General features: G+C 38.6%; 9 protein-coding genes across 9 annotated transcripts; 5 read left to right on the top strand and 4 right to left on the bottom strand.

The window, feature by feature from the left end:
• Positions 1-19,326: 19,326 nt before the first annotated feature.
• Positions 19,327-22,328, top strand: LOC117783773 (probable transaldolase). The gene is made up of 2 exons (XM_034621318.1): positions 19,327-19,351; positions 21,250-22,328. Exon 2 carries the CDS (start codon positions 21,267-21,269, stop codon positions 22,326-22,328), a length of 1,062 nt encoding a protein of 353 aa, XP_034477209.1. The 5' UTR covers positions 19,327-19,351; positions 21,250-21,266.
• A 7,642-nt stretch (positions 22,329-29,970) lies between these two features.
• LOC117783348 (DE-cadherin) lies at positions 29,971-38,240 on the bottom strand. Its single transcript, XM_034620724.1, has 2 exons — positions 36,462-38,240; positions 29,971-34,952 (listed from the first exon to the last, which is right to left on the bottom strand). The coding sequence occupies exons 1-2, from the start codon at positions 37,176-37,178 to the stop codon at positions 31,044-31,046; spliced, it is 4,626 nt and encodes a 1,541-aa protein (XP_034476615.1). The 5' UTR covers positions 37,179-38,240; the 3' UTR covers positions 29,971-31,043.
• Positions 38,241-38,973: 733 nt separating this feature from the next.
• On the top strand, positions 38,974-41,324 carry LOC117785743 (F-actin-capping protein subunit alpha). The gene is made up of 3 exons (XM_034623956.1): positions 38,974-39,483; positions 39,987-40,156; positions 40,225-41,324. The coding sequence occupies exons 1-3, from the start codon at positions 39,243-39,245 to the stop codon at positions 40,672-40,674; spliced, it is 861 nt and encodes a 286-aa protein (XP_034479847.1). The 5' UTR covers positions 38,974-39,242; the 3' UTR covers positions 40,675-41,324.
• Positions 41,325-41,557: 233 nt separating this feature from the next.
• LOC117785744 lies at positions 41,558-42,421 on the bottom strand. The gene is made up of 2 exons (XM_034623957.1): positions 42,139-42,421; positions 41,558-42,079 (listed from the first exon to the last, which is right to left on the bottom strand). Exons 1-2 carry the CDS (start codon positions 42,308-42,310, stop codon positions 41,613-41,615), a joined length of 639 nt encoding a protein of 212 aa, XP_034479848.1. The 5' UTR covers positions 42,311-42,421; the 3' UTR covers positions 41,558-41,612.
• A 15-nt stretch (positions 42,422-42,436) lies between these two features.
• On the top strand, positions 42,437-43,256 carry LOC117785745 (39S ribosomal protein L54, mitochondrial). The gene is made up of 3 exons (XM_034623958.1): positions 42,437-42,648; positions 42,712-42,845; positions 42,898-43,256. Exons 1-3 carry the CDS (start codon positions 42,531-42,533, stop codon positions 43,057-43,059), a joined length of 414 nt encoding a protein of 137 aa, XP_034479849.1. The 5' UTR covers positions 42,437-42,530; the 3' UTR covers positions 43,060-43,256.
• Positions 43,257-43,360: 104 nt separating this feature from the next.
• LOC117785741 (acidic mammalian chitinase) lies at positions 43,361-44,871 on the top strand. The gene is made up of 2 exons (XM_034623955.1): positions 43,361-43,449; positions 43,507-44,871. Exons 1-2 carry the CDS (start codon positions 43,380-43,382, stop codon positions 44,844-44,846), a joined length of 1,410 nt encoding a protein of 469 aa, XP_034479846.1. The 5' UTR covers positions 43,361-43,379; the 3' UTR covers positions 44,847-44,871.
• On the bottom strand, positions 44,849-46,517 carry LOC117785740 (chitinase-like protein 3). The gene is made up of 4 exons (XM_034623954.1): positions 46,432-46,517; positions 46,196-46,375; positions 45,876-46,140; positions 44,849-45,824 (listed from the first exon to the last, which is right to left on the bottom strand). The coding sequence occupies exons 1-4, from the start codon at positions 46,499-46,501 to the stop codon at positions 44,921-44,923; spliced, it is 1,419 nt and encodes a 472-aa protein (XP_034479845.1). The 5' UTR covers positions 46,502-46,517; the 3' UTR covers positions 44,849-44,920.
• Positions 46,518-47,395: 878 nt separating this feature from the next.
• Positions 47,396-50,913, top strand: LOC117783772 (sodium/potassium-transporting ATPase subunit alpha). Its single transcript, XM_034621317.1, has 7 exons — positions 47,396-47,493; positions 47,550-48,236; positions 48,387-49,988; positions 50,050-50,141; positions 50,208-50,382; positions 50,445-50,674; positions 50,735-50,913. Exons 1-7 carry the CDS (start codon positions 47,416-47,418, stop codon positions 50,859-50,861), a joined length of 2,991 nt encoding a protein of 996 aa, XP_034477208.1. The 5' UTR covers positions 47,396-47,415; the 3' UTR covers positions 50,862-50,913.
• Positions 50,914-52,429: 1,516 nt separating this feature from the next.
• LOC117784410 (homeobox protein abdominal-A) lies at positions 52,430-64,512 on the bottom strand. The gene is made up of 7 exons (XM_034622140.1): positions 64,457-64,512; positions 58,168-58,253; positions 57,824-58,087; positions 54,408-54,837; positions 53,156-53,410; positions 52,932-53,088; positions 52,430-52,865 (listed from the first exon to the last, which is right to left on the bottom strand). Exons 1-7 carry the CDS (start codon positions 64,509-64,511, stop codon positions 52,766-52,768), a joined length of 1,347 nt encoding a protein of 448 aa, XP_034478031.1. The 5' UTR covers position 64,512; the 3' UTR covers positions 52,430-52,765.
• Positions 64,513-65,296: the final 784 nt, after the last annotated feature.

Raw genomic sequence — 65,296 nt, 5'->3', positions numbered from 1 at the left:
GATGACACTTATCCTGCCGCTGGGGCAATTGTCCCCTTTTTGCAGGCCGAGTTCGCGTGTCAACAGGATACAAAATGTAAATATGCAAATGTCAAGCAAGGATTACAGCTAGCCATGTCTCTGGGGGATTCAATGGAAAGTATTTGAAGTTTATGCTGATTGTTTGTACTCACAGAAAGATGTTAAAGCTTCTTAATTAATGAGACAATTGGAAACAAACAATGGAGAACTTCAGTTTGTAATTGTCATGTCAAAATATTGTCACTTTGTCTGTGTCGCGTCTTTAGAGAGGCGCTCGTAATTAATCTTATTACGGGTACTCGTGATGGTGCCCACATCCCCGCCCAGTTGCCAGTCACATTTATGGACTCGCCTTGCACATTCACATCTTGTAATCCTTTTAATAAACCCGCGCAACTCGCGCGACACCAGCGTCAATTAATCACCATGATCGTGAAGAGTAGAGAGGAGTAGAGAAGACGTGGCAGAGAAGAGGGCAAAATACCGATTCCGGCAGAGCCACAACGCACATTCATGCTCATCTATGGGTCGGCAGCACACAACACAATTCTGCAATTAAAGATCGGCGACAAGACACAACACAAAAGAAAAAACATTCATACACTTAAGCAGTGTGTGTGGATGTGTGTATACACAGATATATCTGCATCTGTAGGACTGCAGCTAAACACATTTGCAGTTGTTGTTGTTGCCATTGAATCGGTGTCAAACTGCAACGCACAGTGAGGCAATGTAAATTATCATTTATTAATTTATTTCCAGTAAGGGCACAGCTGGCAATAGTGAATAAAATGATTTTTTTTATTAAACATAGTGATATCTTCAAAAAAAAAAACTAAATATATAATTTAATTAGTTACATGTTTCAATCACTAAATCACTTTGCAAATAATGAATCAATTAAAATATTATTCTTATATTATTCAAAAAACTTTAAATTAAATTTTAAAATAAAATATTCAAATACAAAATAATAAAGTTAAATGTTTAAACACGAATTAATCGAAAATTAATAATTAAACCTATATAAAATTGATGTTCCTCTAGAAATATATATATATTAAATTCTTAAATTTTTAATTTTTAATGGAATGAAGATTACTCTGACAATCTAAATATATTCTTGATCAGCAACAACAGAGTATATCTAGAGTTCCTCAGAGCTGTGTTCTTCAACTTCTTCAGATATTTTTTAGAGGGCATGTGAATCAGTGGCAAATGGATGCTGAACCACTGTGCGTCTGATGATTTTGCTACTGACTATGCAACGAGTAAATGCAGCTATGTATGGGGCCAGGGACACAATTCATCATTGCACTCACATTCAAAGCCAGTTGCAACAGCAGCTGCAGTATTGATGCGATGGGAGAACGGTCAAGAAGAGAGCGAGAGAGAGAGACAGAGAGAAAGGGATATGGATGTATGTATAAAGAAAGAGAGAGGTAGAGGGAGAGATTTGTTGTCTCGTGTTTGTCGTTGCAATGACATTCTGAGTAGCCTCTGGCAAACACAGACAACAGACTTACAAAGAGCTCAGCATCTTTGTCGCTTTCGAGATGCAAATGCAGCAATAATAACAACAACAGCAACAGCAACAGCAACAAATGCAGATACAGATACACACTGAGAGAGTCCGTATCAGATTCACTTAACCCGATCGGCGACAAGCAGCGCCGGCATGGGGGTCATAAGTGCAGAGTAAATAAAATATTTTTGAGTTAGGCAACAACATCAAGATGGAGATGAAGATGAAGATGAAGCCGAGTCCCAAGACGTAACAACAAATGAAGTGATTGAATGCATTCTGCGGCCAAAGAGGGAATGGAAATGGGAAACTGAATGGCAATGGGAATGGGAAAGCAACAATAGCACGCGTTGGGGTCTTCTTACGATCATTTATTTGTGTAGTTGATGTGAAGTCTCCGTCTCAAGTTGGATAACAATATTCAAAAACGGGGCCGCAGCGTCTCCATCGACAGATTGATTACTTTTTCGTTTCCTATTCGCATCCATCAATTTGTGGCAAGCAGCCGGGCACCACTTTTGGTGTTCCAAGTATCCAACATAAAAACATATATATATATATATATATATATATATATATATATATTTAACTAGTGTGTGTATATAGGAACACATGTTATATCGCTCACATTGTGGAGTGACTTGGCCCTGTCGAGAGTTTGCTGCTTTTGAGTATGCTTCAGTTGATTTGATTGACATCTTTCAATAATCCGAGGTTATTGTCGCTGACAATTAAATGTTGCAACACCAAGAAGTGAAAATAACCAGGGTGCTACTCAGATTCAAAAAAACTTTATAAACTTTGTATAAATTCTACTAAATGAGATCTGTATCTTAAAATAAATCTTCCATTTGACTAAAATAATAATTACAAAATGCTCATATTTTTATACCTATTATTTTAATTCTGATTAATAATTTTGATTAGATTTCTTTTAAACGTTGAATTTTTCTTTTAATTAAATTTGCAGCATTGAATTATAATTAATTTCGCCACAAACTAGTTATATATAGTAAATACAGAGTTGCCTACCAAATTTTCACAATTTTTAAAGATTTAATAACCACATCCACTACATTTCAGCATATTCTGATGTTGCTGATGGCAAACAGACTTGTTGCAGCTGAAACTAAAAATGTTGCACAAAGTTGATAATGAATTGTTTTTGATTTGGTCATAAAATCCGAGCGGCAACAGAACAAGGGGAAAAATGTGGCACATAAAAAGCGCAATGGAAATGCATAAATCAAGTTGAAATTCGTCACAAGCGACATGGACATGCAACATTTGTTGCAAATGATGTGCGACACTTGGCTGCAGTTGCATGTGTGAACGTTGCAAGATGTTGCAGCAGCAACACTTAGTTGTATCTCGTTTATGCTTTTGCCAACTTGCAGCTTGTATTTAATTATGAATCTTGTGGCAGCTGCTAATTTGCTTCTGTTGGGCGTCTGCTTCCTCGCCTTCTCCTCGATCTCATCTGACGCACTCACAGAAGAAAACGAATACGAATACAATTGTGAATACGAATATGAATTTTTGCTGGCGTCGTTGGCTCCTCAAGTGGCATTCTTGGGCTGCCACAGCGGCTGCCTCATGCCTTCAAGTGGCTTCCGCTCGCACAGTAAATCTTAAGATGGGCGTGGAGTGGGAGTGGGCGATCTTGTCGTGACTCACGTGAACCTTACCCGACGTCGACGCCACTCTCAATTCAAAACGAATCACAACTTAACCATGCAAAATGAACTTTTTATTGTGAGGCATTTAAAACCAATTCCTGCTGCATCGACTCTCTCTTAAGTGCCCCTAATGGCAGTCGATTGACATCGATCCATGCCACAAGTGTTCTGCCCCGCGCAGACGCAGCCTTAACTTGCCCCATGCCCCCACATGAAATGCAACAGCAACTACACTTGAAATCTCTACAGATTTGGAAGCTTTCAATTGTGCGCTACCGTCTCGGGGCTACTTGAGGTCCCCACACTCCCCTCCCCTGTCCCCTCTCCCCATTCAGTTGCCAATACTCGCTTATTTATGAACTGCATTCTGTATTTTTCATTTGCTCATTTTTTATGCTGGCAAGAGAAAAATCTGTGCAGTGCTTTGTGCCACAATTCCATTTACAAACTTCCCCAAATTTGTTTCAATGAATTCCATTGTAGGGTATATACGACTCACTTTATTTAAATTAATCACATAGTGTTGACTTTTATATTATCTCTCAACATAATATCTCTCAACATAAAATAAAGATGCTTTTAAAAAGATCCTCGTACCAATTACAGAGTATGACTGTAGTCTATCACTTTTTGAACATTTTATTGAAAACATTTGGGCAACATAATCATATTTCAGGCCCCTCACTCAATTGATTCAATTATGCAGAAGAAATTATAAGTTTTGTTTGATCAAATCTCAGAATTATTTCAATTGGGAACGGAAAATCATTGGAAGTGTTCCAAAAGTTTTCGGTTTATTTAAATTTATAGTAACATTCCATCTGTCAACAGAAATTAACTGTTTTTATCAACAAAAAAAATGGGTAATAGTTCTTTTGATGGATTACTCTAGGGAATACGAGTTTAACGAATTATTAATGGACTTATTAAGCTGCCACAGTTGTGGTGTAATTATATAGTGTTAAGATGTTTATTATACACAAGGGAGTAGCTGGAATTTTTAATAGAAAAATCTTATCGAAATTATGAGCATTAAGTAAAAAAATATGTATAAATAGTTTTAAAGAGTTATATGTATTGGATATTTGTTGAAAAGCATTTGAATTTATCAAATCAGTTATCAAATTATTCGTTAAATTTTATATGACAATTCAAAGAAACTTCATTATCTGCGCTGGGCAATTAAAGATGGAACAGAACCCCAGTGTAACTAATACTAAAGTACCCAATCTTTCTTCTGGTTAATATGTGCAATACATATAACTGTATTCATAGTGATATCGCATTCCGTCATCTCAAAAGAGTCCATTTCATTTGGCACAATTGGGGATAGGGCAAGAGTAAGGGCGGGGAGGACATCGATTGTTTTGTCTGCGAGACTTTAACATTGTGGTTGGGTCTATTGTCGAGACCCACTCACTGCACTCGTATGTGACAGCAAAGACAAGAAAACAACGTTCAATTTGCGGTGCTTCTTTGGGTCGCCGCACTGCGCCCTCTTCCCCTCTCCCCATCTCCCCATCTTCCCTGCTCAGCTCCCAAGTTATCTATTGAACACATTTGGCTGTCTCCGTCTAGCTTTTTCACTGTGTCACGCATTAATTGTCATTGTCTGTCGTTCATTTTGTCGTATCTGTCGTCAGTTACTTCAATTTCGGCTAGCTTCCGTTTAGTTCGCTGCTATTTGTACCCCGTATTTACAACAAACAAAGGGTAGCTTGTTAATATGCATTATTTAATATGCATTATTTTATTTATTTAAGTAAAATGTGACAGAAAAAAGATCTGTCAGATGGATAAATGAACTAAATTATTGACTGGAAATATATAGTTAAAGATATGATGGTAAAACAGCCCTTCTTTTGTTATTCATTTAGATTTTTCAAAAAGGGAATGAAAAGGGAAACTTTTCTTTACATTCTGATGAATACATAGAACTAGAACTTTTGCATGGAAAAAGAGTATATTTTGAAGAAAATTGTTATATTTTTAATCATATTATCTGTAAGAAATTTTAGTTTTTTATAATGGGTATATCGCGGTCGACTTTCATCCAGTTGTAATCATGTTTTTTGTGTGCCAATTATGTTTTGTTCGACTGTTTACTTTTGATCGCATTGTATCGCTTTTATTATCTATGGGTGCGCTACTTATTAGATACACTTTGGACACTCGAATGGGGAGTGAGCGTGAGCAGTGGGCGGGAGGAGTGAGTGAGGTAAGTCATCCAAACATTGTATATAGAAATACGCATTTAAGTATTTGTGTCTCGCTTCGATGGCTTCTCACTCACTTGGTCACCTGTGCGGAGCAATTCGTGACAATTCCCATTTTTACGTGGTATTCATCTGAAATTTACAGTTTTTGCTGTTCTTGCACTGCTCCCGGGGAGGGGAATATTAATAAACATCTGCCGCTAGATTCTCAACACTGTCGATTATCACTTTTCGACATGCTCTTGACTTTATGGCCAGCATCGGAGATTTGTCGCTGACAACTCACAACATGTGGAAGCCGTGGTAATTACCGACATCACGCACATCTCACATAAAAACGTCTCATCTGAACCGGGGGCGGTTCCAAGTTTTTAACATTTTAGTGGCAATTTAAGAAAAACGCGTGTAAAAAGTTTTCTTGATGGCAATTCACTTTGAGTTCGATTCGTTCTTGAACTTTTTTTAGAATCTACAAAAAAACACTTTAAATTAATTAAAGTTGTAATATATTTTCGCGATTGCAACGTAATAACTTTAATCTGATTTGATACTTCCATATTATTGTATGGACAACAAAATGAGTTGATTCATGATCCAATTCGTTTTACTTTTACTTTCTTCACTTTCATTTTATTATGTTTATGATCTTTGTGTTGGTCTTTAAATGTCCAAAAATTTGATTGCCACTTTTTATAGCCATCAATCACGTGCAATAAAATTTTCATATTTCCAAACAAAGCAGAACTACTTGAAATGTGAAATTTACTATACGCCATATATTTATGTTTCCATTTCAGTGTTTATTGTGTGTCGTATTAGGAAATTTATAGACATGGCACATGCCACATGCCACAAAAGAGAAGAACAAACATCACAGCACCCACTGAGACTACTCCCAACTGGAATGGAACTGCAATAGAGCGTTTGAAACATTATCGAAATTGAATCACTCGAGCAATTTGTAATGCTACCCTCCTAGGAAATTGTGCTCCCAAAATCTGTTAGACAGGCTGTCACAGAAAGTAAACGAAATAGAGCGCAAATGGAGTGCATATGACTAGAAATGTTATCGGGAGAAGCAGGATGAATCTGGTCTGGAGTTGGATAAACATGACCAAAAAATGTAAGCATACGCTGTTTATTATGAAATCTTTCTGCCTTCAGTGTTGCTTTCCACTTTCTATTTGCATTGCATCAATTTTTGAGTAAATTGGAGACGCACAAATAAAAAAGGGAAAAGAAAACAAGAGTAAATGAAATTACTGGCACGGCATAAGGACACCGTTTTTGGGCATCCTGCGGCGCAGCCTGTTGAGTAATGTGACTGCAGCACGCGTCTTGAAACTGGAATTAACCCCAGGAGCACACGGCAGCTGCCGCTCAGGACTTCATCGCCTTAGGACATCAAGACCGAAAGGGCTGATATTCAACTTGTATTTATCAGGGAGTTGGGGGAGGGTGAGACCATCTGTATTAAGTCCTGGTCTTCGGTACAGTTCGCTGATTTCATTACTTAGCCTTATGCTTATGCTGAATAAACTGAACCCGGTTGCCAGGCCACGCCCTGCTCTTGTTGTGACAACCCTCGATGACTCTCTGTCTGGCACGATTTTGTGGCAGTTTATTTATCCCATTGCCCACGGAATGGAGCGTGGTCTTGTTAAGTCGCCGCTTATCTGCAGTTAAGCCCTCTAGTAAACCAAAATAAACAAATACAAATACAACCCTCGGGACTCGAGAACTGTCTTCTTGATATTTATGACCATCTTTCGGCGAAGAAAGCAACCAATTTAATGCGATATATTGTTTTAATAACTTTGCAGTCAAAGCAGAGACTTGACTTTATGAAAATTTGAAATCTATGGGAAATACTGGATTTGAAGGACACATATATCAAATTTCCTTTTAATAAACATGGTGTAGAAGTGATGATTTGCTCAGCAGGAGATAAAACAGAACTGTACTCTTTAGAAGCATTCGATTCTTTAAAGTTTCTAACAACAACAAAAAACTATACTGCAAGTTGTAGAAATTGCAAATGAAATAGTTGTTATTACCTTTTAAGCTAGAATATTTGAGGTCTTTGAAACTTTAATGATTATTGTAATAAAATTAAATATGTGCAATACTTTTAAGCTCTGCCAATATACAATATTATTTTAACTACACAGGTGCCGAAATACAATTAGAAAACTGCTTAAAAAGTTCGTTCTTTATGCTCTTAAAAATCAAAAGCGAAAGTTGGCAAAGTACGCAAAGTTTTTTGGGTCCGACAACACATTAAACTGTATTAATTATAATCATAAACTATAATTTTCACCCAACTAAAAACAAGAAAAAAGAATCACTGACCGGAAAGTCTGAACTGGGCAAAAAATAAAAAGAAAGCGTGTGATACATAGGTACAAACACATGTATAAATATAAATATACATATGCACAAGAGTATGTCTAATCCAACCCGTCAAAACTCTACTTGGAATTAACTCCGCTGACTGAGGAAAATGTCGCCAAATTGTCGCGTAGGGGAAAAACAAAAACTGAAACTGAAAAACTGTTTGCCATTTGAAGCGATATGTTGTCAGAAAAGTCACATGTCTCATAGGTCGTATCGCATGGATCGCACCCAAAGTCGAGTCAAAAGTCCCATGTTCTGGTTATCGTTCCAGTTCAGTAAGTTTTGCGTGCAAAAACCATAATACGAATTCTTCAACTCGTTGCTTTCGCGTTGCGTGGGTGTCTAAAACTTGACTTTGATGTCAGACTAAAGTTTTAAAGGCATTAATCCGAGTAGCAGTATGTACGTATTTATATTTCCAGGGGCTCTGCGACAAAATTCGACATTTTGCGCAAACTAAATAAAAAAAAGGTTCTCTCACTTCGCGTGTTTTATTATACGATCGAATTTAAATATCTTGTCACACCAACGCCAGTTATTTAAATACAAAGGTATGACTGTATTATGGTATTATTGGTACGACTTAAAATCGGTTCTATTGCAATCCCGTTCGTAATAAAAACACATACACTTAGGCAATAAAGTGTTTAATTATTTATTTATTTTATCTAAGCAGCACATATTTTTTTTTATTTTAAAAATAGTTAAATTCAATGAAAACTTTTTTTAAGAGCCATGGACAAAAATAAAAAAAAAATAAAATAAAATATAATAAAAATACATAAACAATATATCAAGGGTGCCACAGAAAACGAAGCCAACCAAAAATGTTTTGTCGAAAAACTTCCTAATTAACTTATATAAAGTTCAACTTAACTTTTAAAGTATTTTCCGAGTGCCAATTGTTCCCCACTTTGTTAAATTTTAATTTACATTTAGAATATTCGCCCAACTTTGGATATAACTCTAGATATGTTAAACTTATAGCCCGCCCACCTAAACATATAGATTCTCAAGATGTGGACGCATGCATATGATGTATGCATATTTTATGTTTCGTTGTAAGTTTACATTTAATCTTTTTCTTTTGCATTCTACACGCAACTCCGTTATGGAGCTGCCGCAAAAATCTTTAAATGAAACTGGATTTCCTTTCAACATGGTATTTCCGTGCGTGGGTGTGAGTGCGAGTGTGTGAATGTGTGTAAATGTGTGTAAATGTGAGTGCATTTTGGCTTGGGTCGCGTGTCCGTGTCCATGTCGCCGAGTGTGTCACTTTTCTCTTTTATTGCATTATGACATTTATTTATGATCGCTCTCCCCACACAATGCACACATACACACACACACTCCAACTCACAAAGGGAGTGCTGAAAAACGACATGCAAAACCCATTCCAGGGCTGCTGCTTCAATGTCACATTGCCAATGGACACTTATGCATACATGTATATGTACATATGTGTGTGTGTGTATATTTAAGTATGTATAAGTTGCTATCAGTACTTGGTCCACTTACATACGATATTTATGCTCATGTTTCTCCATTATGCTTTCCTCCTTACACTTTGCCGGTTTTCTATAGGAATTGTCACGTATTTACACATGCAAATGATTGTAAACTCAATATAAGAAAATGCATATTTATGCATACATCTGTACATATTGGGGTGTACCTAATTTTATAATTTTAAAATGTCAAATTTGTCTCAGCCCCAAAAACACATAAGTTTAAAAAAAAGTAAGTCCTTCATGTACCAACAAGGCTACGAAAATTTGTCAGCTAAATGAGATGGTTATCCGATTTTGACCAAATTTGGTCAGACTGTAACAGGCAGTCCTAAATACCCAATCTGTGAGTTTGGTTGAGATATCTTAAGAACCAAAAAAGATTTGTGTACTGAAGCTTAATTTGCATTCTATTGTTTTAAAGTAGGAAAATAGAAGAAAAGTTGTCGTAGAAGTACCAAACGTTGAAATATTTAGGACCCTGTGGACACTAGAAGGACCTACATTACCGGCCCTAAGAGTCTTGAAATTGTATCCTACACCAAATATAAAATTTTTCTAAATAATAAAGGAACACCCTAACATGTATGTATGCCTTTGCCAAATGCCAAATGCAAACGCAAGATCGAGTTGAGATCCCGAACACGAAACTGTGGTTCCACTGAATCACACCTTTGTTGCCGTTACTTTTGAAATTGATAAATGAAAAGTTACACACAGCGACACAAACATACTTTATTTGTATATATGTATATGGTACATGCATGTAATTTGTGCTTAGACTTTCAGCAAACTGAATGCGTCAGCTTGTTGTTGCTGTTTTTTAAACCAGCTCTGGGTGTGATATTGTGCATAAATCACAGTCAAACAACACATACAACTAATACAAAATTGTTACTGTGTTTTTTTGCTTTGTTATTGTCTTTGGTCTGCCATTTTCTGTGTTTCGCATGGTTTTCTTCTCGCATAATTGTTTTCTTGTGTCTTTTTTGTGTGACAAAGAACAGTTAAGCATGACCAAATCTTGCGTAATGCAATTAAATTTCAGAGAGAAAGCCCTTGACATAGTCAACTCGAGATCAGGCCAAGTCCAAGCTATCAAGAGAGAGAGAGAAAGATATGGGTAGTGCCAGACTGCGATCAGTCATCATAATTGCTGTCGAGGCGCAAAACAATTTAAATTCATTCAAAAACTCGTAAACTTAATTACTGTAAAACGAACAACCACGACAATACTAGAAATTACAATAAGAAAAAAAAAAACGAGTACGCTGCAAAAAATTACATCTTAAATGATATTCAGTGTCAATATGATGTGTACTGAGGGAGGGACAGGAACGGAGGAACTTATGACCATATATTGTGTGTAAATACAGTCACGTAGCAATAGACAAATATATTGAAATAGAGTAAAGATCATACAAACAAAAAATATGTCACGAGTTCACATATAGATTATATCTTAGGGCTACCGTAAACATTAATTATTCTGGTAGAAATAAAGTGTCAACACTTTTATATAAAGATCAAGCATTTCAGCTAAGTTATGTTAAAACTAAAAATGCTTCAGATAAAGGATGATATCATATTTAATAAAAACAAAAAATTTATATTTATTCTAATTGTATTTATTTATTAAACGGCGACTAAATCCAGTCAACAAAATGAAAAAATTATGCATTAAATACAGCAAAATTAAAATAAGATTTAAACAATAAAAAATACAGTTAAATTATAAAATTTATACTCGATCAAAAATGATTAAAAATATGGATAAGTTAAATAAATCTTGCAAAAATTAAAGTCCCAACACCTTTAACGAATTTTAAGGTTATGTTATGACTTTTAACTATAAAATGCTTTGACAAGTCTCTCCTCTCTTTGTTTTTTGCTTGGTTATTTTTCTATTCAATTGCAAATAGCATCAGCGTCGTGAAAGGGGCTTTAACAGCTTTGGTACGTGGTGTCTGGTGGCCATTGGAGTTGGCGTTAGTCTTGGCCGGGTCGGCTTCAAAATGCGCTGGCGGCAGTGAAACTTGTCCCGGTCAAGAGGAGGCCCTTAAGTGTAAATTGGCCATGTCCAGCGCTAATGGATCGACGCACGCCAGCGCGAAAGGAAAATGGAAAACTGCTTATGGGCACACATAGCATTGTAGCACCATATAAATGGCCAGTGATCGTGCAGGAAAAACACCATGGAAAACTTGTTCAACACGAAAACACGCGCCAAAACAATTCCCCAATGCAATGGGAAAGTTAAGCTGATCGCATTGGAGTAACATATTATAGTTTGTGACTGCGAATACCAACGAAGGAACACCGATCTTCAGATCCTTTGGATTGTGTCAGGTATGTGGACGGCTTCCGCCAGTCAAGAAGTAGCCAAGTTAACCAAGTTATTTATTTTAGCGCTCACATCAAATTATAATCGAGCACAAAGGGTTCAGGCTTAAGAAAACCAGGCAAAAGCAGCGCAAAAAAAACTGCAAGCTTGAAAATATTTTTATGTATAAACAAGGTGCAAGATAAATAAAAAAATAAACAGCAAAATTCTCATTATATCACCGAAGCGAGTATGCTCTTTTAATTTTGCTTAGAAACTGACAGTTTAAAATAAAGGAAGGTGTTGTCAAAAGTGTTTTAAGATATTTTTCTAGAAAAACAAGATATGTGATACAGCTAGTGTACTCCATGAGAGGGTATACAACTTAACAAACAGTCAGTCGGAGTCAGTTAGTCAACAGTTGGTCGGGTTGCTTACATTGTTGTTGCTGCTGTTGCTGTTGGGGCTTTCAAGCTGGCCAGCAACTGCAAACAGTTGGTAAACTTGAAAACTGGTAACTGAGAGGGCAACAAAGAACGAGAGATAAAGAGAGATGGGGAAGAAAGAGACAGAGAAGGGGCGAAGACTGGTTTTGTCAGACTTGAAAAATGCACAAAACGGAAAAGAGACAAGCAAAAGCATAAACATAAACGCTGGCAATCAAATGAGGCTTGGCAGTCGCAAAAGAGGTCAAAGTTGATCATGGCAGTCACAGATACACACACTCACACATACGTACCTAAGAGTGCATATATATATATATGAATATGTATATAAAGAGATATCTGGCAGATACTTGTAGGTGTTCAACTACTTTTGGAGATTGCATTTCATTTCCGTGCCAAAAAGTGAAATAACTATCGTTAAAGTATCAGAAAAGAAGGCTCCCACATTTAACTATATATATGTCAGAGGGATTGTGTATAATTACAGTCATAACAAAACCATTAAAATGAGATTGGTGTTTCTACACCCCAGCATAATTATACTTTCATTATTTATGATAATTTCTCCAACACCTTAACAAATAATATACTTAGACAGCCATCTCAGTTAGAGCAAGTGTACTGTGGAAATGTTATGGTTATGTAAATGGTTAGTAAGAAAATAATCAAAAATAATGAAAAGTAAAATTTGCAAAAGGACCAGCATTAAAATGCAGAATCTGTATAAATTCGTTAGGTTTTGATAAATTTATTACTAAAATAATGGATGATTGTCCGAAAAAAATCAAATTTTTTAAATTAACAAAATTTAAATGCAGAATAAATTGTAAAACCAAATTGTAATCAAAATCATAATCGGTTGAGTTCTGATTAATTCATAGAGAAATTTAAATGGTTAAGTATGTGAATTTTCAAAACATAAAACTTTGACTTTCCTAAATTAGCAAAATTTATATATAGATTCAATGAAGACCTCTGTTTTGAAGAAGTTACGGAAGTTCTGGAATAAATTGTTAAGTGATAAATAAAGCACTTGCATTCGAAGTGAGATGCCTTCCCGATCAGGCGTTATACTTTAAAGATAATATTTGATATTCGTGATTTGATATTAAGCCTAAAAAAGAACTCGAAATCTGTTTCTTGGATTTACACAAAACGGCATTTACAAATGCCCCGTGTCGTAGTTTAATTTGAAGCCAGCTGAAACGTCATTGAGCTGTCAGGCTGAGACACCAGATGAGGCAGTCTTCCTCCAGACTTGCATGTAAGTATGTGTGCCCATACATGATTATTTCAGATTCAATTAAAACTCGCCCCCTTTTGTGGGATCGCTGTGATTGACAGTGGGCTTGACTCAAGCTACCACCAAATATTGACATAGAACAGGCTGAAGGAGTTTCCGAGTTCTAGGAATTCTACTGGGTCTATTAACAGCACTCGAAATCTCGACATGGCGGCATATTGTTTGAAACAGCAATGTAAATATGATCTTATAAGCATTAGTCTGGTAGGGGTATTCCGTCGCAATTCAAATCAAATCAAGTCAAATTGTTCGTCTGTTCATTTGTTCGGTTTGTGTTCCAGTTTCGGTATATTTAGAGGTCATGCCCGCTCTGCATGTCTATAAAAATCATATTAATTATCAAAAATGTGCCCGGCATTTATCAAAAAGTAAAGCGCATTCATTTACCAAAGTGTCAGAGAAATATTTCACACAAATGGGCAAACGCAAAGCTAATACAAAGATTTTAATTAAGAGCGCCCATATTATTTATGGCTCTGTGAGAAGTTACAATCAGGAAGGAGGAGGAGAAGAAATGGGAGATGGGAAGAAACGCCCCTGCAGCTTTTGATATTCAAAACAAAATCTTTAATAATACTATGTGTGTATATTTCTCGATCAAAACTTAATAATAAACTTTCGATGCCTTCTTTTTCCCTTCTCCCCTTGCTATTGGCTGTTCCAAAAACAGAGTCGTCCCTGCGTACCCCTCGTTCGAGTTCACATGCACATCCAGAGGCACATCCGCATCTACATCTGCATCTGCACACGCACGAGATTTACAATTACCCATAAATCTTCGGGCTGCGTCTGCGCATGTTGCCCCGCTGCCTGCCACTGTGGCAGTGGCACTGACAGTGGCAGTTGCCCATTAAGCGACACCAGGAATCAAAACATTAAAAGTAGAAGATGGAGGGAGAGTTTGAGGTGGGGATGGCGGTGTTGATGGTGGAGTTGCGGGAGACGGCGTCTGATGGCACTTGCTTTCGCTTTTCATGGCAAATTCCAGGGGGATGCTGACACGGTGGCATCGGACGGGTAGCTTCATAAGTAGTATTTCCAGTGCCACTGCCACATGCAACATGTCTGTCTTCTACTTACACATACGTACACATATGCATCTTTAAGCTTGTTTACTTTCCTGTCATAAAATTTAAATGCGCACTTTGGCGCTAATTTAGATGACGCCGTTTTGCCCAACGAGTCTGATTCCGATTCCGATTCAGATTCTAGTTGTGGATGTGGATGTGCCTAATTGGAAGTTTTGGCCGTCGCGACAACGACCAAACGACGCACGTTGACACTTTACCCTTGTCCAACCCGCCCCTCTCGGTCTCTAAGTTTGGGCATGGTGCTGTCGGGCTGTCTGACTCTGAAAGTCATTGCCATTTGAACGTCAACAAGGAGTGAAAATCTTTATCCGTGAAATCACATGGATAACAACAAAAAAAGGGCAGTTTTTCAAAAAGAAATTTCTAAAATCGGAAGACTGCAGAGTATGGATAGTTGCAACACCGTTTAAAAACAAATTTCATATATGCAGAATTTTAATGATCTGCGAGATTATAAAAGGCAGATGTAATTTTCGAAAATAATTATATTTTTCCATCCCTTATTAAACTCTAAAGACAATCGGCAATTACTTCATTAAAATTTATATATTAGGAAATGTAATATCAAATTTGATATCGAATTTCCTTATAATAAATTCGTTGTTGATTTGGTAAAGGTGAAATTAAGAAAACGGCTAGTTTGAGATATATTTGGTTGTTTTTTCATTTAAGATATTTACATTTAATGATCTGCATTGTTGCAGCTATCAATAGAAGTTTATGATTTAAAATTGTAATTAAATTTTAGATTTCTTATTCGTTTGAGAAATTTTCCATGTAATTATATCAATTGTTGCAACTATATATCAATAGAAGTTTTCATTACCTTTTTCGACATCTGTGGAGCAACCCTTTCCATGATCTAAAACTAATTGCAATTGCACGACGGCAGCAGCTGCTATTGAAATATATGTGTGTGTGTGTGTGGCGACGAATACATTCGAATATTCAGAGTCATTGAAGTGGCGGCACAAATACATTTCGAGTGCAACGAGGGGTGAATTAATGGTAAGGGGCAGCGGGCATGGCAGGCAAAGGGTGTGGAGTGTGCAACAAATAAATCAGCAAATGGTAACAAAACAGAAAACAGAAACAGAATGCAAAAACTAAATCAAAAGAGAACTGCAAAGTTTCTTGGCAGCTGCAGTCAAATCGACAAAGCCAAAAAGTTGAGCAAAACTTGGACTCACTGTTATTGTTGTTTGTTGTTGCTGTTGCGCATAATTAGCAACAGCAACAACTTCGGCAAAAGGAGTGCAAGTTTGGGGCATGCAACCTAAGGAGGTCGCGCATGCGCCGCACGCTGCGATTAAGGTCCAACATAGGGCCAAAGGGTGAGAGAGAGAGAATGAAGCTACATATAGTAAGACAAGAAAGTGTTTTGACAAAATAAAAATTCATTTATTTGTTTTTTTATTTTGAAAAATTCGATCCAAATTAATTTACTTTTTTTTAGCATGTTTTTAATAAAAAAAGAAGAAATAAGTATTTTTTGTAAGACAAATTGTGCACCTTTTTTTGATTTTGTCACATCACTTTGTTGACTAACTGTATATCTTATGTACCTTATTTTTCTCGTGATCGCAACTGGATCGAAGTGTTGAATAACGGCAAAGTCGGTACGGGTCGATTGGTCGACTGGTTAATTGCTGAGTCTCAATTTTCAACATTTCGATTGGATTTGGGATTTGAATTCGTGACTCATGGCAAGCTCAGGACGTGGCAGCGGAAGTCGACACAGGAGCATGACATATGTATGTGTGTATGTATGTGGCATGTCGGCCACGCTTGACCCTTCAGTTTGGCCAGTGAGCCTGACCCCAAACTCACTTGTTGCATTGAGCGTTTCAGTTTTGGACTCTGGTTTAATGTCGCTTCGTCGCGGGTTTTGCATTTCAAGGGGTTTTAAGTTTTTATATTATAAATGGGTAAAAAAGGGTATTAAAGTAGTGCACTCTCAACAAGAGCATTATTATTTATTTTTTGTTATTGTTTGACTGAGCCTGTGCTTTGTTTGGTAATAACTTGACCAGGTTATGTGCTGAGGTTCGAGTTGAACGAACTGACAAAGAGTTATAGTGTTGGGTGCAGCGGATGTTGATGAAATACCCGTGCTGCAACATAGCTTTGGTTGCACATGAACAAGTCACACTGACAACAGTTGGCAGTCCCTTATCAATCCGGTTATTGAGATAAAAGTGCACGAGATAAGATATGATTCGGAGTTTATTTATGAACATTCTCACTGTACATAAGAACATAAAGAGAAGCCTATGTAGAATGTGTCACTCTCTTGCCAATGTGTATTTGAACAACTTTTACCCCAACCAGGTAAAGGTAGAGTATCTCATTTGAGTTCTATTTATAGAAATGTCGCCTTCAGTCGACAGATAACATCACACAGGGGCAGACTAGCACCCCATTTCATTGTTTAAGTTGTTTATAGTACTACAAAAAAATTTAAACCTTTTCATATAGTACTTATAACATGCTTAATGTAAGGGATATTTTTTTAGCATGGTTGAGAGTAAGAGATCCTAAAATTTAGTCTAGGAACAACTGATTTATCAAAAGAATAGATAGTATAAAGAAAAAGATTTGGCTTGAGCAACAGAATACAAATTTGAAGAAAAAAACGAGTTTAAAATGATAATAATTTTGTATAAAGTTTGGACTTAATTTCGCTTTTTTGAGCTCCAAATTAAAATGGTAATAGCAAAAACAATGGGATTGCCAAATGTGACACAATGCAGCGTGTGAAAAGACGCTACCAAATAGTCTCAGGGTGGGCGCTACTCTAGGCCTGATTGGAGCAACACAGAAAGGGACACAAGGAGAACGATAGAGAGAGAGAGAAAGATTTGTTTGCTGTCCGAAATCGAAATCAAGATTAGGAGAGAGTGCGGTTTATTTTTGCTTGATTTAGAAATTAACATTTTATTCAAATTTAAAAAGAGTTTTTGGCTTTCTGTGTCTTTATACTCCTACACAAGAAATCGAATTTATTTCTTAATTATTAAATGGAAGTCACGTCATCAGTACGAGCTGGAAAGAAAAACCAATGAAACCATATTGCAGCAGAGTGGTTTTTTTTTGTGTTTGAAAGTTGTGCAATTTTCTTAAAAATTAATCAGCAAAAATGTTGTCGCTTAGTTAATGTATCGTATAACCGAATTAACGAGTAATTTGATACGTAATTGCATTTGTCACTTTGTACTCATTTGCTGCTTAATTTTGAATTGCAAAGCGGAGTTTAGATTAAAGAATGAATAAATAAATCATTTGAAGAACAACTGAATTAGCTAAGCTAAGCAAAGGTCTCTGGAGATTGAGGTCATTCCACTGGTCAACAGGTGCATTCAAAGCAGTTAAAAGGTACAGACATCGACGCTAAACAAGCTGCATGATAAACATGGCAAAGCGGATGACACCTGTGCCGGCGTCGGGGATGTTGTTTATCATGATAATGACGGGGACATGAACTCACACACACACACACACACACAACAGGCAACCTAAAATTTGTAGATGCATAAGAGTGAAACAAAATTGCAGCACGTTGCTGCGGGAAATGCAGTCGAGTGTGTAAAGTGAAGTTGAGGTCGCCTTTAGGATGTGTATGCATGGGTGTGTATGTGTGTGTGTATGTGCCACGGGGTGTGGCCACGGCAACGACGGGAGCTGATTCTTCATGTCCAGGTTATGCTTCGCTTGGATGCCTTTTGGGCCTGGGCCTGGGAAATTGTTAATAGTGACGTCCCATAATTGACCTTTTTCGGTCACATTTTCCACAGCCAACAACGTATGAAAATGGAATTTCAATATGAAATACAGTCACAGCAACAACAACTACAAAAATAAGCTCAATTGTAGAATTTCAATTGTTAATGTTTTATGATTATTTAACAACAACAACTCGCTGACGAATGTCACCACTTGATTTGCATAACAAAAACATTGCCCAACTAATGCAATAAAAAGTAAACAATTTCAGTGGCAGCCCTCTGCTATTCACATACATACAAGTACACATGAGCATATGTATTTGGTGCTGGCCAACGTTTGTTTATCCATTGGCAGCTCCAGGCAAGCGCAACTAATTGTGAGCACCAAGCATTTGCCATATGGGAGCACCTTTTCGCCCTGGAGCTACGGATGCAACCATAAACAATTTGGTGGGAATTCTGCTTTGCCAACACTTTCAAAATTGATGCACCCTGTACTAGAATGGGCAAGCAGGTGTATTAGAGCAACATTGGGTAAAAGACTGAAGGAACTTTCAAAAATGCCATTTTCACAAGGCTTATGATTTTCCAAGTCTTTTTACATGTTCCACACAATTTGTATATAAAATTATATGCATTTTCAAATTAAAATTTTTGGTTTAATTTACAATTAATTACAATTGTTTCAAATAAGTTGAATTGTATAAAAAATTGTACAAACAAACATTTTTTGGATTAAATAAGCAACTTTTTATGTCTCCAGATTTTATCAAATTTTCTTTTTGCTTTCAGTCATTATCTAAAATTGTTTATAAGCTTTAACTTAATTATTAATTTTTTTTCGTTTTATTAAATGCATATTTTTACTTTTTGTCGACTGGTTTTAGTTGACGTTAAATAAATAAATACAAATGCAAATACAACAAAATACAGAGTGTGTTATAGTCGAGCTCTCTATAGTGCAATGTTATTGTTTGTTTAATTTATGAGAAATTTGCAAGAGCAAGAGTTCGAAAATGGTTTCGTTTACTTCAATCTTATGGCATTTTTATGCTTTGTTTAAAATCCAAATTAGAAGCGAGGCGATCGTTGCTCTACATTCATCTAAATCTTGCAGGTATGCATATTAATAACACATTGTAAAAATAAATAAATTACATAAAGAATTCGCTTAAGGCATTAATTGCTCACAATCTAACTAATTTTTATTAAGAAAACGAACTGCTTAACTTTTTTTAAATTTTCTGTATTTCTAAAGATTTCAAATATATGATTTTAAGAAAAACGACCAACGTAGTGCCCAACCCAAGTTCAAAACCATAACCATAACCCTCTTTAGTGCTCTTGTTGTTGTTTAAACAAGTTGAAAAATTGTGGACTGCGTTTTGTACGTGTGAACGATTTTCGACTCGTTGTTTATTTGAATTTCGCGCTTCATTTGCTTTTCGGCTTCAGTGACGAGTTTCCGGTTCAATAAAAAAAAAAAAACAAAACAAAACTAGAAAAAAGAGCAACAAAACATGCGTGGTTTTTAGCTCTCAGTTTTGTGGTGCGATTGACCATTAATTTGCTTAAATGCTTTTTACCAAAGTACGAGTAATTGAAATGCGTGCAGCACTGGCCCCAAAATGAACTCGTATCTTGGAATGTGCGTGCGCACGCGCCACTCTTTTAGGCCTTCCAGTCACCCCTTCCCCTTGCCCCCACTTCTCATTCCAAAAAAAAGAAAAATGCATTGTACTGGCAGCGGAAGTGCACTGTCATTTGGTTGTGGCACGGCTTGCTTTGAAGCCACCGTCCGTGGCAAGCAGTTTGGCTCTTGCAGTGGCACGTCCAGCACCAAATTAACAGACAACTAAACGGCAGACTTGAAAAGATTTTTATGGCATACCCGTACTTATTTCCATAGGCAATTGCACTTAGAGTCACAGTTTCAGCGCCATCAGCACAGTCACAGCCCCAGCCCCCGTCCCAGATGGAAGCCTAACTCAAACGCATACCCAAACCCAATCCCAAACCCCGAGTCCAATAGCAACTACAAAGCGACATGCGACACGTGACCTCATTCTTAGCTTTAGCGCTGCGTAAAATGCAATTTACGCAGAAAAACAAAAACATAAAAAACAAAGCAAAAGCAATGCCAAACGAGAAACAAATGCAAAACGCAGCATAAATACAACAAAAAGCTACCAATTTACACTAACCGAATGCAGCTGCACCCAGTATTTATTGCGAGTAGAGCTATGTACAGGTGAAGGGAATGGAAGTTACATTAAATATTTATTGTAATTAATTATAAATATATTCAGTGTACATATTTAATTATTTAATTTAAACAGTTAACTATTATTTGTTTGCAGCATCGTGCTATGTTTTTATTAGTTTAAATTTTGTTTATAGGGCCGGGTTTTCAATGTCTCTTTAATTTTATTAAAGAGATATTTTCAAATTTGACATTGCTTTCTATACATTTTGCGTCAAAATATCTCTGATATAGTTACTAAGCCACAGAACTTAATTTTCAAAAACGCGGCCCATAATATATTTATATACATTAATAAAAATATGCACCCTAAAATTTGTTATATAAGTACTTGAATTTTTACCTTAATGAGAAAGAAAAAATCGCATTTGAGGATTTTTGAGATTGCGAAAAGCGAACTTGTAATGAGATTTTTGTACTTAGTTTTGGATATTCCGAAGCTTGTCAGTTTTTGAGATCGTTTGTACTTGAATATACTCTGCTAAAGTACGGATTTTTTTTATTTTTTTCTGAGAGTATGCACAGGATCTAAACTAAAGTTAATCTAGAAACATATTTAGTTAATAGATCATTTTATTTCGAAAGTCAAGGTCTTTTGCACTAATTATGATTTTTAAGCAAAGAAATTAGTCTAAAATGACATTAGCTTATCTTAGAAGTTGCTTTGCTTTTTATTTCACGGCGAAGATTTTTTTGAATAAACAAATTGAGAAGTGCATTAGTTTATTGTTATTACTTTAAAATAGTTTTAGGTTTAATTAATTATAGCATGGCTTCGCTGGTATTGCTGCCGATGCAAAGACTGCAGATGATGAAGTTGCCAAAGGTTCAGTCAGATCGAAAAATGGCAAGTAATTGTGGTAAAAAATCGGCCTTAAAAGAGCTGCGGAAATTAACAAAAATAGTTGCCGATACGGGCGACTTTGTGAAACTGAAAAAGTATAAAGCGACGGATGCAACAACAAATCCCTCAATTATATTAGCCGCATCACGAATGGAAAGCAATCTTAAACTTATATGCGAAGCAATCGAGTATGGAAAGTGTCAAGAGGGACCTGTAGATAAGCAAGTATCCGAAGCTGTGGATTACTTGACCGTATTATTTGGAAGCGAAATTCTAAAGATTGTACCTGGAAGAGTGTCAACAGAAATCGATGCTCGACTTTCCTTCAACGTCAATGGGAGTGTGGAGAAAGCATTGAAATTAATTGATTTATACACTGATTTTGATGTAGACAAAAAGCGAATTCTTATCAAGTTGGCTTCAACATGGGAAGGCATTCAAGCAGCCAAAATTCTGGAAAGAGATCACGGTGTACATTGTATTCTTACGCTCATGTTCTCAATAGTTCAGGCAATAGCTTGTGCCGAGGCTGGAGTTACACTGATCTCACCATTTGTTGGCCGCATTTTGGATTGGTATGTGGCCAACACAGATTGTAAGAAATTCGAGTCACAGGATGATCCAGGCGTAGTTTCAACTACGCAGATTTACAACTATTATAAGAAGTTTGACTACAAGACCCAAGTCATGGGTGCATCCTTCAGAAATATTGGCCAAATCAAGGCGCTAGCTGGCTGTGATCTGCTGACCATCAGTCCCGCCCTGTTGGAGGAAATGGAAAAGGATGAGAGTGAAGTAAAGTGCTATTTATCAGTTGAAAGTGCCAAGAAAGCGGACATTCAGAAAGTATCTGTAGACGAGGGTCAGTTTAGATACAAGCTCAATGATGATGCAATGGCCTCAGATAAACTATCTGATGGCATTCGTAAGTTTGCAATAGATACTTTAAAACTGCAGAACTTAATTAAAGAATATTGTAGCTATTAAAAACAATCTATAAATTGGCTTTCAGTTTCCCACTTACGCATTTAAGCGGCAAACTGCAAATAGCAAAAGAGCTTACAAAGGGCCCCGCTGTAAAAGCAATTTGTAATTTCATTCTGGCCAGTTGGTGGTGCAGTGATGCGGTGGTGCGGTGGTGCACCTACTAAGCGGATCCACGCATTGCAGTTGGATTGTTGCCTCTTTGTTGCGCCTCGAGCCAGTCTCAAATAACAATAGACCAATTGGTCAGTTCATGTCCATGTCCATGTCTTTGGCCTGACATCAAATTCCCAAATGATCGACCAATTTGTCAAATACTCGACTTGGGTCCATTAGTGCTCCACTTGGATTATTACAAAACAATGCCAAGATTTTCCATTCTTACCATGCAACACACATATGTAGCTGTGCATGTAGATACTTTTGTATCTATGTTTGGTTCATTGGACCATGGGAAACGTCTTAAGTCGTACTTAAGTTTATCGGATTCAGACTGCATTTGGTGCGAGATTTCGCGCTGTGTGGCCCCGGATGGTTTAAGTGCCTCATAAAGTGAAGGGTCTCGGAGGTTATTGTAATTGTTTTCTGGAAGAAGGTTGGATTATGGATTATTGTGACAACAGAAACTCCTTCAAAATATCTGCTCTAAAACTCTAATTGCCAGTCTGCGGATTCTCCGACCTTTGGACTAGTTTACCAGGCAGCCTTAGAAGCGCTCACTTTTGGCCACTTTTATGCACTGTAAACTGAGTCTTTTGTGTCAATGTTTTTTTTTTTGTCTTGTTTGTTTATTAGAAACGTTGGCTACAAATGGACAATGCGGGTTGCCAGATACAGAGCGCCAGTCCAAGTCCAGAAACGAACGCTGCTCCAATTCGCCGACTTCTTTATTTGTTGGCATTGTTTCTCATTTTTTGTATTTATATTTTTTCTTAGCTGTCTCAAATGTCTTTATTTTGTTTACTTCCATTTGTCGTTGCTGTTTGTTTCTTTTATTTCAATTAAGCAATTTTTACAGCGAAACCTTCGCGTCGTCGCTTTTAAAACCAAATTTTTTTCATGCTTTTTGTCGTTGTGATTTGAATTTTTGCAGTGTCGTCAAAACCCTGGAACACATTTCAGCGCCAAAGATTTAAATTTTTTGCCTACCCGACTGAACATAAGGTTACCGCATGGCGCATATTATTATTATAATATATTATTATACCCGTTACTTAAAAAATTAGTAAAAGGGTATATTGTGTTCGTAGGAATGTATATAATAGGGAGAAAGAGGTATTTTCGACCCCATAAAGTATATATATTTTTGATCACCATCACCATCCGAGTCGATATAGCCATGTATTTGTCTGTCCGTCTGTCCGTTTGTCCGTCCGTCCGTCTGTGTGAGCGCCTAGATCTCAGAGAATATAAGAGATAGAGATACCAAACCGTTGGATCAGGTCAAGTTTGTTTCAAATTTAAGCCACGCCCCCGCAAATCACGAAAAAACCGTCTGTTCATCTGTATGAAGAACAGGATCTCAGAGACTAAAAGAGATAGAGTAACCAAATTTGGCACACAGATTTCAATAGACCCCACGGAGATCAAGTTTGTTTTAAATTTAAGCCACGCCCCTTTCCGCCCCCAAAAATCGCAAAAAACCACCCAACCCACAGATTTTACAGATAATACAGTTATTATGGTAAATAACGTTATCTATTCATATAATCTATAATCTCACTTAACCGCAACAAGATCAGACAAGTAGAACGGGATAAATAGCTAACCAAAGTTATTAAAAAAGTTATTATTACAATACAATAACCTAAAAGTATGCTGTAGTTTTTATTTGGTAGTAATTTCCCTGAAGTACTTTTATATACATTGAAATAAGTAACAGTTATCCTATGGTCGGGATCTCGACTATAGCCTTTCCCACTTATATATATCTAGTTACAATAGTACTATGCATAATCTCGCAACTTCAGAGATTCAGTACAGTTACTCCATCTTGTAAATGAAGTATAGCATTTGGTTCATTTTGGTGAATATTTTTTTTCTTGTCATTTTCTATTTAAAATAACATTTTATTAATAATTCTCTTATTGACCATCACCTTTTTGAATAAAGTTTCTTATTTCTAGAGTTTATCTCAAAAAAGCTAAGGAAAATATCACTATCTCCCCTTTTCATATATTTCCCGCCTCGAAGTTGTTCAACATACCAGCACAACTGTTGAATAGCTACTTTCCTTTGCGTTTCTCTGTCCTCAATGGGTTTTTTTTCTTTCATGTACTTTTTCAACTCCCACCACATGCTGTTAACATCAATTAAGCTTCAACAGAGCTTTCAATGTTCCCTATTTACAAATGTGAGGCTCAATATAAACAAATTAGCAGTCGCCCAGGTAAAAACGAAGCCAAAAACTTTGTTGATCATCAGACAGACGAGAATGAAGAGTTAAGAGTTCCGTAACCTTGTCATTTACCGCTATTGAACCGCAGCACGTCGCATTACCCCAGCGGCATTTATCAAAGCTGTCAGAGAGAGAGAGACTCATCCATCCATCCATGCATTCTTCCATTCATCCATATCCACAACCACACACACTCACGTTTATCCATATCCCATGCGTTATGCACTCTGGCGACAGGGACAAACACAAACAAACAGGCGACATCAAGATAAATGAACATACTACCACGGAATTTCAATATCTCTTTTCCCTTTCCAACGACATGTACTATCTATGTGTGTGTACCGACCTAGATATCCGGTATTCTTATCAATTATCAGCACAGGCACCCAACGAGCATTCGAACTCTAGAAATTACTTCATTTTACCTTTTGCCACTACAGCACCAGGAATACCCTGAATATACATACATATAAAAACCGGGACTGGAGATCTGTTGTTTCCGATCTGAATATCGCGCTGAATGCGAATTCTCTTTGCAGTCCTTATTTTGCGTCCCATCTATAGGAAATTCCTTGTTTGCGTTTCCATTGTTGTTCATAAAATATTGTTTATGGTGAGGGTTGCTACAGCCCTATATGAGAGTGTGTATGTACGCGTGTGTGTGTGTGTGTGTGTTGTGGGGGGACTCTAATTTGTATTAGGGTCATATTTCACTTGTAGGGTTTCCAGCGAAGTTTCATTTTAATTTTATTGTTGTCGCTGGGCCATTGAAACCAAACCGAATGCATTGTTTTTTTTTTTTTGGCGTGCTACGATTTCAGCTGCAAGTCCATTATTCCAACCCTGCGGTCTCTGACATTATTTTTGGACTCGTCCTCTCATGATGGGGTGGGTGCAAAAAGCATTTCGTGGGTTTCATACTTTTCGACGGACTCTTACACATATTTTATTTTCATTATTCGCTTTTCCTTATTAATAATCGACAATTATCGTCACACTTTTATGCCAAAAATATATTGACAGCTGCCGTATGGATTTCTATTTCTATTTATTTGCACTCATATCAGATATTATGTCAAATGCAATATGCTACAAATAAATATTACCAATTTATGTCTGCACTTGACTCTCTACAAACCCAAACTATATACTCATGGCTCGCCAAACTTGTAAGCAATGTACATATATAAACCAATTTTATTTATATACAGTTAGTCAACAAAGTGTTTTAACAAAATCAAAAATTTATTATGAACTTTTACCTTTACACTTTATTAGAACAATTAAAAAAAAGAGATAAATAGTATTCAATGTAATTTTTTTTAATGAAAATAAACTCATGTACATTTTTTTTTGTCAAAACAATTTTTAACTATTTATCTGTACATATGTACATATGTAAAAAAAATTTAAGATCAGTTTGCTTTCTATATTTTAATGGATTGAATATTGAGATAATTTTGTTCATATATTTCGTTGTTACAGTCTGCAGATTATTGGCCAAACAGTTGGCCATGGGAAAAGGTTTGGGTGAGCACAGCTAACAGCAAAAGCAATTCTAGGAATTCCAAATTCTTTGTAAGTCGATGCAAAAAAGGTGAAAAAATTCACACTCGACGAATGCAAATGAGCCAAGCACACACTCACAACCGTATGTGGCACCATCCCCTTCTGCCTTCTCCCTTCTCTTCATAACCGTGTAGCCAGTTCGCAGTTGAAAACTGAATCACTTGGAAACATTGCAATTTAAGCAGAAAATATGGTCTTAAACTAGTTTTGCAACGATTTCGCCTTCGGGCCGCGACGCGAGTGGAAGCTAACGCTATTGCGCTGACAACAACAAAAGTAACAAAAGCAACAAATGCAGTATAAACTAAAAACATTTGTGTTCTGTTTAAATATTAACATACTATTTTGATCAGCAATAACAACCATGTAATCATTTGGGGGGAAATGAAGAGATGCACTGCTTGCAGCACATATACGATATGCATAGCAAGCAGTGCACTCTGATAAATGCGCAGTTGTTTTTGCAATGCAGTTAATAATCAAACAACAATTGCAATCAATGAATATATTTTTGAAGACATATTTACATATTTTATTGTTCGTGTTTGTTTATATGCGTCACAGAAACTTGTTTGTTTCTCTTATGGCAGGTGAAGTGGTCGATCACTGCATATCATCTATATATACTTATAAGTACAAGTACCATGTGCGTCTCTGTTGTACGTGCCCCGCATTGATAAGCAGTTGTTGTTTGCAACCAGAATCTCAGACGGTCACGTCTTGGAGTGAACAGCATTTCTACAGTTTAAAAAATTTCCCTTTATGAGCGATCTGTATTATTGATTCTGTATTCTATGCGGCGACCAGATTCGAAGCTACCTGCTGGCATGTTGGCCAACTAATAAGCGACTTGATACAACAGACACGTAATTCGCTTCATAGAGTTATTAGTGTCGTCTTAAAAGGCTGATGGGCGAAGGGACAAGAGGGTGGGCAGGGTGACTGCTTTCACAGACTGTATAGATTATTTATAACTATAAAAGTAGCTTTTTTAAAAAACCAAATTACCAAAGAATACAAAGAATATAATCTAAAGCTTACCTTAAATTGAACTGAATCACAATATTTGAATTAAGAATTTCTTGAATTAAAAGAGTATGTATGTTTCATGTTATCTGATAATCTTGAAGTTGACTTTGTCTGCTATTCTTATAAATATTTGAAGCAAAAGTAATTCGCGTCTAGAACTGAATACAATGGCAGACCATTATGCGAGTTGGGACAGACATTGTGTCAGAGCGTCAAAGCGTCAACTCGCCAATGGTAATTGAAATTGTGATGAATAGTCAGCAAGTGTTAATGAGCAGTTTGCCTGAACTCAACTCAGTTCAACTTAGCTCAGCTCGGCATTCCTCAACGTTCAGTTATTAATCAAAAGGCAGCAGCAACTGAATCTGTGTGGGATGCCAGCGAGGCCAATGCAAAATTGCAGCGATGGATGAGCATAGACAAAGAGAACAGGCGATGGGTAACAGCAACAGGCAGGCAGCAGCAAACAGTCAACAACCAACAGCCAAGAGGCAAGAGCCAAGAGCGACAGCCGGCAGCATCCTCCTCGTCATCAACAGGTAGTAAAAAGCCAAGACGTGCCCATCAATATCAAGACAATAGCATCGTGCGTGACATGTTCGGCTTCAAGCTGATCATGCTCGCTCCCAGAGCTGGGATTTGAGAGAAACAGAAGGAAATCGTGAAGAAGTTGAAGGTAAAGAAGACTGCTGGCGAATGAGCATACAAAGCAAAGCAAGCAAAGAGTGAGTGAGTGAATGCACTCAAAGCACAACTCAAACTTTACTCAAGAACACAACAATAAGAAAAGATACTCGGACAACGAGCAGCTCCAACAGATACACACCTCGGCTCAAAGCAGTTTGAAATACTGGTTTTCTGCAGGCGGCCAAGTTCGTTACAAAGATTTGCTTTCATTTTTCCGTTAACGGCCACAGCGGCTCTAGGCATTTGTGTGTGTGTGTTTGTGTTTGTATCTGAGTGCCTCTGCTTTGTGTGTGTATCTGAGAGATACATTTACACACGGCTTTTGAAACTGCAGCAGCTGCTGCTGCTATCTTCCCAAGTACTCGTATTCGAGTCGAGTTCTCAACTTGGCTTTACCTTTCTTTCCTCTCCGTTTTTGCTTTGCTTTCTGTTCGCTTCTTTTTTCTCGGCTGTTATGTTAATCCATTGGCTAAATATCCCAGTCCCAATTTCTATCCCGTGCCGGGAACAATCGAGCTCACCTGAAAGAGGCAGCTGCAGCTGCGTCGAACAGGTAGCAGAAGGTTACTCGTATGTTATTTGATTATTCAACAGCCATTGTTTTTGTAGCTTCCTCTCAAACGAGCCCTTCGACTGTCCCTTCCTCTACCTGGGCCACATTCTGACGAAGCCATGTCATTTTCGCCTGAATTTTTGCATTTTTTTCTCTCAGTTCTTATTATCGACATTTGGTTCGAGATAGAAACGCATCTGCTCGCATTTGTCGATTCTTTCCGCAATCCAGGAGAGTCCCAGTGCGAGCTTGTCGATCTTTCAGATACTTTAACTACATTCTGTACAGTTTTGAATTGTTTTTTTTTTTTTGAGGGCAATTGGTTTAGTTTTTTGGGGTCTTCTTGTATTACACCCGTTTGTATTTTGAGCACAACAAAATTTATTGATACGCTGGAGAGCCAATTGAAAATCAATTTCCGGAGAATTTATGACCATCTGGTCGCCACAAAAGTTCAAGCTTAAATTGTGAATGATCGACTGTGTAAGCACTCATTACACAATATTTCTTTGATTTGGCTTAATTTTTCTGTTTACAGGGTATATAGAGTAATGTGAGTTGCACGAGAGAGGGTTTGATTTTCAGCTCCTCGGAGGAGAATAATGACCCTGACTTGAAACTAATGCTACATTGAGATATAGATAGAAATACAATTTTCTAGTCTACACCTGCATTACAAATAAGTGCATCAATTGGAGTCTATGCTTGGAAACTGCTCCAGTTCGTTTCGTTTGCCGTAATCCATTTGCTCGTGCCCCAATCGATTTTGTTCACATTCACATTTACACAATTCAAAAGCCGGCGACTCGACGGCCTACTTTCCACTCGACCCGCTGATAAGATAATGGGCCTCTTCCTCCAACGCCAACGTCGACGCGGACGGTAGTCAACGACTTCCACTGGGCGAGCTACACTCCTCCAAAGAAACCGAAGTGTAAACAGCGCCATTTCAAATTTATATTTGTTCAGAATTCTGTCTGTGTTTATTTCTTTTTGGAGCTTCAAGTAATAAAAGCCTCCATTATGCTTCGTGTTTGTAGGCATAATTCTGACAAAATCATCAATTATTTGAAAGAATCTACACACACTTACATCTGTGCAGGTCTCACTGACCTTTGAAAGCAGATTAACGATCCCTAGTATACTTACTTCAATACTCGTACCTAGGCTTATCTCTCTCTCTCTCTCTCTTTGCCTCTGTATCTGTCCGTCGATTAAGAAATCGTAAAATAATAATAAAAAGAATTTGATTTAATATTTTTTCCATTTTGTTTATTTTTACACAATTGTTGTGTGTGTGTATATAAATTTATTTATATAAATAAATTTGTAAGTTATTTAGCTGCGTTGGCATGTAAAAAATTCGCTTAGTTTAGGACTCTATACGAAAAACGACTTATAAAAAATACATATCGCATATCGCATTTATTTATTATTATTAAATATTTTTCTTTCATTTTCACATAAAACTTAGTTTTCTTCCTTCATTTCGATTTCTATATATGGAACACACACAGTCATATCTACATATATGTGAATATGTTTTTATTTAATAATTACAGCGTCTAGCTAAACCCTTCGATTCGATAGTTTTGATTGATATCCAGAATATATAGATACATTTACAGCGAAAACTTAAGCAATTATCTCTTTTCTTTTTGATGAATATAAATTAATTATAATTTATAGATTATATCGACTTGTCTTAAGTTTAATTTTAATTGTTATTCGGAAGTTTCAACGAGCTTCAAGACCCGCAAGTTGGGAGTTTCATTGTTGACTAAGCCTAAACATAATGCCTTTTGTAGAACTTGTACATTAAATTAACATATTATTAACTAAATTATAATAATAAACGTTCATGTTGGAATTATGCAGAAAACAAATGCCATCTGTTTCATTTAATTATAATAATTAATTTCGTAGGAATTTTCGTTGAATTTATTTTGATTGATTTTCATAATTTGTTTTTTCTTTTTTGTGTATTTCTTCGTTCTTTTGTTAGATTTTTAGCTTAAATGTATATGCTACATAAGGGTATGTAATATATGTATTTGTAATATGTATATGTATTTGTGTGTTCTATTCTATATTTTGTTGAAAAATACAGACAACAATCCTCCTGCTGAATACGCTTTGTTCGGTTCGGTTCGCAGTTTCTTCGCTAAATTAAAGATTAGTTTTAGATTTCTTTACGTAAGATCAAGATCACGTTTTGCGATAACAAACAAAAGAGGTGTTCCTATGCCCTTGCAATGATCCTCCTCGATTATAAAAAATACTATCTCTATTACATATATTATTTATATTTGCAATGTCTTCAAGAGCGCACGGCACGTCGTCGATTCGCCGAGTTTGGGATCCATCCGGCTAAGCCGGCGTCCCGTCGCCCTACACAACTTATCGTAAACGTAAAAGTCTTTTCAATTTCGTACTCGCTACCTATTCTGGTCTTGGTCCTGATCCTGTTTCTGCCTTCTCAGATGCGCCAACCCTGCTCGTCATCCACATTGGAGTCAGTATCGGAGGGTTCCTCGCCGTACATGTCGGCCAGTTTGCGGAAACGCGGTCCAAAGTTGGACAGATAGTCGAAATTGAGATCGCCGTCATCGGTGCAGGATGCCAGGCTGGACAGGCTGCCGTCGGAGTTGCCATCGCCTTCGTAAGCATAATGCCGCACATCGTCCACTGTGAAGGCGCCCGTGTCGCGGTCACAGTTCTCCTTCTTCCCACCAAGGAAGTCGCCAATATCGGGTATATCGTTGGGATCACGCATGCCCGATTGCAGCGCATGAGGATCCTTGTAGAGCTTCTCTTCATAAAAGGGCTGAGTGCGCAGCACGTTCAGATCGTAGTCGGTATCCCTTTCGCCGCCTCCCTCATCCTCGTAGTTAATGATCGTCTCGCGAATGTCGTCAATGTCCTTCTCATGCCATCCATTCTTCTGCTTCTTCTGCACCACGACGGCCAGCAGAATGATCAGCAGCAGGGCAATACAGGTGATGATCGCAATGATAAAGTTACGATCGATTCCAAAGCTGACAGCGACCGCCACCGCACGTTGACATCCACTGTCGATGTTCTTGGACAGGGACGGCATGCCTAGGTTATAGGTGCGATCATTCACAGTCAGATTGCGGACGCAGCCAAAGAATCCCTGCTGATTGGGCACATGGGTCCAGTTGAACTGGCGACCCAGTTGTGATAGATCCACGGGAGCACCTCCCAGCAACAGAGGCGCATTCACGTTGAGGAACTCATTGGGACCCTGAGGAGCACCTAGGCTCATGCAGGTGGACAGGCGACAGTTGTCGACGGTCATCTCGATGCTGGCCCTTTGTAGGATGATGTCCAGCTGATATGATCGACCCGGTTGCAGTTGAATATGCTTATGCTTGATGCGGACCATGCCCGATCCGTAGTCCACGCTCAGCACCGGATAGCCCCTGTCCAGTTCCAACGCCAAAAAGTCCGACAGCGGCAGCAGAGGATTATAGTTGAGTGGGCCCAGATACATGACCAGTCCCTGCTCGTGCTGTGGCGCAATCTCCATGCTGATGCGCGTGTTATCGCAGACGGAGATGGGCTCATAGAAGGCGTGGCCATTGCCATAGAAGCCCACGGAGACCAGTTCGCAATGAGGTCCAGTGAATCCCTCGATGCAGTCACAGGCATCGTTCTCGCCGTATCGACGGGATCCTCCATTCAGGCAGGGAGATTCGGGTAAAAGCGACCCGCAGACACACTGCGCCTGGACAAAGGCATTGACGCCCACAAAGGAGCTCTTGTTGGAGTAGATCATGTAGGGAACAGAGCTCTTGATCAGCTCGTTGGTGCAGGAACTCTCGCACTTGAGTTTTTCGATAAGACACTCATCGATGTTGACCATGAGCATCTGCAGGTCGAGATCATTCTCCAGTTGCTGTTGATTCTGTGCCACGATCCCGTTGAGCTTCTCGGGAGCGTAGTAGGGCGATCCGTGGGCGGAGAAGCGCACGTCCAGGGTGCGATTCTCATTCTGAAGTACGGTGAAGACATCCACGTTCGAGACTGAAGTGTTGAAGAGCGTGGCCAGCGAAAGTTGGAGACGATCCTTCAGCGAAAAGTTGTCATCCGCCTGGACGTCCCGCTTTACGGTAATGAACTCCTCCTTGGTGATGTTGTAGAACCGTATGCTGCCACTCTTGTCCACAGCCTCCTCTGGCAGTGTTCGGATCAGAACAGTGACTTCGGCATCCACGGAGTGTCGAGGTATCAGGACTGCGTCCTCGGTAACTGTAAAGGTCAAGAAGTATTCACCCTCCTGGGTGCCGTAGAGCATTGTGATCATGCCAGTGCTGGGATTGAGACGAAACTGTTCGTGTGGTATCCCATTCTTCCATTCAAAGCTCTTGTCATCCAAATCCCAGTCATCGTTATCGTCCACAAATACCCGACCGATGTCCGTGTCCTGCGCCTCGCCCTTGTAGTTGTACATGAAGATGCGCGAAGAGCCCTCCGACATGGCATTGTCGTTCACATCACCAATGATGAGATGGAGTATGCTCACCGAGCTCTGTTTGGGGTGACCCGAATCGCTAACCCTGATTGGGATGAAGTACTCCTTCTGCTCCTCCCGATCGAACTGAACATTTGCAAAGAGATAATCGTGATCTATGCTAAACTTGGTCTTGATGTCGGCAGAGGCTTCGCTGTCAATGCCAAAGCCAAAAGGCGGACCATTCTGAGGTTCATCGTAATCATTTGCCAACAACTGCACAACCTGACCAGGATTACGGTTCTCCGGCCAGATGACAGGCATTTGATTGATCAGAAATGGAGCATTGTCATTGACATCTTCCAGTGTGATGATCACGGGCTTTACAGACTTGAGGGTCGTTCCAACTCCGTCCTGATCGCTAGCCGCGATTAACACCTGCCAGCTCTTGTGTCCATTTGGAGGATCACGATCCAGAGGTTGAATGAGACGCAAACAGCCGGAATTGTCGATGGTCAGGAACTTCTTGTGATCCTCTTTGACAATGGAATACACGATGTGCTGATCGGCATTGCGATCCTTGATATCCGGATCATATGCTTCAATATTCAGTATACAATCGTTGGACAGAATTGGTCCCTCTTGGATCGTCTTGCTGTACTCCTCCTTGAACACCGGCGGATTATCGTTGACATCCTCGATTTTGACAATCACGGTGGTGAAATCATCGTAGATGCCGTCGAAAGCGCGAACCTTCAGCTCGTATTCCGTGATCGTTTCGTAATCGAGACGCTGGTTAACCGTAATCTTGCCAGTCTTGAGGCCAATCTTGAAGGCATCTCCCACGTTGCCGCTCTCAATGCTGTAGACAATCTGCGAGGCATTATCCTCATCCTCGGCCTTAACCTCGATCACCTCAAAGTTGGTATTGGCATCCTCAAGTAGTTTATCGGCCAGATATGTTGTCTGCTGGAAGTGCGGCTTGTGATCGTTTTTATCGCCAATGGATATCCGGAACACCTGATTGCCATGATTATGGTCTCCATTGTTAAACAGACTGGATGGAGAATTATCCGTTGCGCTGACCTTAACGTTGTAAAAGTCTCGTTCCTCCCGATCAAAAGTGGTTAGAGCCGTAATGTTGCCGGTGTTAGGATCGATGGCAAATAGATCACGATTGTCGGCCAACTCAAAGGTGACAATATTGTTAGCTGGCGTTCCATCCATGTCGAAGGCGCGCACCTGCATTACAGGTGTTCCTGGTGGCTCGTTCTCCAAAATCGTACCCGACTTGACTTCCGTAAAGAATGGTATATTATCATTGACATCCTCCACCATTATCTTAATGTTATGCTCGGCGGCCAGCTCAAAGGTGTTTCTCACACTCATTGTCAGGGAGTAAGCAGTGATGGATTCGTAGTCGAGACTCTTGCCCAGCCTGATGGTCACTTCGTTGCCAATTTGGTTAAACACAAAGGTATTCTTGCCATTCGTCTGTTCGGTGCGACCCGTGATCAGCTCGAAGATCACTTCCGGCTTGTCGGGCATGTTGGACACAGCACGCAGTGTGACAATCGGTTCCGAGAAGTTCATTAGATCCTCCTTCAAATAGATGGGCACGTCAATGGGATCGACGAACGAAGGCGGCTTTATCGATGACTCCACCACACGTATCCGAACCTCAATATGCGCCTCCTGCAGAGGATCTGGCACAATATTATAGGCACGCACATTTATCGTATACATTTGTCCAGGTCTCTTATCAATCGGACGCTGCAGATAAATGATTCCCGACTCTTTGTCAATCTTAAAGTATTGAAAGTCGCGCTCCCGCAGAATCTCGTACTCGACGATGCTGTTGTTACCGTCATCAAAGTCGCTGGCACTGATCGACATGACGACCGCGTCGAGCTGCAAATAAAAGACAAACGATTTCGGTTGGATGACATTCAAATATCAGGGAAGACCCTAAAACTTAATATATAAAACACTTTCCTTTCCACTCGCTGACAGCCCAATCACAACTATGCACATTTTCTTAGCTTTAATTTGAGAAATGAAACAATTAGTTTCTGGGAAAATTACGCATCTGCTCAATTGAAGGCACAACTTTGCACTGAGTCTATTCTGGCAAAACTAACTAAAAAGGCAATTAGAAGGTGTCTAGTCTATTCTTGTGCTCGTTTTACGTTATTCTAAGCATTAAAATAATCAATATTTGCATATTTACACTCTTTTGAGGCCTCTTTTCTGTCAATTGCCCTTCTCCGACAGGTTAATGTAATCCCCACTCATTAGCTCACAATCTTTGTTAGTTAAGGATTCCTTCCTACGCCTTACTCTTACACTCTTACAAACTATAAATTGTAGTTCTCTAACTAACTGAGTAGGTGCAGCAGTAGTATCTCTCCATTGAAGACTTGTTTGGCAGCTTTCAAGAGCTGCTTTTAGCGAGGTTTCAAGGTTTCGGGCAATTGACTCATCGAGCAACGCGAACAATGAACTCAACCTGTGACTCTTTTTCTAGGCAGTGAGTAACCAGCTTTTCCAGTTCAACGCCCACACCTAAGCATCGATCCTCGAGTATTTTGGTAGGGCAGAAACAATGCTAACTAAATATTTGAAATTTGATTTGTAAAATTTATACATATATTATTTTTTTTTTTTAATGCAATATCAGTAAGTTCCATTATACACCGTCATGTTGTTATAAATCTGCTTAAAGTTCTGAAAGAATGAAGCGCAAGTTAAACTTATCAGTCAAAAAAAAAATTTAATTAATTAACTGGACAATGTAAAAATGAATCAGCTATTCTATATTTAACAAAAATAAAGGCTTATTTTTTTAGAAATATTTTCGAAATTACAAAAATTTTCTCTACCATACAATGTTTTACAAAAATCAGTAATATTATTAGATTGTGTCTGGTGCGAATTCCCATTTAACTAATCAAATTTTGTAAAATAAAGTTCAAAATCAAGCAAACATTTTTTTTATTCTTATTAAATAAAGTTTAAATTTTTCCAACAAGTATTTTGACATGTGAAAGTAACCAAAGGTATTTTCAGGAACACTAACAACTTGTAGAACATGCCTGATTGTAAATAATATTTTAAAAAGGGTAAAAAAAATAATTTTCTTCTAAAACTGTCTTTTTGGAACGTATTAGTGACTAAAACATATAGAAAAATGTGGATCTAAAAACTTTTAACAATTTTAAGAGTTTATTAAAATACACTTTCCAAAATTATGAATTATTTTAATAGGGGATTTGCTTTACATGGGAAAAGGTTATGGAAAATGCCCCCGGCACACAGCCGCTACTTGACAGTCAAACGGCAGTAATCCGAGGTCCGCACGTTTGACCCACGTAGTGCTGGGATGGCCATGGGGCACTTATGACTTGGGGAAGTACTTACGTTTGTATTCTCGGACATGGACTCATCGTAGCGAGCCTTGTTGAAGACGGGAGGATTATCGTTGATGTCCTCGATGGTCACGTTGAATGTGCAGACATCGTCGAGGGGCGGCAGACCGTTATCCGTGGCCTGAACCGTAACAAACACGAACTTCTCGTGGATTGGTTCATCCCGGTCGAAGGTATGCGCCGTCATGATGACACCGGAGCTTGGATTGATAATGAATTTTGTTCGATCTGCCGCCGATTGTACGAGACTGTAGCTTATCTCCTGATCGGGATCAGGATCAACCGCTTGCACCGTAAACACATACGTATTCTCCGGCTGTTCCTCCTTCACGGACGGCGCGTATCCGGCGCAGTTAATGAACGCGGGTTTCCGGTTGTCGCCCGTGAATCCACCGATCGTCGTCATGTGAAAAGCCGACGCACTCGAGCTGGAGCTTGGACTGGAGCCGGCTTGGATGGCTTCTACAAGAAGGGCGGGAGAACAGTAGGCGGTGATTGCTAAAACTATCGCCAATGCCATCAGCCTTGTCAGTGGGCGTGGCTGTGGGCAGGTGTAACTGTAGCTGTAACTGTTGCTGTTGCTGCAATTTCTTCTTTGACGGCGACATTTTCGCTTATGCTGCTGATGTGGCTGTTGTTGTGCTGGATTTTCGCTGTTGTTGTTGTTGCTTTCGCTGTTGTTGTTGTTGTTTTGTATTTGTAACGACATTTTATTGCATTTTATTCTGTTTACACTGGAGGAGGGGTATAGATAGGGGAGCACGAACTCATGTAGTTGAAATCATCACGGCAACAAACACTTTATTTTTATGAATCACCGAGTATTTCAACTAGTATTTTATTTTAGTATTTTATCTAAGGTGATTTTTATGTAGGTGTGTGTGTGTGAGTCGACTGTAGTATACAACGATCGCAGGTTCTCGCTTCTACCTACGCCTTCCTCTTTCCGCACAGTTTCAATTTACGTTTTCTATTGAACTCGAATTCTCTCTCTCTCTATTTGCTTCACAATTGTTGTTGTTTGTTTGTGTTCGTGTGTTTCGCCGTTTGTTTAGACTGCATTTTCATGGCAACGGACACAATCGCACACAAACATCATTCACTTGAATTGAATCGAATCGAATAAATCGAATGCCACACACAGTGCACAGAGCAATGTATATTAATATTATTTATTAGAATGCATTTATTTACTTTTATGTACTATATACCTTGTACATTTCAAACATCATTCACTCATTCGACATTGCTTTGGTATTCATTTTATTGCCAACTCCGCTTTGTTCGCTGCTTCGTTTCGACTCTTCGGCTTATTTCACTCGCACAAGCACAAACAGGTAAATCCAGGTAAAAAGTGGTTTCACACACACGCAAGCGCGCACACACACAGACAATGGCTGAGAGCGCGTTGTTCAAACAGCTTGTACTTGTATTTGTTACCAACCCGTCGTGGGCTCACACATACACACGGCTATGTGAGAGTATTTGTACGTTTGCAAGAGTAAGAGAAAAGGCACTTTTGTTGCTTTTACCAACGTTTGCAAGTCACAAGCACGGTTTGATTTATAGAATTTTTCACTTAAATTAAGAGGTTTTCTAAATTAAACTCAATGGTTTTTATATGGACGTATATCAGGTGTTTCTTATTATTTACTAACAACTTCACGATCGTTTTTTTAATCCAACGTTAATCGAGCCAACCAACAATAACGCGAAAGCCGCGAGAGCGTCCGTACGGTTCAACAGCGAGCGTCAGAATGAGCGGCAAGCCGACAAATGAGCGGCAAAATCATGAGCACGGCGACAAAGCGACAAAGTAGCATGATATTTACCGATGTATCGATAAGCATTTCAATAAACATGGCGCGAGAATAGCTGAATTTGAGTTTTATGTAATGTAAACTGCAACATGTAAAACCTTTGCAATAAATTAGCAATATGATGAAAATTTTAGTTTTGAAATCAGATAAAATAAAGGCAAACATTTTAATGAAGGTTTAAACCTTAAAGTTCGTCACCCCAAGAGTTACAAATGTAACTCTGAAAAAATATCAAAAAGTCGACCAAATTTTAACAAAAATGATGTAAAAATTTAAACATTTTTGCTACAAAATTTAGAATAATTTAAAAGAGGTATTATTTTTGAAGTTACTATTTTAGACATTTTACCTAAAATAGTATCTGCCAAATCGGATATTTTTACTGGGTGGCAGCCTTTTGGGCCAAAACAGTGCTTCCACACCAGTGCTGCCAACTTTCTTAGAGAAAAAATACATGTTTCTGGCTGGAAAGCGTTAAAATTTTTTTGTGAGCACTTTTGCACAGTATTAGCAAAACATAGCTTAGAAAATATTTAATATAGCCCGATTTCCGGGTAATAGCAATTTTAAAATTTTTCTAGCAAACGCAATAGCTAGAGCTAGCTATAAAATAGCTAACAGCCTTTACTGAAGGAATATTATCGATAACGCCGATAGTGTCATCGATAGTTGTTCACCTCATACAGCTCTACTCTACGTCATCGTTCACAGTCGATTAATTGCTGGAAAAAGAATAAAAGGCCGAATTAGCTTTTTATATTAATTATAAAGAAACAATTTAGTAAATTTAAATATTATCGTGAATGTCTGATAGTTAGAACTGCCACACCTATTTGTGTCTTCGCATTAACATACTAAGTAACACAATTCGCGATAGTATAACAAAGACAACAACAACAGAAAGAAAAAAACCAAACACTGCCCCGAATTCGTGAATCACCAACGACGAAATTATGGAACCAGCACAGATTACAGATGCGGAAAAGGTTCGCATTGTCTCCGACTTTATACTACATGCACCGCCTGGTGAATTCAACGAGGTATTCAACGATGTCCGCGAATTATTGAAGAACGACGCTTTGCTTAAGGATGGCGCCAGCCACGCCTTCTCGCAGTACAACAAAGACCAGTTGACTCCAGTGCGCGTTGAGGGCAGCGAACACAACGCCATCATCTCCGAATACAACGATTTGGGTGCGTATCAATTCATTATTGTCTTCACGCAACTAGCACCCCCTCTCTCTCCACTCTATTCAATGTTTTCGTGAATTCCAAATATGGGCAAAAGCGCCAAAAAGACCCCCAGCAAACTCGTCATTAGTAAAAATAGTAAATCATAAGCACGACATTTAAGCAAATTATAAATCTAGGGTATCAGTATTTATCAATTTCAGCAAAAAAAAACATTTTTACACATTTTATTTACTTGAAATGATTCATTGATAAAATGTTATTAATTGATAGCCTACTTCTGCCTTATCAACTCCCCTAAGTCAATATTATTAACTTGTCCAGAGGGTTGAACTGGTCAAGAATTTGCTACATTTGTCCCACTGTGCTGTGTTTCATTGATATTATATGCTTATTCAGACTTTAAACATTTCCATATGCATTGTTTCATTGATGTCATATGCTTATTCAGACTTTTAAGCGTTTCCATTTGCATTTACTGATAAGAAATTCCTTAATGTTTGCAGGAAATGGTCGCTTCTATGATCCTCGCACACAAAAATCCTTCAAATACGACCACCTACGGAAAGAGGCGTCCGACTACCAGGATCTGGAGTCCGATGCCAATGCGGAGTCGTGGCGAGACGCCTTGGATCTGGAAACACTTGCATACACTGCCAACCACTACAGGCACGGCGTAAGTAAACATATCTAAGCTCTGTTTAATTAAATGTCAATTGATTATCCTTTAATTCGTGTGTATAGGTTAGCTCCGTGTTTGGTAAATCGCAGGGCAATCAGATAACACTGACCATTTGTATTGAGGACCATCAGTTTCAGCCGAAGAACTACTGGAATGGCAGGTGGCGTTCGCAGTGGCACGTTACCTTCCAAGCGGGCAGCGGCACAGCGGAGCTGAAGGGCGTCTTGAAAGTGCAGGTCCACTATTATGAGGATGGCAATGTTCAGTTGGTGTCCTCAAAGGATTGCCGAGAGAGCGTTGTTGTCTCGAATGAACAGCAGTTGGCCAAGGAGGTCATACGTCTCATTGAGGAGGCCGAGAATGAGTATCAGCTTGCCATCTCGGAGAACTATCAGACTATGTCGGACACTACGTTCAAAGCGATGCGTCGACAACTGCCCATAACCAGGACCAAGATTGACTGGAGCAAAATCGTATCTTATAGCATTGGCAAAGAGCTGAAGACGCAATAAGAACAGGAGCAGCAAGCGGAAGCCGAAGCCGATGGCACGCCAGCAACATCCCCATTGCCAATGGCAGTGCCGGCACAGTCGCATATTAAAAGACCCAACAGTCTTCCACTTCCACTTGCAATGGTTGCCAAACGAGAACGAGAACGAGAAAAGTGAACGGAAACGGGAATCGCGGCCAGAATCATACACTATATACGATCGTTAAATGTTGGCGCTTATGTAATAACTGTCTTTAATTTGCTTATCCCTTATTCAAACATACATATATACACATACATACATATATATATATATATATACATACAAAATGCATAACTACATCTCTTATCTGCTATCTTACCATACAAGTGGATATACATACTGAATATATGTATATGGTCACATATATATATATATAACTCAATCCAACTTGGTTACAATTCTTACAGTTACAGCTCCAGCTCCAATTACAGTCACAATTGCCACCAACAGTCGCCTTTATCGTTTAACTGAAGCATTAAGCGCGTGTTTTAATTAATATTAAATAGTATGCATGCACTTTCTATAATGTATTATAAATTTAGATGAGCATCGGTCTCTCTTAAGTGACGGCACCTTGCAAACAGTAAAAGTATAACAATAACGATAAATACAATTTATAAAGTTTTTATTAAAAACAAACAATTTAATTAAATAAACAGCTAATAAAAAGCATATATACAAAATTGCAAGCAAATTTATAAATATAATAATAAAAATTCATTGGCGCCTTAAAGTATTAACAAGCGCTTTATAAACTTAAATAATAAAACAAAGACCGTTTTTTGTTTAGTAACAGAAGACTTTGGTTTTTTTTAAAGAAATTTTGTACACTAAAATGTAATTACCACTACAAGTTAGAAAATGCTTAATTAGTCAAATTTAATGAGAATAAATTAATGAAATCACTGTCAGAATTTTTAACGCATGCGACCTCCATCCGCCGTCTGGATATATGGCGTCGGCTCCTCTGCCTCGTGTAGTGGCTGCGGTTGCTTGCGACTGCTATAATGGAATTCCTCATCATGCTCTTCCGATGACTTTCGCTGCTTCTCTTGCCTCTCAAGGTATTGCCTTTCCTGCTCCATGTACCTTTGCTGCTCTTCTTGATGCTGTTGTGACTGGGTGAGGCTATCGATCAAGGTCTGTTCATCTGACTTTTTGAGCAGGAAACGTTTATTGGGATGCTGTTTCGCTTCCAGCTCTAATCGATCAATGAGCCAGCCCTGGTCCAAGTTATTCGTGGCCCAAAAGAAAAGTGTACCCTTGTCCTTCGGGCCACGAACTGTAACCTCGAGCTGTGCTTTGTTGGCATCGCATGTGTTGTTCACATTGGCCATATCAAAGCCCGATTCTCTTATAGGCTCGCCGAGTATTCCGACAGCTCCTACAAGTAGTGGTAGTCATTATTGTTTGCATTGACATTTTGTCGATTTTCACTCATACCTTTATGTTGACGCAGTGTTTGCATAGCCAGTTTGTAGTACTCTGTGGATCGGACGCGGTCCTGAAGCCTCCAGCGCATATACATTACAGCCGAAATGGAAACAACTGCGCCGTATACACATATATTTCCCAGTGTCCGGTTGGAAGGTATCCGTAGCTTTATTGACGGCATTTTTGTTATTTCATCGGCACTAACTTGTATAATAAATATGCATATAACTTTGCTATCGAACTTTCGCCGGTACAGGGACGATTTCGATAGGTTGTTACAGGTGTGACCGTTTGTGCATTTGCATGTCGATTATACAACGAGAGTGTGGATTGCGTTCGTTTTGTAAATAAAATGAAACAAGAATTTTAAAAGTACATAACAACAATTAATTTTGAGAAATATGAACAACGTTAACCTGGCTTTCGGCCTGCTGAGGCAACGTTTAACAGCAGCAGCAACAACAACAATATCACAAGCTACTCGCAGCTATGCAGTTAAACCAGCGGCTGGAGGAGCAGGTGAGTTCCAAGACCACGACATGTATGAAAACTTGTGCTGATTGTAAGCATCTCAACATGAAGGTGGCAAGAAGAAGAAGCTCGGCAAGTTGGGACCCATAATGGAGAAGAAAATCATACCCGTCGAAACGGATGCCAACAAGTTGGTGAACTATGTGTGTGGCAGCAACTACATGAAAACCGGTGAAGACGTCAAGGTGAGTGTAAATTAAACACTTGATACATCTTTTAAGCCATGCTCTGCTGCAGATTAAACCAGACACTGAATACCCTGACTGGCTGTGGACACTCAACACCGAACGCATCATACCCTTGGATGAACTGGACCCCAACAGCAAACAGTATTGGCGCCGCTTGCGCAAAATGGCATTGCGACGCAACAATCAACTGTCAATGCTGAAAAAGTTTTAAGTGTAGCATTTTTCGTTGCATCCGTAGCTGGTCACACTTGCTGCTCGCCCTTCAACCGTTGTTTGTTTGAATAAATCGTGTATCGGTGTCTTAGGTCATACTATATATGATTTGTTCGTTCTATTTGCCTTGCTGTTGGTGCAAGAATAAACACTTTGATTGTTTTTATTGCTACGTTGTTGTAGCATATGTACATATTTTATCTTACAATGTCTTGCACTTAACGATTATCTTGTTGATGTTTTTGGTCGCTTGACAAAAGGTATAAAATGTGGAAATATAACTTATTAATGTAGAACGAATCCAAAGTCTAAGGCGCAATGTGGTCTTATACAACGCTATTTGTTGGTTTCCTGCTCATTGCAGATGCAGCAATGACAGAGGTTAAAAGTGAGTACTGATCCTTATTGAATTTCCTCATCCTCTTATCTGAATCACTGCTCTCAGAGCACGTTGTATGTTATCATGGAACTTGGTCTGTCTACCGACCAAGTGAGGGACGCTTTGGCGTGGAGGACATAGATCCGTTTCTTTGCACACACTTGGTGTATGCCTTCATGGGCATTAAGGAGACCGGCGAGCTGCGTATTATCGATCCATATCTGGATCTCGAAGACAATGGCGGCCGTGGCAACATTAAGAAGTTCAATGCTTTGAAACTGAAGAATCCCACACTGAAAACCCTGGTTGCCGTTGGCGGTTGGAACGAAGGCTCCAAACGTTTCTCAATTGTTGCCAACGATGCTGAAAAACGATCTCTTTTCATCGAGCAGATTATTCAGTTTATTCAGCGTCATGGTTTCGATGGAGTTGACTTGGACTGGGAATATCCAGGACAACGGCACAGTCTGTCGAATAACAATGATCGCGATAACTATATAACTTTTCTGAAGGAACTCAAGGAAGGCTTGGATCCTTTTGGCTATATACTCAGTGCTGCCGTCGGATCGGCTGAGTTTTCAGCAGAGGTATCGTACGACATTCCTGCCATTGTTCCCTACCTGGATTTAATTAATGTAATGGCCTACGATCTGCACGGCCCTTGGGATGAAACGGTTGGCATCAATGCTCCACTTTATGCCGGAGCATGTGACACAACTCGACGAGCGAATCAACTGAACGTGGATGCAGTGGTTCAGTATTGGCTAGGTGCTGGCGCTCCGCCAGAAAAACTAGTCCTTGGCGTACCTTTCTACGGCCGTACTTTCACCTTGACTTCGGCCGACGAGCATAAACCGGGAGCAGCTCACATCGGACGCGGCATTGCTGGACCATTCTCTCGAGAGCCTGGCGTTTTGGGCTACAACGAGCTATGTGGACTTATGCAGCAAGATGAGTGGACGGAGGAGTGGGATGACGAGCAGCAGGTGCCTTACGCCTTCAAGGATCGGCAGTGGGTGGGCTATGAGAACGTGCAAAGTTTGATGTTGAAGGCACAGTATGCAATGGTCAACCAATTGGCGGGCATCATGATCTGGTCGCTGGAGTCGGATGATTTTCGGGGCAGTTGTGGAGGCAACACTTACCCATTACTCCATGAAATCAATCGGGCTTTGTTTGGTAGGGAAACCCCAACAGGACTAATCACTGAGCCGCAAGCAACATCGGTTAATAAAACCGAAGATTATCGCTGTCCAGGGGATATTGGATATGTCCGAGACACGCACAACTGTTCCAGATTCTATTACTGCAATTCGGGAGCTACATTTAACTTTGATTGTCCGTCGGGTCTGATTTTCGACCTAAATTCCAGCAGCTGCAATTATTCAGATTTAGTAAAATGTTAATGCTACTTTGACAGCACTACCGAAAGAATAATGGGGTTTATTATGTGCACCATGAACTCTACAAAATGGGGGATTTAATACACAATCTTAAGATTTAGGGGCAAGTTCTCGAAGCTGTAACGCTTTTGACCTGGACGCCAGGTGACAAAGTCCTGCTTGCATTCAACCTGGCTAGCAGGCTGGCACTCGCCAAGCTTCTCATCAAAGTAGTAACCCTCGATGCACTCGTAGTCGATACGCTTGGCATCACGGCACTCGTAATACTGCTGACAGTCCCAGATGTTGCGGAAGAGGCCCTCCTGCGGGCAAAGGCCGATGCCCTCAGTGGTCGGCTTTTGAGTAGTCAGAGTATCCGGATTGCCAATGATAGATACGATGACACGCAGTAGAGAGTAGCGTTCCCCGCAATCTCCTTGGAAGTCGTCGGCATCAAGGGACATCACTTGGGCGCCGCCAAGTCGCTGCTCCTTGACCAGGTGCATCTTGGCGCTAATGCTGCGTCCATTCTCATAGCTGACCCATTGATCTCCCTTGTAAGCATACGGAACCTGAGCAATATTGTCGAACTTCTTCTCCCATCTGGAAACTTGTTTGCAGAACTCTCCATATGTCATATATCCCGGGCGTAGGGAATCTTGCTGCTGACGACCTGGTCCCTTGCTGGGCGAACCTACTACAGTGTTTGACGAGTCCATGGTATATGATTGAGCAAACAATGGAACAGCCAGGAGTAGCTTCGATGGCGAATTGCTGTGCTCCACCCAGTGGCTGACACAGCTCTCAACACTTCTGATTTTATCTCCGGAGAGTGGAGCGTTATAGCTAAGACGACGGCTGTACGGATCCTGATGGTCATGGACAAGTAAGGTGACGAAATCCGCATATTTGGTTATCTTGGGAATGTCGTAGGCGGCGAGAGTAGCTTCATCCAGGCGAGCAGACACTACAACCATCAAGAGAAAGTTGTGCTCCTGTAAACTATGGAAGAAGGTGAGAAAATATTCATTAACATCTGAGATCAGTGCATACATTATCCTTAGCTCATGCAAGAATGTCACAAAGTTTTTCTGATCCTCCGGCTGGCTTCCAAGATGAGCCGGAAACTTCCAGTTAATCTGGACGCCCTGCATGGCAGTCTTATAAAGCAGATTGATAAGTGATGAATAAAATTGATCACGTTTCTTTGAGTCCGACAGCATTTTGGAGATTAACTTTGATTCATCCTTCCAGCCGCCAATCGAAATTATGGTTTTAAGTTGAATATTTCTTAAGCGTCGCACTTGTGCCAATTGATCTAAATAATTATAATATTAATAGATCGATAGCTAGACAGATTGACATATACTTGCCATAATCCAAGTCCTCCTCTGGCCGATTAAGCTTCACTTCGCCTGAACCAGCCGGATCTAATCCCAAGGATGAGCCATATATCAAATGTGTGCAAAGTTTCGTATTCACATCCCAGGACTGGAAATTACTGCGATGCTTGCGATTAATCGACTGACCATCCCAGTAGCAAAATATGTTATCTATAAACCAGACCAGATTCTTTCAAAACAATCAATTAATCAAATTATCTACTTACACTCGGGCTCCGCGGCATTAGCAAAGAGGAGCAAGAGTTCCAAAAGGAAAATAACAGGCAGTACCTTCATAATTATCTATCCCTCGAAAATAAATTATATTAAACCAAATTAAACTTTTAATTTAAAAAATTTTGTCTTTAATATGTAAAAGTGTCTCTTATTTAGTTTCGAGTTTGAGTTTTATATATATTAATATGTAATGCAACGATTGCTTAATTTTGCTTAAAAGTTCTTAAAGCTAAATAAATTGAAAGCTGGCTTTAATAGGAAATTCTCAGAACAAAAAACCCTTCAATTTTAATTTATTTTTCCATGGGAGTCAGTTTAAGTTGCTATAATATTCCTCCATGCTTCATCATATTCAAATGTGTACATATGTATTCTGGCAAATGCATATTTTATATGTGTTTTACTTTACAGCAATCAAAATTTAATGGCTTATTAAATGTGGCAATAAAGAACAAGGCAAACAACAAACGAACAAACGATATCAATTTTATACCAAATATACAAGTATTTCAGTTGTTTTAACCAGTCAACATCAAAGTCCTAACGTAACTTGCTTTTGACAGGGAACTTGGTCTGGTTGTAACTGTCGCATCCGGCACGTTAATGTGTAAACAATGCAGTAAATTTTACGATTATTGCCGATTTATAACGACAACAAAAGTTATAGGTTTCACGCGAAAATATAGGTAAAATATGTATTTTTATTTTTACGCATGAAAAGGCAATCGATATTTTACGGTCGCATAATTATAATATTTCTGGTAAAAATGAGACACATTTTATCAAGTAGCCAAGATGATCTGAACATTTTCAGCTAACGCTACCTTGCAGTACATTATTTCAAAGATCTTTCTATATCTCTTTTTTATGTCCTTAAAACTAAAACACAAAGTATGCCTACATTAATAAATCAATTCATTACGTTATTTTTCTGTACAATTTAAGGCTATAAATCATATTGTAGACCAATTGCGATGGCTGATAAGAAATTTTATATACATACTTGGCCGACAGAACGAATATGTGCTAAATTCAAGAGCGATTTAACAAATGTGAGAAGTTGGTACTTTAAAAGGAAAAATCTTGCAATACTAATTATATTTTTAAGGGACTAACAACGCCGACGGCTCGAAGTCGATTGGCTGCGAATGGGAAGAATAGATTTACTTTTCCGGTAAAGCCCGAATCGAAACTTCGCAGATTTATGAAAAACTGTTTTCATGCCTTTGGATTGGCAACATTATTGAGTTCGATTTCGTGTCTTTTTTTGTACAATCTGGATGTTGCGGACGATCGGAAAATCGTCCCAGAATATTGTATTTCTGGTGTGGTATTGTTAGCTGCATTCCTTATCTCTGGATATTTGCGATATCTGCAGGAGAATAATGATTATAAAGTGGTTGGGGCTTTTAAGAATCTAATGCCTATGTATTGTACAGTTCTCAGAGATGGACGTAAACAGATCATACGATCGGAAAATGTTGTATTAGGTGACATTCTAATGATCACATATGGGGAACGTATTGCCGCCGATGTTCGCATCTTTTTCTCGAACAATTTGGAATTAAACAACGTTGCCTTAACTGGCATCTCTGTACCCGTTGTAATTAGTCCGGAAGTGACTCATGTAAACAAATGGGTGGCTCGCAATGTTGGATTTGCCTGCAGTCACGTTATGAAAGGACATGGCATGGGAATTGTGATTGCTTGTGGAAATGATTCCGAAGTTGGGGTCATGGCACGTTTAAGCATGGGAACTCGTCCTACCAGCAGGGCCCGTATACATATCAAACAGGTAAGATTTCCTAAATCTTAACAGATGTAATATAATGTTATTATTTTTTGCTTATTTATTTATGAGTTTTTTTTTTTATTAAAATTAAATTCTTTTATCCCACGATTTAATTTTACGGATCATACGACCAAACGATCATATATATATTAGGTCCGAATATATACTATAATTCTTTGTGCTATAATGTTGTTTGGCCTCTTTATCACTGTCTCCATGAAGAGTAAGTTTGAAAAGATGTGGATTGAGTACAATGTAGGCGTGGCAGTTGCCTTGGTTCCCCTGCATCTGCCCGTTCTGGTCTACTTTGGTTTGTGGCATACTCGGAAAAAGTTGCTGGGAATGGGTTGCTATGTGCGAAACATGGAGGCTGCCTCAACTCTAGGAAAAACTACAGTGATTTGTAGCTCTTTGATCGGCACACTGACCATGAAAGAGTGGCGAGTATCGGAAGTGTTTGTCGATGGAGAACTGTTGAGGGCCAAGGAAATCGATGTGGAAAATTTGAGCTCCTCTTTTGAGAAGCTCATTCAGATTTCAGTGCTCTGCAACGACGCATCCGTGAGTCCTGGCCAAAGGGGCGTACCTAAAATGCTGAAAACCCTCTACGGCTCTAGCTTTGACAAAGCGGTCTATAGGTTCGCCATGAGCATTATTCCCGACATTCAGCACGTTCGTCACAATCACGAACTGTTGACCTACCAAACCTACAACAGCATGGACCAGATACATGTGACCATTCACAAGAAAGTGAATCACATTGGTCTCATAAAGTATTTGCTGCTCATCAGAGGTCATTTTAGTGTGGTGCTAAATAATTGCACCACTTATTTTATTGACAGAGAGATTGTGCCACTAAATGAGACTCACAGAGATACTATCAGAAATGAGGCACTTAAACTAATGATGACCGGACGTCAGTCCTACGTCTTCGCCTACAAGGTGTTGAGCCAAGAGGAGCATACATTGATAGCTGGATTAACCTACGATTTCAATGTGAAAAACAGCGAATCTTTCAGAAATCGTTTGCCCGAAATCGCCCATTCTCTGCACTTTCTGGGCATGATCGCCATATACGATCCTCCAGTTTATAATATCAATCAAGCTGTGGAAAAATGCCGATCAGCAGGAATTAAGCTCGTGCTTTTCACCAGAAGTGATGTGAATTTTTCCCGTGCTATTGCCAAAACTGTGGGCATTATTGGCCCCGATCATGAGACCGTTGAGGACATAGCATTGCGCCTAAAAATACCAGAGTCTCAGGTCAAGCGCAGCATGATAACAGCGGCTGTTATCAATATGCGAAACTGGCATAAGAAGCTGCATCATCAACGTTGGGACACCAAGCAATTGCTGCTCTCCCATCCGGATGTGGTCTTTGCAGAAATTGCTGTTGAGCAGCGCCACATGATTGTCGAGGTGTGCCAGGAACTGGGTGCGGTGGTCACCGTGATTGGCAGCACCGTCCATGACACATGTGCCATACGACGGGCGAATATTGGCGTCGCCGAAGGTGCCTCATCGGAAGCAAGTCAATCCTGTGCCGATATCATATTGGTGAGCAGCAACTTTGTCACATTGGTGGCCGCCATCGAGGAGAGTCGTCTGCTCTATGAAAATATGAAGAAAGCCCTGGCCTATTCGTTGTCCTCGAATACTGCAATTGTATTGATTCACATTGCGTTTTTAGTAATGCAGATTCCGTTCCGGCTGTTTCTGGTCGTTTACTTACTTTTGGACATCTTTGTCAGCATGGTAAGCATTCAAATTTTAGCTTCACTAAAGACATAGATACATAATTTTATGATATTTACAGGTGCCTGCCCTATCGCTATTCTACGAGCCTGCCGAGGAAAACCTGATGAGACAAAAGCCAAAGATCTCTGATGATTATGTTTTAAATAAACGGTAAATCAATCAAATGAATATAATACCTAAATTGATCATATATTAATTATATTATTCAATCTATAGCCTGGTTTTTATTGCCTTTATACAAGTGGGCGTCATTGAGGCCAACGTCGTCTTTATCACCTACTTTGTCTTCATGGCATATAATGGATTTCTACCAAGAATGTTGATAGGAATGCGCCAAGATTGGTACGACAATTTCAATAATGATATTGTGGACTCGTATGGCCAAGAATGGGTACGTACTTATATAATTTTTTCAATTAGATAATAAATATTATCTTCTTAACAAATTTACAGACTAGGTATGCTAGACAGCAGCTGGAATATCAGGTCTCAACGGTTACCCTCTTGACACTGATTATAATGCAATGCGCCAATCTCATATTAATTAAAACAGGTCGAGCGAATCTTTTAAGTCATGGATTTAAAAACGCCTGCTTAAATATTGCAGTCTTCTATTTGATCGGTCTTGGCATTCTCTTGTCATTTCTGAATATTCCGGAATACTTAAGAATTTCCTCTGTTTTGTGAGTTTTAATAAGGGCCTCAATTTTCATCGTTTTTATCAAATATGCATATCATTGTAGTTGTCCCTCCTTGTTCTTGTACATTGTGCCATCTTTAATACTACTTATAGTCTTGGAATCTGCCCGTCGGTATTTATTAAGGCGTTTTCCAGACAGCTGGTTGGAACATGAGACATATTACGGATAACCAATTCTCTTATCGAATATATTGCTAAAAGAAATATGAATACACTTGTATTTCTGCTAAATAATCATATGGTACAATAAAAAAATGGTTGTTTGTATTCATTTAGGATTAGTTTTTCATTAATTATGATTTGCCTGTGGTGACACACTGGTTAACAGTGTTGGTCGGCAAACGGAAATGCTAAATCAAGACGCCATTTTATTTTTAAAATATTGCATTTATTTTGGAATAGCTCGAAGCTGTGGTGGTGTAGCTGCAATTTCTCACATCAATATTGTGTTTAATTCTTTAGGTTAATTAATTATATATTTAATTCAAGTTGCATATTCATATTTGAGTTTCTACATGCAATTAATTATGTAGGTACGAGTAATCATTATGTTTTTGTTTTTTAGGACTTTACACGGTTCGTTCTTTTCAACATCAATATTTGGTATTATTTCATTGTAAATTGTAAATATGCCTTTTGATTAAACTGTTGAACATTAATGCATATACTATTTATGTTTGTATGTAATTTATTATACTGTATTCGTATTGCGACTATATTTAGCTATGAATGCATTGAGTGCACATTTATATTCATTTATGTACTTGTTGTTTCATGTCTCGTCATTATTAATATTTCCTTTAATTGTATGTATATCGAGTATTTTAAATCTGTTCACTTAAATTGCCAAACACTTAGATATCCATTTCGTTATGTGCAAAATAGATAACTTCTTTCATTTCAATTATTTTTAATTATATTTGAATTCATTTATGTCTATTTATCATCAAAATTTACCATTAAGCATTATAATTAAGAAATATATTAAATTTTATGTTTTAGAAATATTGCGTAGAATTATAGAGAGAATGAAATTGAAGTAATATGAAGCTCTATATATTCTTTGAGGACTGCGGAAGGTCTGAAATTTTCTGTCTTCGATGTTTTGAAACTTTTCTTGCCTTCAAACTGAAACCGAATAATTTATCCTATAACATTAACATTTTTATTAACAACATTTGGATTTAATATGAAACAAGCAGAAGGCGGTGGGATCGTGGTGATCAATTAAATCCAGGATACTGTTTTTATCGCTTCAATCTATGCAAAGTAAGCATTGGGAAAAATTCTGGATTCAATAAGAATGTTTGCGAATTTTATGGTCTTTGGCTTGGCTTTCCTTTTCTTGTACTGATCTCATTCATATACTCTTTTAAAGTACTCCAAAAATTATTATCAATTTTTATGTGGCTTGTATTTAGTATTATTTGTTTTTTGGGTTTTGTTTATTTACTCAAACACATTTTTAAGTATATAGATTTAAGTACATATATGCACGTAGTGTATATATATTTGTTGTATGTATATGTATGTATATATGGTACTTGCAATTGCGTGTATATTTATTTAAAGTAATTTTTTTAAAGTAATTGCGTTTACATTGTAATTCTATTGAAGTTGTTCGTTAATTTGACACTAATTTAGATTATCATTTTCTAGTTTTCTTTTAGTTTTCAATTGTTTATATTTTAATTTTTAAGTTTTTCAAATATTTTGGTTTTCGAAATAAAACATCGCATTAAAAGTACTTGCTTCATTTATTTATACTTCACTTAAAAACAAATCGTGTGTAGACAGTAGGCTCTCTGGTATTGGTATTACCTCTGGAGTTTCTTCAAAGACGTGTACAGTTATTCCCCAAGGGGCATCATGTGAGGATTTAAATAGTTTTTATCGGAACTCGTAATGCATCGTGCGATGGGCTTCTCGATGGATTCGAATTTCCTCATCGTGTATTCCATAAATTGTGTTTGGTAACCTTAACTTATTTGTGTCTTTAGAAGAAGGAGGCGGGGCAAATTGTAGTCGGTCAGGTTGGACCATCAGTGCTGCGCAGCGTGTAGAAGTCGTAGGGTTAGACGCCTTGGGCGAGACTCTCCTTGGGCAGCGCTAAGATCGACTGATCCATTCCCTGGTGCGGAATGATGAAAGGTGAGGCCAGCATCTGCAGAGGCCTAAGTACAACATGTAATCAATTTATCAATAAACAATCTATAAATAATTCCAATTTGTCTAATTACTCGGCAAAACTGGTGGCGGTGACGACGGGTTGACGCACTGTGTGCAAAGCCTGCGAGTTCTTGGCCCGCGCCAGCAAACTCATCACGGTGCGCTTAGTGGGATTCATGCCAGATCGAGGAACACCCAGAAGCGGTCGTTTGCGTCCAAGGCCGCCACCTGCAAGAGTATATCGAGTTGAGCAACATCTGGCCAATTAACCCATCAATATTTGCTCCAGCCTCACCTATGTTGATGGCCTTCACGTTACGCAGCGCGGGATGCAGCAGCGCTCCTGGTGGTTCCAGCAACGTTAATGCTGATGTGTTTGCATCCCCATCTCCAGACAGTTGCAGTGCCGAAGCGCCGCTCTGTGCTGCAGGCAAACCTGACATGCCACCGCCCACTCCCACTCCCACGCCCTGTGCTGGCTTCAAAAGTCCACCTATGCCGGCAGCCGTCAACTGATGCTGCAGTGCCACCGCCATTGCTGTGGTGTGAACTGAAACGGAAGCGACACGGAATAGCCATATATCTCTTATCACTAGTTGGTAAAGACAGATACATTTATTAAGATTCCAAATTTTTCTTGTTTGTATCATTTCCCCCAACTATAAAAAAGTATTAAATCAGTTTAAGTTTAAAATAATGAAATAGTCATGCCTGAAAACTCCAAAATTTTTTTTCTCTCTGTTTTTCTTCTATTTTTTTTGTATTTTTTAAGCCAATGAAATTGTTAAACAAACTGTTAAACTGTTAATTCTTAAGAAATATAACTTAATAATATCGAGCTCTATTTGCATAAACGACCCAAGCGACATTTTATTGAAATTTGTTTTTTATGCAAATGTGTTCATTAATAAATACCAACTGAATCTGCACCCAAAAAATTAAATTTTAATTGGATATATTTTCGAATATATTGGCATGTCAATTATAACGCACACGACACGAGAATATTTACATAAACTCTTTCCTGTAAAATTTGTTCTTTGGCGCTTGCGTCATTTTTGTATATAGGGCTCGATATTATGATATATTATTTTGTGTTAAATAATAACGAAATAGAAAAAACATGAAATTTGTGTTCCTATTTTCTTTTAACTTTAATCAAACCTTCATTTTTTTTATATTTTAAGCTACATTTACAACTGTTGAAAATATAATAAAATTGTTAGTTTTAAAGTCGTGATTTAAAAATATATGCTAGCTCAAATAAATTTTTCACTCTATCGACGTATTTTATTTGAGGTTAAATAAATAAACAAAACCAAGCTTTTTTTTATAAATCAGTCTTTTTCATGGATGTATCTCATGATTAAATTTTTTTTATCTATACAACTACCAACTGCACAATGCAATCAATTGATGTAAATTTAAATGAAAGTTTTAATTGTGTCAACGTGTCCATGCTCATTTCGATTCTCATTTTTCATGTGCACTCTCCGTCTCGCTTTGGTGCTAATTACATTAATTAGTTTGGCTGATGAGATACTCACGTGCAGCTGCTGTTGCAGTAGTTGTTTGTCCAGCGAGATGGTCACCACAGGCGGCAGCCGCAGCTGCAGCACTTGCTCCGCCATGTGTTTGAAGTAGCTGATGGAAGTGACTGGTTGGCTGGTGATGATGATGATGATGCTGCTGCTGCTGCTGCTGATGTTGATGTTGCTGCTGTTGGAGCTGTGTATCGCCACCGCTGCTGCTGCAGGATTGACTACAGTCAAGCTTATCCGGCGATAGGCAATCCATGCCGCTAGTATCGTTGTCCGATTTGTCGTCATTGGACGTGTCCATGTCGGCCAGGCCACCGCCCAGGCCGCGGTTTGTGTTTGTCGGACTCTGCGAGTCGTCGAGGTGGCTCAATGTGGGTGTCGACGTCAGTGCCTGCATTTCCCACATCTGCTCCTGTCGTATGTCATCATGGTAGTCCTGTCGAGAGAGCATAGAAGATGCATTCCAGATTAACAATTCGATTCCACATCGCTTGGCCTAGACGGGTGTCATGCCATCTACGAGCACTGCATTCTGCCTCGTCTAGCAATTAAATTTAATTCAGGCGCGTAATAAATGCGAATTTTATTGGATGTCAATTAAAAGTTTGCGAGGCGCCCAACCTACAACCGCTGTGACTTTGTCACTCAGTCCCTACCGCTCACTCCCTCCCACTCTCCGCACTCCACCCACTCACTCACCACATGCGTGCGCGTTGAAGCAGAAATGTAAGAGTGTGTGTTGGCATTTAATGCAATTACGGAGTAACAGCAGGACCAACGGATACACATCACAATTTGGCCTCTATCTACTGTTGAGAGTGAGATACACAATGGCACGTCACATTCAGAGGGAGTAGATACTTTTTCATTAGGCACATTAACCAACTTACGAATGTATGTAGTTCAACATTTGGAATCCCCAGTCGAATCAGTAATCTGTCTGATATCTTACTACTAATTTCATTCGTTTCTAGTCAACTGGAATTGGAATATGTCACTCCTTCTCCTTTGAAATCACACGAGCTCACATTTTTATGACACCCGTCCACATAAATCGCAATGTCAGCTGCCAAAAACAATTCTTTGGCTTACGAGGATTGGCCATCTTATGTATGTATGTATCTCACCTCACTCACATACACACCGGGTACACACACACTCAGCGAATTTATCTAAATTGAAACGGTTTATGTTTCAACTCACATAGCAAGTATAAAATTGAAATAATTTCTATGCAAATTTTGTGTAATCAGATCAGAAATCTGTGGGGCGGCCTCTAAAGTGAATTTATGTTCTTGACAGTTGCGTGTTGCACGTTTTACTTAGGAAACTGACGATACCCTCCATCATATGTTTTAGACTTCGTAGCAACCACTGAAACCGCATGTTCCCAAAAACTTGCTGGCTTAAAAGATTTTCGCGGTGCGCCCAACAATTTGGTTATAAGCAAAGCTTCAACTCCCATTCTAGCTTACATTTTACCTGTGAGCAGATTCAGTTATAGTCGAAGGAAAGGGCTAATCTGATAGAGGACAGACCATCTATTTTCAGAGAATAAGTGTATAACCCAGTTACAATTTTAGTAGTTCAATTGCATTACATTTTCAAATGATTAAACTGTGTTGTTAAGTGGAATTAAGTTGGCAGCACCTTGTCAGTGGCAACTTCAAAATGTGTTGGCATTTTGAATTCAAATTGGTCTTCCATTTATGTAAAGCGTTGCCATTTATTCTGCATATGCAGCGGCAACACTGCAAAGTGGTCCTAATGAGGTTCGTAGATCGCATTAATAAAAACCTTATAAAACAATACCACCAGACCCTTCAAACAAGTTTTTTAAATTACCTTAACTTAAGTGTTGAAGACACAAATATTAAATTAAAATTCAATGTATTGAAATTTTTTTTGGTGAATAATATTTACTGAATAAATGTATGTACATACATTGTGGCTCCAAAAGAGCCAGTAAATATGGTTTATATGAATTAAAATTCAAAAATTGGATACATTAGCCCCACTGTGCAGTGTAAAGATTATAATTGCCATGGTTTAAGTACATCATTAACCATACAATGAGAAATTCAACAGACTTTTACACAAGAAAGCCGTTTTAAGTTCTCTTTAATATATTTAAGACAATGATAGAGTTTCCAATGAAAGAAAGGGAAGATACATACATAAGTGTGTGTTCTTATTTACGCTACTTGTGTAAAACAAATAAATAAATAAATATTATCGTGTGGCATGTGAACATGTGCAGCAGTGGATCTGAATGATGCAAGAAGCACAAGGATGGTAAACGAGCATCGACAAGAGGAATAAAAGGTAGACGTATTTGACCCAAGTGGACGTTGGGACAGACGGAGAAATGGAGCATGAGATACTCGTACATGGAAATGCCGTTGACTCTGACTCGGACTCTGACGCTGCAGGTGACGGCGATAGCGTGCCAAGTGGAGCCACAGAATGGCCATCAGTTGCAGGAGGTGCGGATCGGATGCAATGCCAGCAAAGTTTATGGGGCGTTTGGCGGGTGCCAAAGGGGTGGCAAATGTAATTACAGCACAATGCAATTTTCGTCAGCGACGCGTGGAGGCATGCCATGTTGGAAACTGATGGAGGATGCTATAACAGAGGCAACAACAGTGGCAGTGGCAGTAGCAGTGGCAGTGGCAGTACACTTAAAAAAAAAGAACAACTTATAAAATCAAGAATATTCATCTTAAATATTTTATTCTGAAAATACGACCATTTTAAGACCATGTCACTAATTCTAAGGATATTAATCTGAAAAAATCAAAGTTCTTAATCCAAAAATTAAAATCTTAATTGTTAGGAAAATATAAATATGTCATATTTTATTGCAAGACAATAGTGGTCCCGTGACGCTCTGGTTAAAGTCGCCATTTCAGATAAAAGCAGTCACGAGTTCGGATCCCACTCGTTACAAGGAAAAAACACAGTAAAAATAACATTTATAAAATTTACTTAATCAGAAAAAAATAAAATTTTAAATTTAAAAATCTTTTTTTTTTTTATTTTTTGACTTAAATAAGGAATTTTAGGTTCTAAACCATTTTTTAGACCAAAATTCTTAGTCTTCAGACAAAAATCTTATTTTTAGAAAATTTATTCCATCAGTGTAGATGCTATGAGAACACGGATGCTGAAGTCGATAACGAGTGCAACCTTGGAGCTGCAATTGCAACCAAGTGTCTCTGTTCCGGTCTTGGACACAGCTGTTGGCGTACCATTAAGTTTTGTGCTCCGGCAACTTTAAGATGTTTTGTGTGCTCAGTGAAAGTGGCGCAACTTTAACAATTTTCGGCTTGCAGAAAAGGCACGGAAATGCCAACAAAGGCAATTGGGTGGATGGGTAGATGGGTGGCTGGGTGGTTGGGTTGGAGGGTGCGAGCACTTACCGGAACCAGAAACCGACGCACTTCCGCCAGGGCGTAGGCAATGCGAGCGTGTGCTTCGGCGGGAGCCGCAAAGGTTGAAATCTCCACGTGCAGGTCTTCAAAGAGATGGGCGTAACGACTGTCGCCACTGGCTCGCAGCTCCTCTTCCTTCCGGCGGTCGCGCATCGAGCCTCGCCCCAGTACGGCCATTTTGCACATTGTGTCCTCCTGGAGACGCTTCATTGAATTGCCCTTCGGGCCCAGCAGCTTTCCAACAAAATTGAACTGGCAAGTGGCAGCAAGAAAATACAAGTACAATAACTTAAGTATTACGATTAACCATGATTACCAGATCTTTCACTCACTTTGGGATGATCCCGCACCGGTACGGCCACTTTAACGGACACCTTAACTGGCTTATCTCGCGTTATGTCCAACATTTTGAGTTTCTCTGCAATGTAAGTAAGTATCAGCTTTTTTAATGCCTAATCTTTATTTATTTAGAATAAAAACAGGGTATTAAAAAGCCTGAGTAAAAAATTTAATGCGCAGAGTTGCCGCACATAAAAAATTAATTGGAATCAACCACAATATTATATTGAATCAACTATCGAGCAGATGTCCAAAAGATGATATTATTAATAACTCAAACTGTGCAGAGAACACAACTGTCAAAATTGCATAAATAAAACATAAACTTACTTAGCATTAACTGACAGACAGACAAACATATTAACTGATTGAAATACATCCTTATCTCAGATTACACTATTAATATATTCTAGTAGAGTTTACTTCATGTTTGGAAATGACATTTTGACATCTTCCGTAAATGGTAAATGTTATAACAATAATTTTCGCATAGATTAACATTGTAAACTAACATCAAATAGACAGATTATTAGGGGAAAAGGGATGTGTTAAAATTGGTTATGAATCAATGTGACACCTTTTCACTTGAGCAACTTTCTTATCGTTTAATTTGACCACAATACATGAAATACTCAAATTAATCATTATGACATGAGATGAATAAATGTGACTTTGACAACTTGAGCTTATCGAACGATTATCTGACATCCTTAACTTAACTGTCGGAGGGACTTTTGCAAAGCAGTGATCCCTTCAACTTAGTCAATGTCTGACTTAGGCAGACAATTCCTTTGGATTCGCAGTTTTGATGTTTGTAACTAATTAAGCAAAATGCTTTTGCACACAACAAACTCGGGCGTAGGCTTAATGGGAGAGTGAGAATTGGACAGGGCAGGAGAGGACTGGCAGGACAGGGAACTTGGAAGGGACAAATCTGTTGACATGCCCAAACATGAAAACATTTTTGTTTGCTCTTCAGCTCAAGTCTCGGCAAGAGAAGGCAAGACAAGGACTCGTCACACTCCTTCACACACACACACACACTCACACAAACAAAGACATTACACACCGACACTCATTAGCAGGCGAAATGGCTCTCTTAACACCTTTGTCGTTGTCCCTCTCGCTGTCCCCGCATCTCCCCACTTCAGTCTATGTGCCCCGCTGACTGACTGGCTCGGGCTGAATCTGAATATGTCGCCATGTCAGTGACAGTAACATACGTAAGTAGTTTGCAGTTGTCAGCAGAGTGAGTGCACTTTGCCAGCATACACACACCATAACAGACACTCTCACACACACACTCATGCACAGCTATTTTGGTACTGAGAAATGCATAAACAGGCAAACGGTAAGTGCAAGTGCATCTGAATATGCACATATCTCGTATCGGCCTATGCGTATGAATGAGTGTGACTTTCATTGTTTTTGTAGGTGTGACTGTGTGTCTGCTATTTGTGTTAATTGTTGCCATTGCCACATCAAAAACGCTTCATCATTTCCCCAGTGAGCGTGGTATCTTTCATAATACATCCGCAGTTGCTTCAACCCGAAGACTTTCAATCCCAACTCCCACTCTGCTCCAAATTCCTTCGTAAGAATACATGCATACAACATGTACACATACATGCTCAAATGTCTACGTGTATTTTGCATAATTTAATGCATAAGCATTTAAGCAACGGTGCGTATGTGTCATGCAAATTAAGCTTAAAATAATACGTATACGCATATTTGTACGTATGTAAGTATTGTATATATTCCGGCATAAATTTGAGTTTGGCCTTGTTGATTAATTACACCCTGTGTTTAATTCCCTAAAAAGGGCTTTTCTGTTCATGATTAACTTAATTAAATAGAATAATTAGACGAAATTTCCTTTTATTTAAAGTCAAAAAGCGCACAAAAAGGATCTTAGCTGGAACGGATTTGTTTCAAACAAAAGAAAAATAAATGAATTTATAAAATTTGAAAGCCAATCATCCCTGTTAAGCCTGCAACACACTCTTTTGTTATCATGTTTATGTGTTTATTTGTTACTGCTGTTGCAACAACACAAGGCTAAATAATTTTTGCCCTTGTCACTTAAAAATAACAGTTTTTTTTTGTTGAAAGGCCGACAATCAGAAATCTGTTGTCGTTGACAGTTCAATTGTCTAAATTGAATTAATTACAAAAATAATTGTTACAAAATACTATTAGCAACACATTTACAATAAGCATTTATTGCTTGTTTTTTTTAAAGACTGCTTTTAATTGGTAAATGTTAAAAGAAATCAAGAAAATTTTATAAAATTGGAATTAAACAGCTATAACCACAGATAATATTTAAAAAATATGGATATTTAAATGCCATAAATCATGTTATGGAATTTTATAATATCATTAAGTAATTTATTTGGCAGATAAAGTGGCATTGTATTCGCAAAAAGTTCTGGAAATTTGCTTAATTAATCATTTTTAAATTGTATACAAATGAAATAGTTGAACTGTGGGATATGGTTGATGTCCCCGTGCGGGAATTTACTTCATCAACATTGCCCAATGTGTATTCATTGAACTAATTATGTAATTAATTTCCGCTTTATGCATCGCATATGCATTAAAAACAGTTAAATTGGCATTTTACCAGGCGACCATTTATTGATTTTCAAAAAGACCGCACCAAATTCGAACAATAATAAATATAATCATTTTTCGCTCATTTTCCAGAGGTTGACAATTTATCAGTCTGCATCGACGAGGACTCAGGAGGCGGTGCTGGGATTGGGGGTAATACAAGTAGGCTGTAAAAGTTTCAGGTGAATGCAAATTTTTGGCACCCTAATCTGGTGTAATTTATGGGCAAAAGGCCATTAAGCTAATTAGGTATGCATTTCACGGGTCCTCCATTACGGCAACTGCTGTTCAAACTATTTTCTTGCCCATTCCCATTTATCAGATTGCATTAAGTGCTTTTTTTTTTTATACGGGCGGACAAAATTGCTAAACTGTTGTCGTTCTTCTTGGCATTTGTCTCTGTCCCAGATGCCAAAAAGGCCTCTGGACTAAACGTCCTTCCCCGGTCTGGGTTAGTTGGCATGCTTGGATTAAGTTCAAAGCAAATAACACTCAGATAAGCACTCGATGTGAAATTAAACTTAATTTCTGCTTCCGACAAACAACAAACGAAATATTCATGAAATATAAACGTACCCGTACAAATAGCAGTAGGGATTTCCAGACGAAGAAGATGGACAAGGAGAAGCACTTCCTGAGTGAAGATGCCCCAGGACAGATGCTAAACATTTGCTCAGTCATTGCAATTGTTTCCGTTGCTAACATTGTTGTGCACTACTATTCGCATTTTACTGCCATATTTTTCCATTTCTTTTGTGTTTGCTTTCGTTTGGCTTTTCCAGGTCATTTGTTTGTCCGGAACAGTGTTCCCTGGGCCTCTAGACAGAGACCGCCTGTTGCCCGCCTGCAACTCAGTCCATGCCCGAGGGGCAGACACTTGTGTTAACATGAGGGTTTGTCCTCTATCACCCCATGACCCTCGACACTCACCCTTCACCCGTCACCCGGTCATATCATCAGTCAGAACCCTCTTCAGTGCAATGACGCCGACTTCAGCATGATTTATGTGCCGTTAATAAAATACACACCTTTCTTTAAGTCACATTCGCAAATCAAAAGTCCAAATTCCATTTCCTAAATAAATAAGTGGACTCTTACAAGCTTCCGGTCAAAGCATAGCATTTATCCTTCAAAGCCAATCAGACATGGCACTATTAATCTACTCTTGTAATAGTCAAGCATAGAGATTAAAGATTTATTGCACTTTATCCTTTTGGCAACTTTTAGATAATGCAAAGTAAAAGTCACGTTTCCCAAAAGGTTTTTAAAAGCTTTTCCGAATTGACAATCGTTATGGTTTTCTAACTGAACTGATAAATACGAGAGTATGAATCATTTCAAAAACTTTGTTAAAGTGTTCCATCAATTTCGAAATACATAGCGTGTAATCGAATCCTGCGCTTCAGGAAATACAATACATATATCTTCAGTTAAGAAGGGTGAAATATTCAGTACACGCTTCCACTTAGAATAGGATATTTTATATTGATGAGGAAACCGTGTCGCGTGCTTTTAAGAGCGTGTTAAAGCATTGCCGGTATTAATTCTGTTTTCCTTCCTTCTGCTTATCTCACAGATACTCGAATAAAAAATAAAAACAAGCGTTAAAAGACAAAATAAAAAGCAAAGGAAACCCAAACCAAACGCAAAACGCCTTGGGTCAGAGCTAAAGTCAAAGCATCAATGCCATGGCAATGGCCAATGGCTCATTTAATCGTTTTGCGAAAGTCTTTTCGGAGCTCATGAGAGCTATGAACCATCCATTCAGAATGGGATGATGGGATGACTTCAGCTTCTGTTCCGACTGTAGCTCCGACACTGGTTTTGGTTACGGTTTAACATTTCCATGCGAAAAATACCCAAGGGACGGATTACCAAAATGCGGCTCGTTAGTCAAAAAAATGTGTTGGCCAAGAGCTTACATGCCACAGAGACGATGAGGACATCAAACATTCAAACAACAGTTGCCCTGTCGTTGCGAATGTATCCTTTTTATACCCGTTGCTTAAAAAATAAGTAAAAGGGTATAGTGTGTTCATTGGAATGCATGTAACAGGGAGAAGGATCCATCTCCGACCCTCTAAAGGATATATTCTTGATCAGCTTCAACAGCAGAGTCGATATAGCCATGTCGGTCTGTCCATCTATCCGTCTGTATGAGGGCCTTGATCTCAGTCACCATTCAAGATAGAGCAACCAAATTTGGCACACAGATTTCTATGGACCCCACGCAGGTCAAGTTTGTTTTAAATTTTTGACACGCCCCCGCAAAAAGCCACCACACACACAGTTTTTAAGATAATACGTTTTTTATGTTAATAAACGTTATCCATTAATATTATCTATTATCTCACTTAAGCGCACTTATGATCGGACAAGTAGAACGGCAGTAATAATTAACCAAAGCTATTTAAAATTAAGGCAATACAAGCTCCCAAAAGTATGCAGTAGCTTTTTTACGTAGTAATTTCTATAAAGTACTTCTATATATATTGAAAAAGTAACGGGTATTCTACAGTCGGGATCTCGACCAAAGCCTTTCCGACTAGTTTTTGCTTTCTTTTTAGCATTGCGTCTTCAAATAGCGAAACATTGTTATTTTAAACTTTTTCTGCCTCGTGTAGATTGAATTTGAAAAAGACAGATGCATAACACACTCTTTTTGGATGTTCTATATTTTGTCTGTGATGTTATGTTCTGGCGAATTTATGTATTGTAGATACTTAGATACTTTTGTATCTGTGCCAGGCGAATCGTTAAGGCTTAGTATTTCAAAGCAGAACGCTAGGGCTTTAAAGCCGGATCCCTAATGAGCTCAAATGAAAGGAAAAGACGACAAATAGTTTTGTTTTTTCGTCGGTTATCACCGCATGACGTAATCCTCTTGTGTGTTTATGATTAAATTTCTCCGAGTGTGTGGTGTGTGTGTGTGTGTTTGGGTGAGTATGTTTGGTTCCCGATATCGGTAACAGCCAGCACGACGACAGTTTTTACGACGGCAGGATGCCCGTCGCTTTATGTCCTTCCTTAACTTTAGCGCAAACAAGTCCAAGTCGAAAAGGTAACTGGAAAAAGAAGGAAAACCTCGCTGCGAAAATTCACATTTCGCCAGCTTCGCTTGACGTTTGCTTAGCTCAGCAGCACGGCCAAGCGTGTGGTTATCGACGGGGTGGTACGGATGGGGTAGCTGAAAAGGGAATGGGATGGGGAATGGAAGGGAATGAAAGGGAATGGAATGGGAAAGCTGAATTCTGCTGGCATGGGACCCCTCTAAATACCCCAAAGTTAGTGGCAACCATTGAGTCCGCACACAAAATACACAAACCCAACCGCAAGTTTTTTTTACTCTGTTTGAATTTCTTTTCAGCTCTGCAATGGTACTTGATGGTGGTGAATATTTGATTTTATTTGGAGGCTCTTGAAAATCTATAAGTTATCTTTGGAAACAATTGAAATGCCAGTAAAAAATTTAATTCAAATATTTTCAGCACATTCAACCTTAAAAGGTTACTTTAGGATCATTATACTTATTTCTCAACTTCGCTATTAATAGATCAGTCTGTCACCTAATTGACTTTAAATTTAATTAAACCATATAAGACATCAATGAAATGCCGAAATCAACACATTTAAAAAAAAAATGTTTTATTTCAAATTACATACCTGAACTTTTAAGAGCACGTTCCTCCTGTGAGCTTAAGCTGGATTTAGGTTCCATTTTATGCTTAAATTTCAGTAACTGCAAGCAAAGAAGTTGAATAATCAATGTAAGTACATAATAATAGTTTACTTTGGAATTCTTAAGTTTTGCACACTCAACTCCCCCGCGATGCGATGGAGGTTTGTATAAATAGCTTACTGCAAAGTTTTTTAACAACATTTTATCATAATACTTGAACAAAGAGTAGAGTAAACCACCATTATTGCAAATACCTGGATACATTTTTTAAAAGAATTTTCTATTCATTTTGCGAAGTTGCTTGAATACGAGCACTCTGCGTTGTAGTACTCTTTAAAACAAATACATTTCAATGATCCCTTTAATAAAACTATTCAAGTCAAGTAGCTTGTTCAATGCTTTGTAAACAATGTTGTCAGTTTTGGTCGTTATTGTGTTACACAGACACTTTGGCTCCCCAGAATATTTGCGCCATTTGAGAGTGTGAAGTATCAGTTTTCATAGTCAGCAAATTTACTCGTAGAAATCTACTATATTGTTATATGTTTAATGTGTAATAAATCTATTAATACAAGTTTTTAAATTCTTTCGAAAATGTGGTCCCTAATTGTATTTATTTATTAGTCTCATAATCATTTTTGTCTTTTTATTTCGTTTTGTCCAATACTTGTTAGAATGTGCAGTGCTAAATATGTAAACAAATGTTCCATTAGCATCTTATAAATAACGTTTCCATTTGCTAAGTCTAGCGTATGTATGTCTATAAATCAAATGTCAACAAATCTTAATGGGATTGATATTATCTTCGGGCTTCCTTTGGCCCA

This window comes from Drosophila innubila (genome assembly GCF_004354385.1).
Source record: "Drosophila innubila isolate TH190305 chromosome 2R unlocalized genomic scaffold, UK_Dinn_1.0 1_C_2R, whole genome shotgun sequence".
NCBI classification, from domain to species: Eukaryota; Metazoa; Arthropoda; class Insecta; order Diptera; family Drosophilidae; genus Drosophila; species Drosophila innubila.
Note: the sequence above shows the minus strand (reverse complement) of the source record. Positions and strands in the feature narration are given on the sequence as shown.

Bases quoted from the DNA above. Each gene is read 5' to 3' on its own strand.
- LOC117783773 (XM_034621318.1), top strand. From the start codon at position 21,267: ATGGCTTCGCTGGTATTGCTGCCGATGCAAAGACTGCAGATGATGAAG.
- LOC117783348 (XM_034620724.1), bottom strand. From the start codon at position 37,178: ATGTCGTTACAAATACAAAACAACAACAACAACAGCGAAAGCAACAAC. The intron at 34,953-36,461 runs GTAAGTACTTCC...TTTTATTTGCAG, and splicing joins CCATGTCCGAGAATACAAAC to CTCGACGCGGTCGTCATGTC.
- LOC117785743 (XM_034623956.1), top strand. From the start codon at position 39,243: ATGGAACCAGCACAGATTACAGATGCGGAAAAGGTTCGCATTGTCTCC. The intron at 39,484-39,986 runs GTGCGTATCAAT...TAATGTTTGCAG, and splicing joins CTCCGAATACAACGATTTGG to GAAATGGTCGCTTCTATGAT. The intron at 40,157-40,224 runs GTAAGTAAACAT...TCGTGTGTATAG, and splicing joins CCAACCACTACAGGCACGGC to GTTAGCTCCGTGTTTGGTAA.
- LOC117785744 (XM_034623957.1), bottom strand. From the start codon at position 42,310: ATGCCGTCAATAAAGCTACGGATACCTTCCAACCGGACACTGGGAAAT. The intron at 42,080-42,138 runs GTATGAGTGAAA...CACTACTTGTAG, and splicing joins AACACTGCGTCAACATAAAG to GAGCTGTCGGAATACTCGGC.
- LOC117785745 (XM_034623958.1), top strand. From the start codon at position 42,531: ATGAACAACGTTAACCTGGCTTTCGGCCTGCTGAGGCAACGTTTAACA. The intron at 42,649-42,711 runs GTGAGTTCCAAG...CTCAACATGAAG, and splicing joins ACCAGCGGCTGGAGGAGCAG to GTGGCAAGAAGAAGAAGCTC. The intron at 42,846-42,897 runs GTGAGTGTAAAT...GCTCTGCTGCAG, and splicing joins AAACCGGTGAAGACGTCAAG to ATTAAACCAGACACTGAATA.
- LOC117785741 (XM_034623955.1), top strand. From the start codon at position 43,380: ATGTGGTCTTATACAACGCTATTTGTTGGTTTCCTGCTCATTGCAGAT. The intron at 43,450-43,506 runs GTGAGTACTGAT...CACTGCTCTCAG, and splicing joins AGCAATGACAGAGGTTAAAA to AGCACGTTGTATGTTATCAT.
- LOC117785740 (XM_034623954.1), bottom strand. From the start codon at position 46,501: ATGAAGGTACTGCCTGTTATTTTCCTTTTGGAACTCTTGCTCCTCTTT. The intron at 46,376-46,431 runs GTAAGTAGATAA...TCTGGTTTATAG, and splicing joins TAATGCCGCGGAGCCCGAGT to ATAACATATTTTGCTACTGG. The intron at 45,825-45,875 runs GTATGCACTGAT...CTTCTTCCATAG, and splicing joins TTGCATGAGCTAAGGATAAT to TTTACAGGAGCACAACTTTC.
- LOC117783772 (XM_034621317.1), top strand. From the start codon at position 47,416: ATGGCTGATAAGAAATTTTATATACATACTTGGCCGACAGAACGAATA. The intron at 48,237-48,386 runs GTAAGATTTCCT...TATATATATTAG, and splicing joins CCCGTATACATATCAAACAG to GTCCGAATATATACTATAAT. The intron at 50,675-50,734 runs GTGAGTTTTAAT...ATATCATTGTAG, and splicing joins TTAAGAATTTCCTCTGTTTT to TTGTCCCTCCTTGTTCTTGT.
- LOC117784410 (XM_034622140.1), bottom strand. From the start codon at position 64,511: ATGGAACCTAAATCCAGCTTAAGCTCACAGGAGGAACGTGCTCTTAAA. The intron at 53,411-54,407 runs GTGAGTATCTCA...CTTCCGTTTCAG, and splicing joins TACTGCAACAGCAGCTGCAC to TTCACACCACAGCAATGGCG. The intron at 52,866-52,931 runs GTAATTAGACAA...TGTTGTACTTAG, and splicing joins ACCGCCACCAGTTTTGCCGA to GCCTCTGCAGATGCTGGCCT.